Below are 72,089 nucleotides of genomic sequence, written 5' to 3'. Positions count from 1 at the left end.
TCCTGTGGGTTTTCAGTCCAACCCTCTAACTGGAGATCTACAGTCCTGTGGGTTTTCAGTCCAACCCTCTCCCTGGAGATCTACAGTCCTGTGGGTTTTCAGTCCAACCCTCTAACTGGAGATCTACAGTCCTGTGGGTTTTCAGTCCAAGCTTCTAACTTGAGATATATACAGTCCTGTGGGTTTTCAGTCCAACCCTCTAACTGGAGATCTACAGTCCTGTGGGTTTTTAGTCCAACCCTAACCCTGGAGATCTACAGTCCTGTGGGTTTTCAGTCCAACCCTCTCCCTGGAGATATACAGTCCTGTGGGTTTTCAGTCCAACCCTCTAACTGGAGATCTACAGTTCTGTGGGTTTTCAGTCCAAGCTTCTAACTTGAGATCTATACAGTCCTGTGGGTTTTCAGTCCAACCCTCTCCCTGGAGATATACAGTCCTGTGGGTTTTCAGTCCAACCCTCTCCCTGGAGATCTACAGTCCTGTGGGTTTTCAGTCCAACCCTCTAACTGGAGATCTACAGTCCTGTGGGTTTTCAGTCCAACCCTCTAACTGGAGATCTACAGTCCTGTGGGTTTTCAGTCCAACCCTCTAACTGGAGATCTACAGTCCTGTGGGTTTTCAGTCCAACCCTCTCCCTGGAGATCTACAGTCCTGTGGGTTTTCAGTCCAACCCTCTCCCTGGAGATCTACAGTCCTGTGGGTTTTCAGTCCAACCCTCTAACTGGAGATCTACAGTCCTGTGGGTTTTCAGTCCAAGCTTCTAACTTGAGATCTATACAGTCCTGTGGGTTTTCAGTCCAACCCTCTAACTGGAGATCTACAGTCCTGTGGGTTTTTAGTCCAACCCTAACCCTGGAGATCTACAGTCCTGTGGGTTTTCAGTCCAACCCTCTCCCTGGAGATATACAGTCCTGTGGGTTTTCAGTCCAACCCTCTAACTGGAGATCTACAGTTCTGTGGGTTTTCAGTCCAAGCTTCTAACTTGAGATCTATACAGTCCTGTGGGTTTTCAGTCCAACCCTCTAACTGGAGATCTACAGTCTTGTGGGTTTTCAGTCCAACCCTCTAACTGTAGATCTACAGTCATGTGGGTTTTCAGTCCAACCCTCTCCCTGGAGATCTACAGTCCTGTGGGTTTTCAGTCCAACCCTCTCCCTGGAGATATACAGTCCTGTGGGTTTTCAGTCCAACCCTCTCCCTGGAGATATACAGTCCTGTGGGTTTTTAGTCCAACCCTAACCCTGGAGATCTACAGTCCTGTGGGTTTTCAGTCCAACCCTCTCCCTGGAGATATACAGTCCTGTGGGTTTTCAGTCCAACCCTCTCCCTGGAGATCTACAGTCCTGTGGGTTTTCAGTCCAACCCTCTAACTGGAGATCTACAGTCCTGTGGGTTTTCAGTCCAACCCTCTAACTGGAGATCTACAGTCCTGTGGGTTTTCAGTCCAAACCTCTAACTGGAGATCTACAGTCCTGTGGGTTTTCAGTCCAACCCTCTCCCTGGAGATCTACAGTCCTGTGGGTTTTCAGTCCAACCCTCTAACTGGAGATCTACAGTCCTGTGGGTTTTCAGTCCAAGCTTCTAAATTGAGATATATACAGTCCTGTGGGTTTTCAGTCCAACCCTCTAACTGGAGATCTACAGTCCTGTGGGTTTTTAGTCCAACCCTAACCCTGGAGATCTACAGTCCTGTGGGTTTTCAGTCCAACCCTCTCCCTGGAGATATACAGTCCTGTGGGTTTTCAGTCCAACCCTCTAACTGGAGATCTACAGTTCTGTGGGTTTTCAGTCCAAGCTTCTAACTTGAGATCTATACAGTCCTGTGGGTTTTCAGTCCAACCCTCTAACTGGAGATCTACAGTCCTGTGGGTTTTCAGTTCAATCCCAATTTAACACTGATTATACTAACTAGCTGCTCAACAAGACCTTAAATAGCAACTGCCCCTCAAAAAAACACAACTAAATCCTTTTGAAAATGGTCAGAAACATTTATTTTAGTGTCAAAATTGACTACAAAGTGACAATAGGAGTCAGTCTGGTCAAAAACTGAGTTTGGATTCTCAGTGTGTTTCAATGAGTAAATGAAGGTTGGGTTTAGATTGCAATGACACTATATATACAAAAGTATGTGGACACCCCTTAAAATGAGTGGATTCAGCTATTTCAGCCACACCCGTTGCTGACAGGTGTATAAAATTGAGCACGCAGCTTTGCAATCTCCATATGCAAGATGACGCCAACAGAGATGGCCGCCTCGCTTCGAGTCCTTAGGAAACTATGTATTTAGTTTTTAATGGATTATTTCTTACATTGTTACCCCAGAAAATATTAAGTCTTATTACATACAGCAGGGAAGAACTATTGGATATAAGAGCAACGTCAACTTACCAACATTACGACCAGGAATACAAGTTTCCCGAATCAGATCCTCTGTTTAGACCACCACCCAGGACAATGGATCAGATCCCTGTAGCCAACCCAAAACAACAGAGCCGCAGAAGGGGCAGACAGAGTGGCCTCCTGGTCAGGCTCCGTAGACGTGCACATCGCCCACCGCTTCCGAATATACTACTCGCCAATGTCCAGCCTCTTGACATCAAGGTACCCTAACCAGAAACTGTGGATGGTCATTCGCACAAAACTGAAAGCGCAAACCACAGCATTTAACCATGGCAAGAGGTCTGGCTGAATATAAACAGTGTAGTTATTCCCTCCGTAAGGTAATCAAACGGGCGAAATGCCGGTACACGGACAAAGTGGAGTCGCAATTCAACAGCTCAGACACGAGACGTATGTGGCAGGGTCTACAGGAAATCATGGACTACAAAAAGAAAACCAGCCACGTCAGGGACACCGACGTCTTGCTTCCAAACAAACTAAACACCTTCTTTTCCCGCTGTGAAGATTTTACAGTGCCCCTGTCGCGGCCCGTTAACAATGACCACGCCCACCCCTCTCCTTCTCCGTGGCCGACGTGAGTAAAACACTTAAACGTGTTAACCCTCGCAAGGCTGCTACCCCAGACGGCATCCCTAGCCATGTCCTCAGGTCATGCGTAGACCAGCTGGCTGGTGTGTTTACGGACATATTCAATCACTCCATATCCCAGTCTGCTGTCCCAACATGCTTCAAGATGGCCATCATTGTTCTTGCACCCAAGAAGTCAAAGATAACTGAACTAAATGACTACCGCCCCATAGCACTCACTTCTGTCATCATGAAGTGCTCTGAGAGACTAGTCAAGGATCATATCACCTCCACCTTACCTGCCACCCTAGACCAACTTCAGTTTGCATACCGCCCAAACAAGTCCACAGACGACGAATTCACCATCACACTGCACACTGCCCTATCCCATCTGGACAAGAGGAATACCTATGTAAGAATGCTGTTCATTGACTACAGCTCAGCATTCAACACCATAGTACCCTCCAAGCTCATCATCAAGCTGGAGGCCCTGGGTCTCAACCCGGCCCTGTGCAATTGGGTCCTGGACTTTCTGACGGCCCCCCCCATGTGGTGAAGGTAGGAAACACCATCTCCACTTCGCTGACCCTCAACACTGGGGCCCCACAAGGGTGCGTTCTGAGCCCTCTCCTGTACTCCTTGTTCACCCATGACTGCGTGGCCATGCATTCCTCCAACTCAATCATCAAGTTTGCAGACGACACTACAGTAGTGGGCTTGATCACCAACAACGACGAGACAGCCTACAGGGAGGAGGTGAGGGCACTCGGAGTGTGCGGTCAGGAAAACAACCTCTCACTCAACGTCAACAAAACAAAGGCGATGATCGTAGACTTCAGGAAACAGCAGAGGGCGCACCACCGTATCCACATCGAAGGGACAGCGGTGGAGAAGTTGGAAAGTTAAGTTCCTCGGATCACAGACATACCGAAATGGTCCACACAGACAGTGTGGTGAGGAAGGCACAACAGCGCCTCTTCAACCTCAGGAGGCTGAAGAAATGTGTCTTGTCACCCAAAATCATGACAAACCTTTACAGAAGCATAATTGAGAGCATCCTGTCAGGCTGTTTCACAGCCTGATATGGCAACTGCTCTGCCCTCAACCGTAAGGCTCTCCAGAGGGTGGTGTAGTCTGCACAAAGCATCACCGGGGGCAAACATTCTGCCCTCCATGACACCTACACCACCCGATGTCACAGGAAGACCAAAAAGATCATCAAGGACAACAACCACCCGATGTCACAGGAAGGCCAAAAAGATCATCAAGGACAAAAACCACCACCAGAAGGCCACTTTAATAAATGGATCACTAGTCACTAGGCAGTTGCAAAGAAAAAGCCATATCTCAGACTGGCCAATTAAAATAAAAGATTAAGATGGGCAAAAGAACAGACACTGGACATAGGTACTCTGCCTAGAAGGCCAACATCCCGGAGTCGCCTCTTTACTGTTGAGACGTTGAGACTGGTGTTTTGTGGATACTATTGCATGATGCTGCCAGTTGAGGATTTGTGAGGCGTCTGTTTCTCAAACTAGACACTCTAATATACTTGTCCTCTTCCACAGTTGTGCACCGGGGCCACTCACTTCCGAGTTCCAAACTACCTCTAAACAACGTCAGCACATGAACTGTTAGTTGGAAACATCATGAAATGGGTTTCCATGGCTGAGCAGCCACACACAAGCCTAAGATCACCATGGGCCATGCCAAGCGTCGGCTGGAGTGGTGTAAAGCCACCATTTGACTCTGGAGCAGTGGAAATGCGTTCTCTAGAGTGATAATTCAGGCTTCACCATCTGACAGTCCGATGGACAAATCTGGGTTTGGCAGGTGCCAAGAGAATGCTTTCTGCCCCAATGGAGGCAGCACTAAAGTTTGGTGGAGGAGGAATAATGGTCTGGGGCTCTTTTTGCATGGTTCGGGCTAGGCCCCTTAGTTCCAGTGAAGGCAAATATTAACGCTCCAGCATACAACGACATTCTAGACGAGTCTGTGCTTCCAACTGTGTGGCAAAAGTGTGGGGAATGCCCTTTCCTGTTTCAGCATTACAATGCCCCCGTGCACAAAGCGAGGTCCATACAGAAATGGTTTGTTACGATCAGTGTGGAAGAAATTAACTGTCCTGATCTCGAACTCATCGAACACCTTTGGGATGAATTGGAACGCCGACTGCGAGCCAGGCCTAATCACCCAACATCAGTGCCCGACCTCACATAATGCTCTTGTGGCTAAATGGAAGCAAGTCCTCTCAGCAATGTTCCAACATCCTAGTGGAAAGCCTTCCCAGAAGAGTGGAGGCTGTTATAGCAGCAATGTTCCTACATCTAGTGGAAAGCCTTCCCAGAAGAGTGGAGGCTGTTGTAGTAGCAATGTTCCAACATCTAGTGGAAAGCCTTCCCAGAAGAGTGGAAGAGTGTTATAGCAGCAAAGAGGGGACCAACTCCATATTAATGCCCATGATTTTTGTAATGAGATGTTCAACAAGAAGGTGTCCACATACCTTTTGGTCATGTAGTGTATGTTTAGCAGAGGTCTTCTGTGTATACAACGGAAGGGTAAAAACTAGCGATGCCCCAGGGGCTGATACCTGGAGGGGCAGAGGGGCTGATACCTGGAGGGGCAGAGGAGCTGATACCTGGAGGGACAGAGGGGCTGATACCTGGAGGGGCAGAGGGGCTGATACCTGGAGGGGCTGAGACTTACCTCACACACTGAGGTTCTACGAGTGGTCTGAGGTAAATAACAAGCGACTTTCAAGTGCAACTTTATACAATATTTTGGGAAACCACTCAGTTTTAAAACTACAACATTTTCTCTCAGCCCCTCAGGTGAAATGTGTAGAGCTGCAGGAAGTTAACTGTTATTTCCCACCCTCCAAAAATGGGACCTTGCGAAACTACGGTATGCCACTGCTTGTGTTTAGAATAACTGTTGTACTCTGCATGACTACGTGTCCAGCAAGTCAAAACATTTTCCAGAGGCTAAACTCTCATAGCGTGCCTTTATTGTCTAATTATGCAAAGCCTCCAAAACTGCAGCATGGAAAAATGTCTATCCTCAGGTTTATATTCCCCCCTCAGTTTTTACCCCTGTTCACTTTAGTCCCTGTGGCCATATTAGGTATTACCAAACACACTACTCCCTTCTCAATAAAGGGATTGTTTTAGTTGTTGTGTTTAGAGTGGTTGTGAATGTAATTCCTATCTGGCTACAGAGACTAAATAGAAGTTGATGACCTGTAATCTCTGTATTGGTCTATGCCTGTAACAATGTTCAGGGAAGGGTAACATACACAGACTTACCCTCCAGACTTAGGGACTTGAGCTCAGGGATGTTGAGAGGAGGGAAGTTGGTCAGTTTAGCGTTCTCACACGTCACAGTGACATCAGAGATATCACAACCTAGCGGGAGGGTGATCCCAGGTCTATGTACCACCACCTCTTTTCCATCCTCCTCTTCTCTGTCAGTGGGCTTGGCTAGGGGAGGAGGAAGGAGGTCCTCTTCGGTCGGCTCATCTGGAAACATTTGGAAAACATCTCCTCTCAGCAGCCACTCCATCTCCTCCTCTTCGTCCTCCTCTTCTTCTTCTTCCTCTTCCAGCTCTGCTAGTTCCCTCAGTTTCTCCTTTAGCTCCTCCTCATGTCTTCTCCTCTCCTCCTCCAGCTTCCTCTCCCGCTCCTTCATGGCCGCCTCCTCCTTTAGTCTCCTTGCCTCTTCCTGCCTTCTCTCTTCCTTCTCCATTTGCAGCCTCTCCTCCTCCTGCCTCCTCTTCTCCTCCTGCCGCCGCCTCTTCTCCTCCTGCCGCCGCCGCTGTCTATCCGCCTCCTCCTTCTGTTTCTTCCTCCTCTTTTCCTTCTCGAGGAGGCGCTGCTCCTCCTCTCTATTCAGGAGCTCAATCTCGGCCTTGGTGCGGGTCACCACGGGGTCAAGGATTGGGTCAAGGTCAGGGGTCACAGAGTCTGGGTCATTGGCTACTGGGGAATCGCCAGAGAAGTCAAGGACATCACCACGGGAAGCTGGCCCAGCCAATCAGAACCACAGAGTGATAGAGAAGAGGACGGAGAAGGGAGGGAGGGGAAAGAGGGAAGCAGAAATGGCCCAGTGAGAATTAATGTCTCCATCATATGTATAATATGTATAAACTGAGCAGTTTAATAAGAGTCTGGAAGCAGCAGTTGTGATGTGTGTAGCATGAAAGTGTGTGTGTGCGTGTGTGTGTGTGTGTGTGTGTGTGTGTGTGTGTGTGTGTGTGTGTGTGTGTGTGTGTGTGTGTGAATGTGTGTGTGTGTGTAGCATGAATGTGTGTGTGTGTGTGTAGCATGAATGTGTGTGTGTGTGTGTGTGTGTAGCATGAATGTGTGTGTGTGTGTGTGTGTGTAGCATGAATGTGTGTGTGTGTGTGTGTGTAGCATGAATGTGTGTGTGTGTGTGTAGCATGAATGTGTGTGTGTGTGTGTGTGTGTGTGTGTGTGTGTGTGTGTGTGTGTGTGTGTGTGTGTGTGTGTGTGTGTGTGTGTGTGTGTGTGTGTGTGTGTGTGTGTGTGTGCGTGTAGCATGAATGTATATGTGTATCTGTCTATGCATGTGTACTAAGGTGCAGAGAGTCAGTGCAGATGTCGAGTTCAAGCGTTCAGCAGTCTGATGGCTGCTGAAAACAGTCTGAATAATACTGTGAAAATTATGTTAACGCCCTTTTAGTGTAAAAGCTGCCTGAAACTTCAGCCTGTTTTGGTGGGATGGAGTTTTGGCCTACCTGGTTAAATCACTAGGTGGTAAATTAGTTCATTAAACGCATAAGAAAGAGAGTTCCAAACCTCTGCCAATAACAGCTAGTTTTGTTAATAATAATTAGTTCCTAACTGACTTGCCTAGTTAAACAAAATATATGTTTTCAGTTTTCCCCTCCCCCACTCAGAAAATCATATCAAAATTCTTGTTTGAGAAATTGTTCTTTGCGAAGAAGCAATTTTGATTTATTTTTGACTTTGTTTTAAATTAAAAAAGTCAAAACAATCACAGTAAGGTACTTAATTGTTACCTAGAAATGATTGGATATTGAGATTTTTTTAAATTACTCTAATAACTCTAAGTTAAGCTAGATAATGATACCCTTTAACACAACCACATCATTCAGACAAACACCTACCTGTGTCCATACAGACAGGACAGCACTCGCCAGAGGGGGTGTAGGGGAAGTGACATCGATGAGGAGGACATGTGACCTCGTCACACAGCACCTCCCCTCCGCTACACAGACAGGTAACACACGGCTTGGGGGACCAGACGGCCTGCTCAAACATGGTGATGCCCTGGTACACACACTGGCCCTTTTTACCTGCGGGAGAGATGGGGAAGGGCAGGTTTGTTAGGAGATGCTAGGTGACACATGGCTTGGGGGACCGGTGGCCTGATCAAACCATAGAAATGTATAGAGATCTCTACTTGGAAATAACATTTTTTTTGCATGAACATTGCCATCAAAGATATTAATAACTAACCCAAGATAATTCATATGTGTCGTTTCCAATGGGAGCAAATGAAGCATAGAGGGCAAAACAATCAAGTCGGTTAAGGAATGCCTTCTCTGTGAAGTACGCGTGTGCAACAATGCCATTTTTGAAACTTTGGCAAAGGGTCAATTCTACAAAACTTTGTGCACTTTGTGTGTAACAGATCCTAGTTTTGGGAACAGAAAACTGTGAGAAAAATTGTCAGAATGTCGGCTCAATTCCATCTCGCTTCATACTCTCCCACGGCCGGCCACTGGGCTTCCTCTCCTCACCATATTTGGTGGGGAATGGAAGATCCAACCAGATGTTTCAGATTTATACATCCATTGAAACATCTGGCTCCTTGTTCTGTCTGTGTTGCTATTGAGGGCCACCATTTTAAAGTAGTTAGCTGGGTGGGGATTCCAATTGGTTGGGAGGCATCAGCCAATGATCAGAGCATTGTCTTCTGTAAGTAAGCATTTCACTGTAAGGTCTACCTAGTGGTCTAGTGGTCACAATAAATACATGACACAAGACCTGGTTCAATAAATCCTCAATGGAGCTGCCCATGCTGTCACACATGCCATAATGGCACAGATAAGTTGAGACCTCTTTCCTTCTCTACGACTCCAACGTGCTGAGGCCTTGGCATACATATGCCCTTCTTAGCTGGGGGAGGGAAAGACACAGAAGGGGGAAAAGTGAGAGACAAAGAGAGGAGAGAGAAACATGTCGATGCTCTGGTACACACGTTGTCCCTTAGTTCTGGAGGCAGAGACGGGCAGAGACGCTGATACCTGGAGGGAGAGACGGGGCAGAGGGGCTGATACCTGGAGGGAGAGATGGGGCAGAGGGGCTGATACCTGGAGGGAGAGATGGGGCAGAGGGGCTGATACCTGGAGGGAGAGACGGGGCAGAGGGGCTGATACCTGGAGGGAGAGATGGGGCAGAGGGGCTGATACCTGGAGGGAGAGATGGGGCAGAGGGGCTGATACCTGGAGGGAGAGACGGGGCAGAGGGGCTGATACCTGGAGGGAGAGATGGGGCAGAGGGGCTGATACCTGGAGGGAGAGACGGGGCAGAGGGGCTGATACCTGGAGGGAGAGATGGGGCAGAGGGGCTGATACCTGGAGGGAGAGACGGGGCAGAGGGGTGGATACCTGGAGGGAGAGATGGGGCAGAGGGGCTGATACCTGGAGGGGCAGAGGGGCTGATACCTGGAGGGGGAGACGGGGCAGAGGGGTGGATACCTGGAGGGAGAGATGGGGCAGAGGGGCTGATACCTGGAGGGGGAGACGGGGCAAAGGGGCTGATACCTGGAGGGGGAGACGGGGCAGAGGGGCTGATACCTGGAGGGGGAGACGGGGCAGAGGGGCTGATACCTGGAGGGAGAGACGGGGCAGAGACGCTGATACCTGGAGGGAGAGACGGGGCAGAGGGGCTGATACCTGGAGGGGGAGACGGGGCAGAGGGGCTGATACCTGGAGGGGGAGACGGGGCAGAGGGGCTGATACCTGGAGGGGGAGACGGGGCAGAGGGGCTGATACCTGGAGGGAGAGACAGGGCAGAGGGGTTGATACCTGGAGGGAGAGACGGGGCAGAGGGGTTGATACCTGGAGGGGGAGACGGGGCAGAGGGGCTGATACCTGGAGGTTAATGTTAAAGATATTTCACAGCAGTTTAGATGGTATAATGATTCTCTACACCGAGTTCATGCTTTGTCAACTTAAATTAGGTGAACTCTTCAAATTTTAGCAAACAGGAAACGGCAGAGCAATTTCTGCATTTTCCAACCTTGAACAATTAAATGTCAACTTCAATGTCTTATGGACGTCCCAAGGATCCCAGATAGTACGGACCGTAGTTGCAGCATGGTCAGTAATCAGGAATAACTGATGGACTTATTTTGTGTACTATATTCTCATTATTCTAGGAATTTGATTATGTTCTTATTTTAAACTTTAAAACTGAGACTTCACTACCATCTCAGGACTCCCGGCATAACCTTGTCCCCGGGCTAAATGAGCACAGCACCAGCTTGTGATATTCCTCCATGTGACCAGTTTGGAGAGGAAGTGTTTGCTGTGTGAGGTTCCTCCAGGTGACCAGTTTGGAGAGGAAGTGTTTGCTGTGTGAGGTTCCTCCAGGTGACCAGCTTGGGGAGGAAGTGTTGGCTGTGTGAGGTTCCTCCAGGTGACCAGCTTGGAGAGGAAGTGTTGGCTGTGAGGTTCCTCCAGGTGACCAGCTTGGGGAGGAAGTGTTTGCTGTGTGAGCTTCCTCCAGGTGACCAGCTTGGGGAGGAAGTGTTGGCTGTGTGAGGTTCCTCCAGGTGACCAGCTTGGAGAGGAAGTGTTTGCTGTGTCAGGTTCCTCCAGGTGACCAGCTTGGGGAGGAAGTGTTTACTGTGTGAGGTTCCTCCAGGTGACCAGCTTGGAGAGGAAGTGTTTGCTGTGTGAGGTTCCTCCAGGTGACCAGCTTGGGGAGGAAGTGTTGGCTGTGTGAGGTTCCTCCAGGTGACCAGCTTGGAGAGGAAGTGTTTGCTGTGTGAGGTTCCTCCAGGTGACCAGCTTGGGGAGGAAGTGTTGGCTGTGTGAGGTTCTTCCAGGTGACCAGCTTGGGGAGGAAGTGTTTTCTGTGTCAGGTTCCTCCAAGTATGACCGTGTCATGTTATCAGAGAGTGATGGTGGTAGAAGTGGAGCTCCAACAGCAGCTAACTATTATCGTCTAGGAAGTCCAGACTTATTTACAATGGCGGCTATCCCGGCCAAACCAGGACGACGCTGGGCCAATTGTGTGTCACCCTATAAGACTCCCAATCACGGCCGCATATGATAGAGCCTGGAATCAAACCAGGGATTGTAGTGACGCCTCTTGCACTGAGTTGGCAGTCGAGTGGACCGCCGCGTTGGCAGTCGAGTGGACCGCCACGTTGGCAGTCGAGTGGACCGCCGTTGGCAGTCGAGTGGACCGTGGCAGTCGAGTGGACCGCCACGTTGGTAGTTGAATGGTAGTCCTCTGTCGGAGTCCTTGACACCTCCGTTAATCTGTCGGTGCCCTTGACACCTCCATAGCAGAACCAAATTAGCTGGAGGGGTTTTTCCCAATAGAACACAGGAGGGGTTTTCCCCAATAGAACACAGGGGGTTTTCCCCAATAGAACACAGGGGTTTTCCCCAATAGAACACAGGGGTTTTCCCCAATAGAACACAGGGGTTTTCCCCAATAGAACACATGGGGGTTCCCCAATAGAACACAGGAGGGTTCCCCAATAGAACACAGGGGGGTTCCCCAATAGAACACAGGGGTTTTCCCCAATAGAACACAGGGGTTTTCCCCAATAGAACACAGGAGGGTTCCCCAATAGAACACAGGGGGGTTCCCCAATAGAACACAGAGGGTTTTCCCCAATAGAACACAGGGGGGTTCCCCAATAGAACACAGGGGGTTTTCCCCAATAGAACACAGGGGTTTTCCCCAATAGAACACAGGGGTTTTCCCCAATAGAACACAGGGGTTTTCCCCAATAGAACACAGGGGGGTTCCCCAATAGAACACAGGAGGGTTCCCCAATAGAACACAGGGGGGTTCCCCAATAGAACACAGGGGGTTTTCCCCAATAGAACACAGGGGGGTTCCCCAATAGAACACAGGGGTTTTCCCCAATAGAACACAGGGGGGTTCCCCAATAGAACACAGGAGGGTTCCCCAATAGAACACAGGGGGGTTCCCCAATAGAACACAGGGGGTTTTCCCCAATAGAACACAGGGGGGTTCCCCAATAGAACACAGGGGGTTTTCCCCAATAGAACACAGGGGGTTTTCCCCAATAGAACACAGGGGTTTTCCTCAATAGAACACAGGGGTTCCCCAATAGAACACAGGGGGTTTTCCCCAATAGAACACAGGGGTTTTCCCCAATAGAACACAGGGGGTTCCCCAATAGAACACAGGGGGTTTTCCCCAATAGAACACAGGGGTTTTCCTCAATAGAACACAGGGGGTTCCCCAATAGAACACAGGGGGTTTTCCCCAATAGAACACAGGGGTTTTCCCCAATAGAACACAGGGGGTTCCCCCAATAGAACACAGGGGGTTTTCCCCAATAGAACACAGGGGTTTTCCCCAATAGAACACAGGGGGGTTCCCCAATAGAACACAGGAGGGGTTCCCAATAGAACACAGGGGGTTTTCCCCAATAGAACATAATAATGTTTACATGGACACATCTGAAAACAGGCTACCTGATGGCACTCTGAGAAACGCAGATAATGGCCAATCAAAATAAACATTTTACCCAGCAAGCATGTTATTTTTGGCAAGTATATTTATTCTGAGTTCAGACATACTACGTAAAGGTACAGTATGTGAAAACTACTTCTACTAAACTACATTCAGTTGTTCCGAACTCACTTCACTTGCGCTAAAGAGGGAGGCTAGCTTGGCTGATGCTAGCACAGATCAAGTACACAGCTGGAATGCCGATTAAGGTCTTCACATGTCCATTTGAAAAATTACTCAGAAAACCATGTGTTTTAATTGGCGTATGCTTACTTCAAATTTTGACCTGACGCCGATTAAGATATTGTCACGTTCTGTCCTTTATTCCTTTGTTTTGTCTTTATTTAGTATGGTCAGGGTGTGAGTTGGGGTGGGCAGTCTATGTTAGTTTTTCTATATTGTCTATTTCTGTGTTTGGCCTGATATGGTTCTCAATCAGAGGCAGCTGTCTATCGTTGTCCCTGTTAGAGAACCATATTTAGGTAGCCTGTTTTCCATTGTGTTTTGTGGGTGGTTATTTTCAGTCTTTGTGTGTCTGCACCAGACAGAACTGTTTCGGTTGTCACTTTGTTGTTTTATATTTTTGAAGTGTTCAGTTTCTTATTTAAAAGATGAACACTAACCACGCTGCGCTTTGGTCCTCTCCACCGCAGGCACCATGTTATGCGGTGGAGCGCACGGTGTCCCCAGTGCTTGTGTATAGCCCGGTGCAGTACATTCCAGCTCCTCGTATCAGCCGGGCTAGAGTGGGCATCGAGCCTGTAGAAAAGGCCCATGGAGTTGGTGGAATACTCCTTTAATTCATTGCCATTTACTCAGCTGGGCCAGGGGCGCTTTAATTAGGTCGGGTGGAAATGTCCGACAGATCTCAACTCCATAAAAGGAGGAAATTGCCATCGCCTGATCTCGCTGCTTTCTCTTCCTTAACTCCATCTGATCCAGAAGTTCTGTGCGTCCATGAATCCACACTACTAAATATACCACTTCATGGTTAAAGGAATTCCTGCCTCAGTCTCATCCATTCCTCTGTCACCTGACACGTGACCACCTGTTCACCTTCACTGTCAGTCATCCTACCTGTCCAGCTACTCACACAGATTCCACTAATCTTTCAGAGCCAGGTGCCTTTATTTAACCAGGTAGGCTAGTTGAGAACACCTTTATTTAACCAGGTAGGCTAGTTGAGAACACCTTTATTTAACCAGGTAGGCTAGTTGAGAACACCTTTATTTAACCAGGTAGGCTAGTTGAGAACAAGTTCTCATTTGCAACTGCGACCTGGCCAAGATAAAGCATAGCAGTGTGAACAGACAACACAGAGTTACACATGGAGTAAACAATTAACAAGTCAATAACACAGTAGAAAAAAAGAGTCTATATACATTGTGTGCAAAAGGCATGAGGAGGTAGGCAAATAGTTAAAATTTTGCAGATTAACACTGGAGTGATAAATGATCAGATGGTCATGTGCAGGTAGAGATACTGGTGTGCAAAAGAGCAGAAAAGTAAATAAATAACAACAGTATGGGGATGAGGTAGGTAAAATTGGGTGGGCTATTTACCGATGGACTATGTACAGCTGCAGCGATCGGTTAGCTGCTCAGATAGCAGATGTTTGAAGTTGGTGAGGGAGATAAAAGTCTCCAACTTCAGCGATTTTTGCAATTTGTTCCAGTCACAGGCAGCAGAGAACTGGAACGAATGGCGGCCAAATGAGGTGTTGGCTTTAGGGATGATCAGTGAGATACACCTGCTGGAGCACGTGCTACAGGTGGGTGTTGCCATCGTGACCAGTGAACTGAGATAAGGCGGAGCTTTACCTAGCATGGACTTGTAGATGACCTGGAGCCAGTGGGTCTGGCGACGAATATGTAGCGAGGGCCAGCCGACTAGAGCATACAGGTCGCAGTGGTGGGTGGTATAAGGTGCTTTAGTAACAAAACGGATGGCACAGTGATAAACTGCATCCTTGGGCCGGCGTACATGGCACCAGCCTTACGCCAGCACAACCCAGTGCGGGCTATTCCACCTCACCGCACTGGCCTGGCTACGGGGAGCATTCAACCTGGTAAGGTTGGGCAGGCTCGGTGCTCAAGAGCTCCAGTGCGCCTGCATGGTCTGGTCTATCCGGTGCCACCCCCCCGCACCAGGCTGTCTCTCCGTCTTCTCACTACAGGTGCTCCCGCCTGTCCAGCGCCGCCAGAGCCTTCCTCCTGCTCAGTGCCGTCAGAGTCTCCCGTCTGTCCTGAGCCGCCAGAGCCTCCCGTCTGTCCAGAGCCGCCAGAGCCTCCCGTCTGTCCAGAGCCGCCAGAGCCTCCCGTCTGTCCTGACCCGCGAGAGCCTCCCGTCTGTCCTGAGCCGCCAGAGCCTCCCGTCTGTCCTGAGCCGCCAGAGCCTCCCGTCTGTCCTGAGCCGCCAGAGCCGCCAGTCTGTCCTGAGCCGCCAGAGCCGCCAGTCTGTCCTGAGCCGCCAGAGCCGCCAGTCTGTCCTGAGCCGCCAGAGCCGCCAGTCTGTCCTGAGCCGCCAGCCAGCCAGGAGCTGCCAGAGCCATCAGCCGGCCAGGAGCTGCCAGAGCCGTCAGCCAGCCAGGAGCTGCCAGAGCCGTCAGTCAGCCAGGAGCTGCCAGAGCCGTCAGCCAGCCAGGAGCTGCCAGAGCCGTCAGCCAGCCAGGAGCTGCCAGAGCCGTCAGCCAGCCAGGAGCTGCCAGAATCGCCCTTCACTCCGGCGAACGCCATTAATCTGTCGGTGCCCTTGACACCTTCGTCAATCTGTCGGTGCCCTTGACACCACCATTGCTGTCAATTTTAAGTCAAACATGACAATGAGTTACAAGGAGTTGGTATGATAGCACAGGCAGACTGGCACCCTGTAAACCACTGACTGAGGTCTACTAGTGTTAAATACAAGATCATGCTTTCAGTACATTACCTACTAGTCTAATACAGGACATTGGTCCCTGTTGAAATAATCCGCTGCCTTTTTCAGTTCTACAACTGTACTAACACACCAAACCTAATCAAACTGGTTAAATGTTTGACTGTGTAGGAAATAAAAGGACTGTGAGTATAACTCTTGGTGCGTAATATCAACAACCATCTAGTACGAGAGAGAGAAAATCAGGTAGAGAACAACCATCTAGTGCGAGAGAGAGAGAAAATAAGGGAGAGAACAACCATCTAGTACGAGAGAGAGAGAAAATCAGGAAGCGAGGCAGATGGAAGGCAAATAGAGCGATTGAGAGAATTAAAAAGAGAGAGAGAGGGCCAGAGGGAGAGAGAGAGAGGGCCAGAGGGAGAGAGAGAGAGAGACAGAGAGAGAGAGAGAGAGAGAGAGAGGGCCAGAGGGAGAGAGAGAGAGAGGGCCAGAGGGAGAGAGAGAGAGAGAGAGAGAGAGAGGGCCAGAGGGAGAGAGAGAGACAGGGCCAGAGGGAGAGAGAGAGAGGGCCAGAGGGAGAGAGAGAAAATCAGGGGGAGAGGCAGATGGAATGCAAATAGAGCGATTGAGAGAATTAAAGAGGGGGAGAGAGGGCCAGAGGGAGAGAGAGAGAGGGCCAGAGGAAGAGAGAGAGGGCCAGAGGGAGAGAGAGAGAGGGCCAGAGGGAGAGAGAGAGGGCCAGAGGGAGAGAGAGGGCCAGGGAGAGGAAGACAAAGAGAGGTGTGGTGGTGAACCAACCCGGGATGACATTGTAGTTAGTCTGTCTCTCGTCAACACTCTTGTATGACTCAATGAAAATAGACGCTCCATCGTCTCCTCCGGAGTTGGCTGGAAGGCTCCCCAGCCTCGTCAGACCCAGAGGGGTTTGAGATCGCTGGTTGTCCCTGTTCCCCCTGGCTCTCCCCTGCCCAGGCCCTCCTGCCTTCCTCCTCTTCCCCCATTCTAGCTCTCCTCGCTGGGGCTGGTTGAACTCCGGGCCCCCTGGTTCCCATGGCCCTCTCCTCCTCCTCCTCCCCTGGCCAGTCAGCACTCTCTGGTCCTGGGCCCCAGCTTCAGCTCCAGACACCTCCAAATACAGGTAGACCAGGAGCAATAGAGAGAAGAGAACCCAGCGCTCCATAGAGGCTCAGGAGAAAGTCAGGCTAGTCTGTAGAGTAGAGAGAGAGAGTAGAGTATTACTTTATTAAGCCCGACTTGGGAAATTGTTTTATCCCAGCATGCATTGTCAATGAATTACAATGACAAGACATGATTTAAAAAAAATATTTTAAAAATCTTATGAAGACACAAAGGCACCATGGTATCCCTAAAGAATAGTCTGATTCCAGTGTTTCTATCCTACTCTGGGGAAAACAGGCAACAGCATCTTCCAATAGGAAGACCTCATAAAACAGTTAATCAATTACAGCTTCATGGCTGTGGGTAACACATCGGATCGAGGGGTTTAGATGCCGGTAAAGCTGATATAGAGAGCTGTGGGAGACTGCGTAACAAATGGCGTAACAAATGGCACCCTATTCCCTATATAGTCCTATTCCCCCCATAGGGCTCTGGTCAAAAGTAGTGCACTACATAGGGAATAATTTTCCATTTTTCCAAATTGTACAGTTTCCACATGCTATACCGCCATAATAACAAGCCTCTGGTCTCTAGTCCCAGTCAGACAGACAGTAGAATACGTGGACAACTACAAATACCTAGGTGTCTGGTTATACTGTAAACTCTCCTTCCAGACTCACATCAAGCATCTCCAATCCAAAATTAAATCTAGAAATCGTCTTCCTATTTCGCAACAAAGCATCCTTCACTCATGCTGCCAAACATACCCGTGTAAAACTGACTATCCTACCAATCCTCGACTTCGGCGATGTCATTTACAAAATAGTCTCCAGATTTATCTTGGCCAGGTCGCAGCTGTAAATGAAAACTTGTTCTGAACTGGCCTACTCAACAAACTGGATGCAGTCTGTCACAGTGCCATCCGTTTCATCACCAAAGCCCAATATACTACCCACCCATGCAACCTGCATGCTCTCGTGGGCTGGCCCTCGCTTCATATTCATTGCCAAATCCACTGGCTCCAGGTTATCTATAAGTATTTTCTAGGTAAAGCCCTGCCTTGGCTCACTGGTCACCATAGCAGCACCCACCCGTAGCACACGCTCCATCAGGTATATTTCACTGGTCACCATAGCAACACCCACCCGTAGCACACGCTCCATCAGGTATATTTCACTGGTCACCATAGCAGCACCCACCCGTAGCACACGCTCCATCAGGTATATTTCACTGGTCACCATAGCAACACCCACCCGTAGCACGCGCTAAATCAGGTATATTTCACTGGTCACCATAGCAGCACCCACCCGTAGCACACGCTCCATCAGGTATATTTCACTGGTCACCATAGCAGTACCCACCCGTAGCACGCGCTAAATCAGGTATATTTCACTGGTCACCATAGCAACACCCACCCGTAGCACACGCTCCATCAGGTATATCTCACTGGTCACCATAGCAGTACCCACCCGTAGCACGCGCTAAATCAGGTATATTTCACTGGTTACCATAGCAGTACCCACCCGTAGCACGCGCTAAATCAGGTATATTTCACTGGTCACCATAGCAGTACCCACCCGTAGCACGCGCTAAATCAGGTATATTTCACTGGTCATCCCCAAAGCCAACACCTCTTTGGCCGCCTTTACTTCCAGTTCTCTGCTGCAAATGACTGGAACGAATTGCAAAAATCACTGAAGCTGGAGACTTAGATCTCCCACACTAACTTTAAGCGTTAGCTGTCAGAGCAGCTTACCGATTGCTGCAGCTGTACACAGCCCATCTGTAAATAACCCATCCAACTACCTCATCCCCATATTATTATTTTTTTCTCCTTTGTATCCCAGTATCTCTACTTGCACATTCATCTTCTGCACATCTATCACTCCTGTGTTAATGCTAAATTGTAATTATTTCGCCACTATGGCCAATTTAATGCCGTACCTCCCTAATCTTACTACATTTACACACTGTGTATATACTTTTCTATTGTGTTATTGACTGTACGTTTGTTTACTCCATGTGTAACTCTGTGTTGTTTGTGTCTCACTGTGTTGCTTTATCTTGGCCAGGTCGCAGTTGTAAATGAGAACTTGTTCTCAACTAGCCTACCTGGTTAAATAAAGGGTTAGAGTTATATATATATATAAATACCTGGTTAAATAAAGGGTTAGAGTTATATATATATATAAATACCTGGTTAAATAAAGGGTTATATATATAAATACCTGGTTAAATAAAGGGTTATATATATAAATACCTGGTTAAATAAAGTTGAAATAAAATAAATAAAATGAGGGAAAGCGTGTCATCAAAGCACGACGTATGTTTGTTGTTGTTGAATGCTGAAACCTGAACTAAAGACCTTTAAAATGCTGACAGTGTTTTCCTATACTTTAATTTTATTTTGAATCCTGCAGCTCTGTTTAAATTGACTGAACTGACTTTCAATGTAGCAACTACTTGCTTGCACAGGACTATGTGAGCAAAGTGGCTAATCTTAGCAAGCAAGTAGCAATCCTACACAAGCTACTGGGAACCCACGCCCGTATACCTTTTCTTTTACCCCAGTAGCCGGATGCCGCTCTGGTCTGGTGGAAGTTTGGCCGCCGTGTCGGCTCTCTACAGCCAACTGGCTGGCAGGGTTCCATCCCCAAAGGGGGCTCCCCCCTTTCAACGGAGCTGTTCTCCACCCAACCAAACCAGTCATGGAGGTACGTCACTCGCTTTGGAAGTCGAAGAAAGCATCCTCTGGCAACGGGGGGCCCTACATCCATCCCGTCACCTAGACAACAGCTGTTGATACAGATCTACATCCATCCCGTCACCTAGACAACAGCTGTTGATACAGATCTACATCCATCCCGTCACCTAGACAACAGCTGTTAATACAGATCTACATCCATCCCGTCACCTAGACAACAGCTGTTGATACAGATCTACATCCATCCCGTCACCTAGACAACAGCTGTTAATACAGATCTACATCCATCCCGTCACCTAGACAACAGCTGTTGATACAGATCTACATCCATCCTGTCACCTAGACAACAGCTGTTGATACAGATCTACATCCATCCCGTCACCTAGACAACAGCTGTTAATACAGATCTACATCCATCCCGTCACCTAGACAACAGCTGTTGATACAGATCTACATCCATCCTGTCACCTAGACAACAGCTGTTGATACAGATCTACATCCATCCCGTCACCTAGACAACAGCTGTTAATACAGATCTACATCCATCCTGTCACCTAGACAACAGCTGTTAATACAGATCTACATCCATCCTGTCACCTAGACAACAGCTGTTGATACAGATCTACATCCATCCTGTCACCTAGACAACAGCTGTTAATACAGATCTACATCCATCCCGTCACCTAGACAACAGCTGTTAATACAGATCTACATCCATCCCGTCACCTAGACAACAGCTGTTGATACAGATCTACATCCATCCTGTCACCTAGACAACAGCTGTTAATACAGATCTACATCCATCCCGTCACCTAGACAACAGCTGTTGATACAGATCTACATCCATCCCGTCACCTAGACAACAGCTGTTGATACAGATCTACATCCATCCTGTCACCTAGACAACAGCTGTTAATACAGATCTACATCCATCCCGTCACCTAGACAACAGCTGTTAATACAGATCTACATCCATCCCGTCACCTAGACAACAGCTGTTGATACAGATCTACATCCATCCCGTCACCTAGACAACAGCTGTTAATACAGATCTACATCCATCCCGTCACCTAGACAACAGCTGTTAATACAGATCTACATCCATCCCGTCACCTAGACAACAGCTGTTGATACAGATCTACATCCATCCTGTCACCTAGACAACAGCTGTTAATACAGATCTACATCCATCCCGTCACCTAGACAACAGCTGTTAATACAGATCTACATCCATCCTGTCACCTAGACAACAGCTGTTAGTTAATACAGGATCTACAATTATTCTGCATCTGAAAATAATTTCTAGAGAAAACAAAGACCTGTATTCCTTGAACAAGCAGAATGGTTTCACTGTTTGGCGTACTTGTTTGATTTCGTCAGCTCCTGCCTCAATGAAGCAGTGGTCTCTGCCAAAAAGCAGTGTGTTGAGCTTTAGCGCTGAGGCAGAGGAGAATCAGTCCTGTTGAGGATTGGGTTTTATTTACTCCAAACTAGTTTATATTGTAAACAGATCCTGGGATATCTCAACTGTTTCCCCAACCTTCCCAGGAGACCATCCTTCAACAGAATGCCAGTACTGTTAACTCAGTGTTTAGTCATAAATCGTCCCTGGAATTTAACCATTAAAACCCCTTCTTTGTCCAAAATGCCACCATATTCCCTATATAGTGTACTACTTTTGAAGGGAATAAAGTGCCCTTTGGGACACAAACCCTCCCTCCATCCACTCAGAGGGGAGAAGAGAGGAGGGGAAAGAGAGGGAGAAGAGAGGAGGGGAAAGAGAGGAAAACATTGTGATTAACGTGACCCTCTGGATGACTAGGCTCACATGGAGGAAGGAACTCAAAACAAACAGGGGAGGGAGGGAGGGAGGGAGGGAGGGAGGGAGGGAGGGAGGAATACAGAGCTGACTGAAATAAAAACGAACCTAGAGGAGAGGATGAGACACTGAATGAGGCCATTTTTAGACTGTAACAATGAAACCCACGATAGTTTGCCTCTGGAACAGTCTTTTTCAAGGCTGTAACAACTATTTGAACTTAATAAACAAGTAAATCGTTTTTTTTGTTGTTTAAGTCTTACGAGATAGTTGGATATGATGTAATGCTGAAAGGATTTGTTGCCAACATCAGAAGGAAAAAGACTTGAATTTCTTCGATTAACCAGGAAAGAAACAGGAAGTGACTTTTAAAAGCTGTTTAACTAACATTGCAGTAAACTAAAAGTTGATGCTCATCGCTTACATGAAAACAGAATACATGCTCCAGACAGGACAAGGATCAATACAAGCCTCACAATGCAGAACACACCCCTCACTGCAGCCTTATCAACACTACAACACAGTAAACTTAATGACCAGCGAAGGCCAGAAAGCTAAATAAAAGTGAGACAACCCAGTATACTTTACCGGAGGTTCGCAGGCAGGCTGTCTGTACGGTGAAGCGAGGGCCAAGTAATTTCTTCCCTCTCCCAAGACAGATGTAGGACGGTGTGCTCTACTCTGCCAAGCAGATACAAGTTTTAAAACAGACGGAGAGACAGAGAGTGAGAGGAGCCTGCTCTGCTCTGCTACGCTCATAGAAGTCTGGGGACGCCAAGGCTAGCCTAGCCGCAGTCAAAGTCTGAAAGCTAAACACAGGGAGAGGTTACAAGACAGTGTACTGGGTTTAGAGAGAGAGAGTTTACTTACTAAACTAGACCGTGTAATGGGTTAGAGAGAGAGGTTACAAGACAGTGTAATGGGTTTAGAGAGAGAGAGGTTACTTACTAAACTAGACAGTGTAATGGGTTAGAGAGAGAGAGGTTACTTACCAAACTAGACAGTGTAATGGGTTAGAGAGAGAGAGGTTACTTACAAGACAGTGTAATGGGTTAGAAAGAGAGGTTACAAGACAGTGTAATGGGTTAGAGAGAGAGAGGTTACTTACAAGACAGTGTAATGGGTTAGAGAGAGAGAGGTTACTTACAAGACAGTGTAATGGGTTAGAGAGAGAGAGGTTACTTACAAGACAGTGTAATGGGTTCGAGAGAGAGGTTACAAGACAGTGTAATGGGTTAGAGAGAGAGGTTACAAGACAGTGTAATGGGTTAGAGAGAGAGAGGTTACAGGACAGTGTAATGGGTTAGAGAGAGAGGTTACTTACAAGACAGTGTAATGGGTTAGAGAGAGAGGTTACTTACAAGACAGTGTAATGGGTTAGAGAGAGAGGTTACTTACAAGACAGTGTAATGGGTTAGAGAGAGAGAGGTTACAAGACAGTGTAATGGGTTAGAGAGAGAGGTTACTTACAAGACAGTGTAATGGGTTAGAGAGAGAGGTTACTTACAAGACAGTGTAATGGGTTAGAGAGAGAGGTTACTTACTAGACAGTGTAATGGGTTAGAGAGAGAGGTTACTTACAAGACAGTGTAATGGGTTAGAGAGAGAGGTTTCTTACAAGACTAGACAGTGTAATGGATAAGAGAGAGAGGTTACAAGACAGTGTAATGGGTTAGAGAGAGAGGTTACAAGACAGTGTAACGGGTTAGAGAGAGAGAGGTTACAAGACAGTGTAATGGGTTAGAGAGAGAGAGGTTACAAGACAGTGTAATGGGTTAGAGAGAGAGGTTACAAGGCAGTGTAATGGGTTAGAGAGAGAGGTTACTTACAAGACTAGACAGTGTAATGGGTTAGAGAGAGAGGTTACTTACTAGACTAGACAGTGTAATGGGTTCGAGAGAGAGGTTACAAGACAGTGTAATGGGTTCGAGAGAGAGGTTACAAGACAGTGTAATGGGTTAGAGAGAGAGGTTACAAGACAGTGTAATGGGTTAGAGAGAGAGGTTACAAGACAGTGTAATGGGTTAGAGAGAGAGAGGTTACAAGACAGTGTAATGGGTTAGAGAGAGAGGTTACTTACTAGACAGTGTAATGGGTTAGAGAGAGAGGTTACTTACAAGACAGTGTAATGGGTTAGACAGAGAGGTTTCTTACAAAACTAGACAGTGTAATGGATTAGAGAGAGAGGTTACAAGACAGTGTAATGGGTTAGAGGGAGAGAGGTTACAAGACAGTGTAACGGGTTAGAGAGAGAGAGGTTACAAGACAGTGTAATGGGTTAGAGAGAGAGAGGTTACTTACCAAACTAGACAGTGTAATGGGTTAGAGAGAGAGAGGTTACTTACAAGACAGTGTAATGGGTTAGAGAGAGAGGTTACAAGGCAGTGTAATGGGTTAGAGAGAGAGAGGTTACTTACAAGACAGTTTAATGGGTTAGAGAGAGAGAGGTTAGTTAAAGACTAGAATGTGTAATGGGTTAGAGAGAGAGGTTACTTACAAGACGGTGTAATGGGTTAGAGAGAGAGAGGTTACTTACAAGACAGTTTAATGGGTTAGAGAGAGAGGTTACTTACAAGACAGTGTAATGGGTTAGAGAGAGAGTTTACAAGACAGTGTAATGGGTTAGAGAGAGAGGTTTCTTACAAGACTAGACAGTGTAATGGTTTAGAGAGAGAGATTACTTACTAGACAGTGTAATGGGTTAGAGAGAGAGGTTACAAGACAGTGTAACGGGTTAGAGAGAGAGAGGTTACAAGACAGTGTAATGGGTTAGAGAGAGAGAGGTTACTTACCAAACTAGACAGTGTAATGGGTTAGAGAGAGAGAGGTTACTTACAAGACAGTGTAATGGGTTAGAGAGAGAGGTTACAAGGCAGTGTAATGGGTTAGAGAGAGAGAGGTTACTTACAAGACAGTGTAATGGGTTAGAGAGAGAGAGGTTACTTACAAGACAGTGTAATGGGTTAGAGAGAGAGGTTACAAGGCAGTGTAATGGGTTAGAGAGAGAGAGGTTACTTACAAGACAGTTTAATGGGTTAGAGAGAGAGAGGTTACTTACAAGACTAGACAGTGTAATGGGTTAGAGAGAGAGAGGTTACTTACAAGACAGTTTAATGGGTTAGAGAGAGAGAGGTTACTTACTAGACTAGACAGTGTAATGGGTTAGAGAGAGAGAGGTTACAAGACAGTGTAATGGGTTAGAGAGAGCGAGATTACTTACTAGACAGTGTAATGGGTTAGAGAGAGAGGTTACTTACAAGACTAGACAGTGTAATGGGTTAGAGAGAGAGGTAACTAGACAGTGTAATGGGTTTGAGAGAGAGGTTACTTACAAGACTAGACAGTGTAATGGGCTGGGGATAGAGAGGTTACAAGACAGTGTAATGGGTTAGAGAGAGAGAGGTTACTTACTAGACAGTGTAATGGGTGAGAGAGAGAGAGTACAAGACAGTGTAATGGGTTAGAGAGAGAGGTTACTTACTAGACAGTGTAATGGGTTAGAGAGAGAGAGAGAGATTTCTTACAAGACTAGACAGTGTAATGGGTGAGAGAGAGAGAGAGTACAAGACAGTGTAATGGGTTAGAGAGAGAGGTTACTAGACAGTGTAATGGGTTAGAGAGAGAGAGAGGTTACTTACTAGACTAGACAGTGTAATGGGTTAGAGAGAGAGGTTACTTACAAGACTAGACAGTGTAATGGGTTAGAGAGAGAGATTACTTACTAGACAGTGTAATGGGTTAGAGAGAGAGAGGTTAGTTAAAGACTATAATGTGTAATGGGTTAGAGAGAGAGGTTACTTACAAGACAGTGTAATGGGTTAGAGAGAGAGAGGTTACTTACAAGACAGTTTAATGGGTTAGAGAGAGAGAGGTTACTAACAAGACTAGACAGTGTAATGGGTTAGAGAGAGAGGTTACTTACTAGACTTGACAGTGTAATGGGTTAGAGAGAGAGGTTACTTACTAGACTAGACAGTGTAATGGGTTAGAGAGAGAGATTACTTACTAGACAGTGTTATGGGTTAGAGAGAGAGAGATTACTTACTAGACAGTGTAATGGGTTAGAGAGAGAGAGGTTACTTACTAGACTAGACAGTGTAATGGGTCTGAGAGAGAGAGGTTACCTACTGTGTTAGAGAGAGAGGTTACTTACTAGACTAGACAGTGTAATGGGTTAGAGAGAGAGATAACTTACTAGACTAGACAGTGTTATGGGTTAGAGAGAGAGAGGTTCCTTACTAGACAGTGTAATGGGTTAGAGAGAGAGGTTACTTACTAGACTAGACAGTGTAATGGGTTAGAGAGAGAGGTTACTTACAAGACAGTGTACTCGGTTAGAGAGAGAGAGGTTACTTACTAGACAGTGTAATGGGTTAGAGAGAGAGGTTACTTACTAGACAGTGTAATGGGTTAGAGAGAGAGGGGTTACTTACAAGACAGTGTAATGGGTTATAGAGAGAGGTTACTTACTAGACAGTGTAATAGGTTAGAGAGAGAGGTTACCTACAAGACAGTGTAATGGGTTAGAGAGAGAGAGGTTACTTACTTGACTAGACATTGTAATCTATAACCCATCCAGCCAGACCATAGCTCTATATAACCCATCCAGCCAGACCATAGCTCTATATACAGGTAACCCATCCAGCCAGACCATAGCTCTATATAACCCATCCAGCCAAACCATAGCTCTATATAACCCATCCAGCCAAACCATAGCTCTATATAACCCATCCAGCCAGACTATAGTTCTATATACAGGTAACCCATCCAGCCAGACCATAGCTCTATATAACCCATCCAGCCAGACCATAGCTCTCTATAACCCATCCAGCCAGACCATAGCTCTCTATAACCCATCCAGCCAGACCATAGCTCTATATAACCCATCCAGCCAGACCATAGCTCTATATAACCCATCCAGCCAGACCAGAGCTCTATATAACCCATCCAGCCAGACCATAGCTCTATATAACCCATCCAGCCAGACCAGAGCTCTATATAACCCATCCAGCCAGACCATAGCTCTATATAACCCTTCCAGCCAGACCATAGCTCTTGTTGTGTGTGATCTTGGATCATCTACTCTACAGGATCCCATTGTCTGATTGGCTGTATCATGTTTTGCAGTGCTGTGGTTGGCTAGCTTGGTTTGTGGGGGCAGAACAAGTGAAGGGCGTCAACATTTCCTTTTTCCGGGTATTTCATTCAGAAGACTACTCTATTTTTCTGTGAATGAAACAAACTTCAACTCCCAGAAGTGACTGAGTCAGACTAAACTACCTGACAAGATTTCTTGGGCTTCTACTCGCCCTTCTCACCAGTCAGAACACAACACAGACTGTAGGACCAACAGGCTGTAGATGCCGACGGTATGGTCTTCTAACCTCTGTTTAACCTCTACTTGACTGACTGTTGACCGCGGTCTGCAGGTCTAACCACTACCTGACTGCCTGTTGACCGCGGTCTGCAGGTCTAACCACTGACTGTTGACCGTGGTCTGCAGGTCTAACCACTGGGGCTCCACGGTCACATCAGGGTTGAGGAAATTCAACAGATGAACATATTGCTGCTGGACCCATTTATTTGTCAAGATCAATTTGCGGGCCTGAAAAAAAGGGCACTTATTTGAAAATATATAATTTCTACATCGTGTTTTAGATAGAACAATAAAGAAGTTTGGTCTCAGAGGTGTCAACCAAGCATTTATATTGATTCATTGTACTACCTATACAACCACAGAAAGAGATGAGACTGATCCCTTCCATGGTGTGACTACATTGATCTTATTCCTGGTGTGAGTCTTCTGTCACCAGGGGAAGTATCAAAGGTGTGGTCAGTCTACCGGGAGAAGTATCCAAGGTGTGGTCAGTCTACCGGGAGAAGTATCCAAGCTCTGGTCAGTCTACCGGGAGAAGTATCCAAGGTGTGGTATCAGACGGGACTGAGAAAGCCTACAGCTCTTTGCCTCCAGATAAATCACTCCGGCCCCTTTAAACCAGGGATGTGTTATTTCAATAAAAGGTGGCTCTCTGTGAAGCCACCAGAGTGTTACACTACCTCGGGGAACGAGAGTCATCTGGCTTCTCATAGCGGAGAATGAAAAAGCATACACAGTCACTCCCTAAGGATTGGCTGTCTATTACGAGGGGATGCAAGCTTCAGTTTGTTATGAAGTCATACATTTTCTACTGGGTTCTATTTTCAAATAGCCAACCGCAACAAAATAATTGCCACGATGGAGGCCCCATGGCGGCCCATTGGTTCAGCCTCACAGCTGGGAGGAGACAAGCTGGCCTTGGGGGACTGAGTTGATGCAGCAGGCCCCTGAATTAGGCCAAACCTGCAGGGAAGCAGTCATACGCGGCAGCAAGGACCAGCCAGAACCTACGGCTCCCTGTCCTTACCCTCTCTCTTTGGGTGTAACTGCTGCTACTCCTTCCCCTCTCAGAGTTTCACAGCAGTGGGAAAGTTGGGCTGTGTTTAGACAAAACCAGTAGAGTGCCTCACTCCCGCTCTGCCCTGGTGCGGCTCCTCTACAACAAGGCAGGGGGAACCCTAAGCATTCAACCCCCCCCCCCCCTCTCCGCCCTGGTGCGGCTACTCAATACAACAAGGCAGGGGGAACCCTAACCATTCAACCCCCCCATTCTATGGAAGGACAGGTTCCCATGGCTCACTGGCAGCCCCCCCTAAGGAGGCGCTACCAGGAGACAGGCCAGTACATCAGGAGACGTGGAGGAGGCCGTAGGAGGGCAACAACCCAGCAGCAGGACCGCTACCTCCGCCTTTGTGCAAGTAGGACCAGGAGGAGCACCGCCAGAGCCCTGCAAAATGACCTCCAGCAGGCCACAAATGTGCATGTGTCTGCTCAAACGGTCAGAAACAGACTCCATGAGGGTGGTATGAGGGCCCGACGTCCACAGGTGGGGGTTGTGCTTACAGCCCAACACCGTGCAGGACGTTTGGCATTTGCCAGAGAACACCAAGATTGGCAAATTCGCCACTGGCGCCCTGTGCTCTTCACAGATGAAAGCAGGTTCACACTGAGCACATGTGACAGACGTGACATCTGGAGACACTGTGGAGAACGTTCTGCTGCCTGCAACATCCTCCAGCATGACCGGTTTGGAGGTGGGTCAGTCATGGTGTGTGGTAGCATTTCTTTGGGGGGCCGAACAGCCCTCCAAGTGCTCGCCAGAGGTAGCCTGACTACCATTAGGTACCGAGATGAGATCCTCAGACCCCTTGTGAGACTATATGCTGGTGTGGTTGGCCCTGGGTTCCTCCTAATGCAAGACAATGCTAGACCTCATGTGGCTGGAGTGTGTCAGCAGTTTCTGCAAGAGGAAGGCATTGATGCTATGGACTGGCCGGCCCGTTCCCCAGACCTGAATCCAATTGAGCACATCTGGGACATCATGTCTCGCTCTATCCACCAACGCCACGTTGTACCACAGACTGTCCAGGAGTTGGCGGATGCTTTAGTCCAGGTCTGGGAGTTTAATAATGACATCACAATACCCCATAATGATAACACAATACCCCATAATGACATCACAATACCCCATAATGACATCACAATACCCCATAATGACATCCCAATACCCCATAATGACAAAGTGAAAACCATTTAGAAAAGTTATTTACATTTATTAAAAATTTAAAAAACTAAATACCTTATTTACATAAGCATTCAGACCCTTTGCTACTAGACTCTAAATTGAGCTCAGGTGCATCCTGTTTCCATTGATCATCCTTGAGATGTTTCTACAACTTGATTGGAATTGACCTGTGGTAAATTCAATTGATTGGACATGATATGGAAAGGCACACACCTGTGTATATAACATCCCACAGTTGACGGTGCATGTCAGAGCAAAAACCAAGCCATGAGGTTGAAGGAATTGTCCGTTGAGCTCTAAGACAGGATGGTGTCGAGGCACAGATCCTGGGAAGGCTACAAACATGTCTGCAGCATTGAAGGTCCCCAAAAACACAGTGGCCTCCATTCTTAAATGGAATTAGTTTGAAAACACCAAGACTCTTCCAAAAGCTGGCCGCCAGGCCAAACTGAGCAATCAGGGGAGAAGGGCCTTGGTCAGGGAGGTGACCAAGAACCTGATGTCACTCTTACAGAGCTCCAGAGTTTCTATGTGGAGATGGTTGTTCTTTCTGTAAGGTTCTCCCATCTCTGCAGCACTCCACCAATCCAGCCTTTATGTTAGAGTGGCCAGAAGGAAGCCATTCCTCAGGAAAAAGGCAGCCGGCTTGGAGGATGCCAAAAGACACCTAAAGGACTCTGACCATGATAAACAAGATTCTCTGCTCTGATGAAACCAAGATTTAACTTCTTGGGCACCATCCCCATGGTGAAGCATGGTGGTGGCAACATTGCTGTGGGGATGTTATTCAGCGGCAGGGACTGGGAGACTAATCAGGATCGAGGGAAAGATGAACAGAGAAAAATACAGAGAGAGCCTTGCGCTCAGGACCTCAGACTGGGGTGAAGGTTTACCTTCCAACAGGACAACGACCCCAAGCACACAGCCAAGTCAATGCAGGAGTGGCTTTGGGACAAGTCTCTGAGTGTCCTTGAGTGGCCCAGCCAGAGCCCGGACTTGAACTTGATCGAACATCTCTGGAGAGACATGAAAATAGCTGTGAAGCGACGCTCCCTATCCAACCAGAGAATGGGAGAAACTCCCCAAATACAGGTGTGTCAATCTTGTAGTGTCATACCCAAGAAGACTCAAGGCTGTAATCGCTGTCAAAGGTGCTTCAACAAAGTACTGAGTAAAAGGTCTGAATATTTGTGTTACATTGAAGTTACATTTTTTTATAAATTCTAAGATTTCTAAAAACGTGTTTTTGCTTTGTCATTATGGGGTGTTGTGTGTAGATTGATGAGGGAAAGAAACAATTTAATCAATTGTAGAATAAATGTAACGTAACAAAATGTATGTGGAAAAGGTCAAGGGGTCTGAATACCTTCTGAATGCACTGTGAAGATCGAATGCGGTCTAATTTCTCCATTCGGCCTTCGTGGGGTCACCTATTTTTTTTTAATTGAAGCTGCAGAGATTTAAAACACACTATCACTCAAATATCGTTGCATTAACATCAGTGCACTCATGAGCACCGTCTTTCTCTCTCCATCAACTCCATTCAAATTGCATCCAACAGAGAAAATCCTGTTCTAGATTGATATACAAACGCCCTAGCCTACCTCTTTCAAATAAATTCAATTTTAGACTTATATTTAACTAATTAATGATGGGTTATGCATAATGATTGTAATTTTCGCCTCTGTCTCTTGCGCAATACGCGGGCATGTCGGCCCTCCGCCCCTCTCTGATTCAGACGGGTTGGGTTACACGCAGAAGATATTGAGTTGTACAACTGACTAGGTTATCCAATTCAACTTTCCTTGTGCTCCGCTGGCCTGTCTCCTTAAAAGAAACGCTCATTAGCTCTTATTACAAATTCGTATTTACAATGGCGGCCTAGGAACAATAGGTTAACTTCCTTGTTCAGGGGCAGAACGACTGATTTGTACCTCGTCAGCTCGTGGATTTGAACGGTTACCAGTCCAACTCTCTAACCACTAGACTACCCTGCCGCCCCAAATTGTCAATTCAAAGAGGGACACGAGCGCTTGTTAAATACAGCAACAAATAAAACTCAGTTAATGTGAAAGAGCGAACGCGTGACGGTGGGAGAAAAAGGCAGTTATTTATTCAATCTATGTGAAGCGAAGTGAAAGCCTTCTGCGTCCAACACTGCGCAAGTCGGCGTCGCCTAATGAACACACCCCCGCTGCCCAAGTCTGCGTCGCCTAATGAACACACCCCTGCTGCCCAAATCTGCGTCGCCTAATGAACACACCCCCGCTGCGCAAGTCGGCGTAGCCTAATGAACACAACCCCGATGCGCAAGTCGGTCTCGCCTAATGAACACACCCCCGATGCGCAAGTCGGCCTCGCCTAATGAACACACCCCCACTGCGGAAGTCGGCCTCGCCTAATGAACACACCCCGCTGCGCAAGTCGGCCTCGCCTAATGAACACACCCCCGCTGCGCAAGTCGGTGTAGCCTAATGAACACACCCCCGCTGCGCAAGTCGGCGTAGCCTAATGAACACACCCCCGATGCGCAAGTCGGTGTAGCCTAATGAACACACCCCCGATGCGCAAGTCTGCGTAGCCTAATGAACACACCACCGCTGCGCAAGTCGGTGTAGCCTAATGAACACACCCCCGATGCGCAAGTCGGCCTCGCCTCATGAACACACCCCCGATGCGCAAGTCAAGAATCCAGTGGTCATTTTATTCAATATTTAACACCTATTTCCAATCACCTATTTAGAAATATCGATACTTGACACCCAGTGTCATAACATGTTCATAACACTGTTGTGACATATTGTGTTATTTTATGGCTGGTTATAACACCTCCACAAGGGTCCAAACGAACAAGGCAAAGCATTCCAGTCCATCAGCCTACTGGTCAACAGTATGTTAAATGTGACATAGCATTTTCTTAGATTGACCTATTAAATGAATCATTGTAATCTCATACACATTGATGTCAGACATGCACCTACATCGCCCAATGCTCTGTTTCTGATGACTGGGATGAATGCAGGAGCAGGACAAGCCCCCCTCTATGTGACTGATGACTGGGATGAATGCAGGAGCAGGACAAGACCCCCTCTATATGACTGATGAATACAGGAGCAGGACAAGACCCCCTCTATATGACTGATGAATGCAGGAGCAGGACAAGACCCCCTCTATGTGACTGATGACTGGGATGGATGCAGGAGCAGGACAAGACCCCTCTATGTGACTGATGACTGGGATGAATGCAGGAGCAGGACAAGACCCCCTCTATGTGACTGATGACTAGGATGAATGCAGGAGCAGGACAAGACCCCTCCCTCTATGTGACTGATGACTGATATAAGGTCATGTAGCTGATAGGCCTATCTGGCTTATATGACAATGATGGTAGTAATACTTCATGATAGTGTTATAAAGAGACATAATACTTCATGATAGTGTTATACTGTATATTTTCTACAAGTTATTTAACATTTTAAAAAACAAAATGACTAAAGACTTCATTACAACAAAGGACTTAAGAAACAAACGTTGAAACGAAAAGGAAACTTCTTGGCAGAGAAAACACATTTTAATAAATGTTGGTTTGGACACTTATGGCAGGTGTCCTAACCAGCTATAAAGTAACAACATGTCACATGTGTAAATATACATTTGAGTGTTGTGACAACAGTTATGAGATGGTTACGCCAGTGTCATAACATGCTATGACGCTGGGTGTCGAGTGTTACCGCAATATCTGGTAATGCCACATGTACACATTTATATGCATGTCAATATAGCATTAGTACGATATCTAAAAAAATAAATCATTTAAATAGAAAATGCTAAACAGCAATGTCCTATGTATTTTAAAATAGTTATCTTTCTTTGTATTTATACTGTACACACACACACACACACACATAACTGTTATATCTTAGGTTTCAAAGTGCGCATCAAAAATGGCACACTATTCCCTAGATAAGGCACTACAGCATCAAAAAGCAGAGCACTATATAGGGAATAGGGTTCCATATCAGAGCCACATGTTGGTCAATCCAGTCATTCTGACAAAGATACTAATCAGATCAGTGGTTTGCTTCTCCATCCGCCTGTTCCAATGTTCCTGGATCTGTCCTGAAACGGTCCGTCTACAGGCCCTGGCCACTAGTGTCCTGTAGTGAATAGGGGGCCATTGAAGTAGTGTCCTGTAGTGAATAGGGCGCCATTGAAGTAGTGTCCTGTAGTGAATAGTGGGCCATTGAAGACAGTTCTGCTGTTACAGCCCCCGCCCAGGCACACCCAGAGACCCCCCCATCCAGGCAAACCCATGACCCAGAGACCCCCACCCGGGCAAACCCATGAGCCGGGCAAACCCATGACCCAGAGACCCCCACCCGGGCAAACCCATGACCTGGGCAAACCCATGACCCAGTGACCCCCGCCCGGGCAAACCCATGACCCAGTGACCCCCGCCCGGACAAACCCATGACCCAGAGACCCCCACCCGGGCAAACCCATGAGCCGGGCAAACCCATGAGCCGGGCAAACCCATGACCCAGAGACCCCCACCCGGGCAAACCCATGACCTGGGCAAACCCATGACCCAGTGACCCCCGCCCGGGCAAACCCATGACCCAGTGACCCCCGCCCGGGCAAACCCTTGACCCGGGCAAACCCATGACCTAGTGACCCCCGGGCAAACCCATGACCCAGGGACCCCCGCAAACCCATGACCCAGGGACCCCCGCAAACCCATGACCCAGAGACCCCCGCAAACCCATGACCCAGAGACCCCCGCAAACCCATGACCCAGAGACCCCCGCAAACCCATGACCCAGAGACCCCCGCCCAGGCAAACCCATGACCCAGAGACCCCCGCAAACCCATGACCCAGAGACCCCCGCAAACCCATGACAGAGAGACCCCCGCCCAGGCAAACCCATGACCCAGAGACCCCCGCCCAGGCAAACCCATGACCAAGGGACCCCCGCCCAGACAAACCCATGACCCAGGTACCCCCGGGCAAACCCATGACCCAGGGACCCCCGGGCAAACCCATGACCCAGGGACCCCCGCAAACCCATGACCCAGGGACCCCCGCAAACCCATGACCCAGGGACCCCCGCAAACCCATGACCCAGAGACCCCCGCAAACCCATGACCCAGAGACCCCCGCCCAGGCAAACCCATGACCCAGAGACCCCCGCCCAGGCAAACCCATGACCAAGGGACCCCCGCCCAGGCAAACCCATGACCAAGGGACCCCCGCCCAGGCAAACCAATGACCAAGGGACCCCCGGGCAAACCCATGACCCAGGGACCCCCGCAAACCCATGACCCAGGGACCCCCGCAAACCCATGACCCAGAGACCCCCGCCCAGGCAAACCCATGACCCAGAGACCCCCGCCCAGGCAAACCCATGACCAAGGGACCCCCGCCCAGGCAAACCCATGACCAAGGGACCCCCGCCCAGACAAACCCATGACCCAGGGACCCCCGCCCAGACAAACCCATGACCCAGGGACCCCCGCCCAGGCAAACCCATGACCCAGGGACCCCCGCCCAGGCAAACCCATGACCCAGAGACCCCCGCCAGGCAAACCCATGACCCAGAGACCCCCGCCCAGGCAAACCAGTGACCCAGGGACCCCCACCCAGGCAAACCCATGACCCAGAGACCCCCACCCAGGCAAATCGGCGACAAAAGGGACCCCCATCATATGTTAGCAAAAACATTGAAAAGTCACGTCTTATATCATCGCGTAAATAATAAATAGCAAGCAGAAGCAAAATCAACATTTTAAAATGAATAGATTTGGTAGACCGTTCAAAATAATGAAACTACCTACATTTAATTGCAAGAGGACGTGTAAACTAACAGTCTATTGACTTTAGTCGTCAGATTAACAGGAACAGCTAGCATACTAACTGTTCCTGTAACGCTAGTTAGCATTGACTTGTGAAACTACCTCTGACCTCCTTCATACTGGCAGCAGAGACAAACATGGTACCCGGGATGGTATTCTGTTGCAGCTGGCAGTAGTCATAAAATCATTTAATTAGTTAGCATTGACTTGTGAAACTACCTCTGACCTCCTTCATACTGGCAGCAGAGACAAACATGGTACCCGGGATGGTATTCTGTTGCAGCTGGCGGTAGTCATAAAATCATTTTTTACCAGGTCTAGAAAACCAAAAACATATGCCATACTATGTTTCGTTTTTAAAGAGAAAACACAAATCTAAAATAAGGATAAGTTTCTCAGTTCATTCAAATCATTATTTCAGTTCCACAGCAGCGGTTGGTCTGGGGGTACGAGGTGGGGGTTAGGGTCCGGGTACAGGGGAGGGGGTAACAGCCAGACAGCACAAGGCCAGGCAGCGGAGGGAGTTGCTATACAGGATGGAACACCAGAGTACAATCCTCTCCGTCTCTGTCCCGGCCCAGGAACAGGCTCTGATTGGCCAGTTCCTCCAGGTTGTCTAGTTCCTGGTTGTTGGGCTGTGTCCTCCTCAGGTAGTGGTTGACTATCTTGGAGTCCAGTCTGCTCTGATGAGAGATGCTCTCGTAGGGTTTAGGGTCCAGGTCTAGGATGGACACGGAGCATGTGAAGCGAGGCTTCGTAGTCTGGATCTCCAGGCTCTGGTCCAACCTACACGGAAGAAACATACCGGAAAGTATAATTTTAACTTTAAAAAGTAGACAAGACACTAGCAACAAGCACAAGGTCAGCTAGAGAGCAGTGCCCCAAGAGCACATTTGTACACTTTAAAAAGCATGGTTGGACAATATATATATATATATATATATATATATAAAGGTGTCTGGGTGTGCGTGCAGGGTGTTGTTCCAGCCCAGCAGTAAGAGTTCTCTCACCCGTCGTCTTCCCCACAGGTTGCTATGGCGACCATGATGGAGCAGTCCTTGGCTGTCATGGCAACTCTGTACTGGTGGACCTGATGGGAAGCAGCCATATTATACAACATGATATTACATTAAACTGCATGTATCATATTGTACACATTGACATTTCAAAGGAACAATGTATTAAAATATAATTGCATCTAAATGGAAAACACTAATCACAAAAGGGCCCTCATCAATTCGACTGATATGTATTAAACAGTCTTCTGTAAAGAACCAAGACTGTTTTCTTCAATACTGTCGGTTTACCTCCTTACGTCACATTGGTCAGGAAGAAGAGATTCTCACCTTCCCGACAGCGTATTCCAGGGAGCCGTCGTCTTCAGCGGGACAGTTCTGGACCTTCTCCAGGAAGCTGGCATTGTACGGCCCGTCCATCTGAAGCCTGCATCTGGAGGAGTGAGAGTCAGTCACCTTCTGTAAAGGTCCACTCTGTGATATTCAGAGAGTCACCGTCTGTAAAGGTCCGCTCTGATATTTGCAGCAGCTTTTGATCATTTAAATGAATGATCCATATGTTGGACATGTGTCAGTCACAGCCATTAAGAGACTGGAAGAAGTCATGATTCCAGTACTGTCGACCAGAAACACCAATCAGATCATGATTCCAGTACAGACGACCAGAAACACCAATCAGATCATGATTCCAGTACAGACGACCAGAAACACCAATCAGATCATGATTCCAGTACAGACGACCAGAAACACCAATCAGATCATGATTCCAGTACAGACGACCAGAAACACCAATCAGATCATGATTCCAGTACAGACGACCAGAAACACCAATCAGATCATGATCCCAGTATAGACTACCAGAAACACCAATCAGATCATGATTCCAGTACAGACGACCAGAAACACCAATCAGATCATGATTCCAGTACAGACGACCAGAAACACCAATCAGATCATGATTCCAGTACAGACGACCAGAAACACCAATCAGATCATGATTCCAGTACAGACGACCAGAAACACCAATCAGATCATGATTCCAGTACAGACGACCAGAAACACCAATCAGATCATGATTCCAGTACAGACGACCAGAAACACCAATCAGATCATGATGATTCCAGTACAGACGACCAGAAACACCAATCAGATCATGATGATTCCAGTACAGACGACCAGAAACACCAATCAGATCATGATTCCAGTACAGACGACCAGAAACACCAATCAGATCATGATTCCAGTACAGACGACCAGAAACACCAATCAGATCATGATTCCAGTACAGACGACCAGAAACACCAATCAGATCATGATTCCAGTACAGACGACCATAAACACCAATCAGATCATGATGATTCCAGTACAGACTACCAGAAACACCAATCAGATCATGATGATTCCAGTACAGACTACCAGAAACACCAATCAGATCATGATTCCAGTACAGACTACCAGTAGCACCAATCAGATCATGATCCCAGTATAGACTACCAGAAACACCAATCAGATCATGATGATTCCAGTACAGACTACCAGCAACACCAATCAGATCATGATCCCAGTATAGACTACCAGAAACACCAATCAGATCATGATGATTCCAGTACAGACTACCAGAAACACCAATCAGATCATGATGATTCCAGTACAGACTACCAGAAACACCAATCAGATCATGATGATTCCAGTCGACCAGAAACACCAATCAGATCATGATTTCCAGTACAGACTACCAGAAACACCAATCAGATCATGATTTCCAGTCGACGACCAGAAACACCAATCAGATCATGATTTCCAGTCGACGACCAGAAACACCAATCAGATCATGATTTCCAGTCGACGACCAGAAACACCAATCAGATCATGATTTCCAGTCGACGACCAGAAACACCAATCAGATCATGATTTCCAGTCGACGACCAGAAACACCAATCAGATCATGATTTCCAGTCGACGACCAGAAACACCAATCAGATCATGATTTCCAGTCGACGACCAGAAACACCAATCAGATCATGATTTCCAGTCGACGACCAGAAACACCAATCAGATCATGTGTAAGCCTACATGACTTATTTGCAGGGTTATAGAGCACACATAATCTGATTACTAAAAATAAACTTACAGGGGAAATAAATAGTTGTGAAAAACTAGCTGATGACTCATTGGATGACTTCAGACAGGATGTTGGTAAAATACATGACACCTTTGTTCTGAATGACATTCAATTCAGCACTGAACAAAGGTGAACATTAAAGTAGGGCTGGGCAATATATCACATTAAATGGTTTCAAATTAGTTTTAGCATGATATTCACCTCTTCCTCTCTGTCTACACACAACAGAGCTTATTTAAAGACATCATTATTAAATCGCCCATGAGTTGAATAAAATAGACTTCCAGGCCATATGGCCCAGCTCTAGCTAAGAACATAGCACCAGAGTTTAATAAAATAGACTTCCAGGCCATATGTCCCAGCTCTAGCTAAGAACGTAGCACCAGAGTTTAATCAAATAGACTTCCAGGCCGTATGGCCCAGCTCTAGCTAAGAACATAGCACCAGAGTTTAATAAAATAGACTTCCAGGCCATATTGCCCAGCTCTAGCTAAGAACATAGCACCAGAGTTTAATAAAATAGACTTCCAGGCCATATGGCCCAGCTCTAGCTAAGAACGTAGCACCAGAGTTTAATCAAATAGACTTCCAGGCCATATGGCCCAGCTCTAGCTAAGAACGTAGCACCAGAGTTTAATAAAATAGACTTCCAGGCCATATGACCCAGCTCTAGCTAAGAACGTAGCACCAGAGTGAGTCACAATCAGAGACCACTATGACGACACACCAAATGGGTCTGACGGATCCTTATTGTCATCTAACGCCCTTTAAAGGGGGAAAGTCACCTAAAAGTAACTGAAAGTGATCCGATTACATTACTGAGTTGGTGTTATCCAAAATGAGGTTACTGATTACAATTGTATTACCATAACTAGTAGCTAACGTATTACATATAGAAAGTAACCTACACTGGTGATTTGACCGCGTGCACACGTCATCTAGCGGTCTATGTATGTTAGTACACGCCAAATTAGACACATTTACACAGTACAAAAACCATCCAACACTATGGTACACTCAATATGGCCGCCGGGCCAACCCATGATAGAACAGTGAGTTGAATGGGAAGGTCCACAGTACATCTAATACTTCACTGGAGAACAGTAAAAAAAAAAAAAAACATCCAACACTATAGTTATGGTACACTCAATATGGCCGCCGGTCCATGATGGAACAGTAAGTTGAATGGGAAGGTCCCATTCAAGTCATTCATCTGGTTCAGGTTCTCACCTCTCTTTGGGGAACATTTGTAGATGCTGTTCCACTCGTTTAAGAAGGGGGCTCAAACCCTCAATATCTAAATTATCCAACATCTGAGTCCCCAGGATTTTGTCCAAGACACAATCTTTGGGTAGGCAGTGGTTACCTGAAAAATAAAAATGGATTAGACTCAAAACAATACTCAGTGGCCAGTTAATTTATTATTATCTAGTACTGTCGGGCCCCTTTATGCTTCCAAAACAGCCTGAATTCTTCTGCGCATGGAAACATTGCTCAATTGGTATCAAGGGACCTAACGTGCCAGGAAAACATTCCCCGCGCCATTACACCACCCGCCTGTACCGTTGACACCAGGCAGGACGAGGCCATGGATGGACTCATGCCGTTTACGCCAAATCCTGACTCTGCAATCAGAATGACGTAACAGGAAGCGGGATTCGTTGGACCAGGCAATGTTTTTCCACTGCTCATTTGTCCAGTGTTGGTGATCGTGTGCCCACTGGATCACACATATATCTTAACTCTAAGCTTAGGGGCTCCATTTTCACATCCGGATGAAAAGTGTGCCCAGAGTAAACTGCCTACTACTCAGGCCCAGAAGCTAGGATATGCATATAATTGGTAGACTTGGATAGAAAACACTCTAAAGTTTCTAAAACTGTTTGAATGATGTCTGAGTATAACAGAACCGATTTGGCAGGCGAAACACCGAGCACAAGCCATCCATGGATTTTTTTTTTTTTCAATCTGTTTTCCATTGGTTTCTATGGTAAGCCCGTTTTAAAATAAATATGCTTGCAGTTCCTATAGCTTCCACTAGATGTCAACAGTCTTTAGAAATTGGTTGATGTTTTTCTTTCGAGAAATTAGGTAGTACGGCTGTCCAGAAGCAGGGTCCAGCCAGGGCTCTCTAATGTTTTGATGAGCACAACCCTGGAACGTGCTTTCATTGTTTTCCTCCAGGTATTGAACACAGTTTATCCCGTCTTAAATTTTATTGATTATTTACGTTAAAAAAATACCTAAAGTTGTATTAGGAAAGTTGTTTGAAATGTTTGGATCAAGACATGTTGCGCGAGTTGGAACAAGTGTTTTAAAAAAAAATCAAATGCCCCAAATAAATGGACATTTTGGAGATATGACGGAATTAATTGAACAAAGGGACTATTTGTGATGTTTATGGGACATATTGGAGTGTCAACAGAAGAAGATCTTCAGAGGCATGAATTATATCATTATTTCTGACTTTTGTGTTGTGCCTGGCGGGTTGAAATATGATTGTCTGTGTTTGTTTGATGGGGTGCTATCCTCAGATAATAGTATGGTTTGCTTTCACCGTAAAGCCTTTTTTGAAATCTGACACCGTGGCTGGATTAACAAGAAGTTCAGCTTCAATTTGGTGTGTGGTTTGGTGTGGGGGTGTAGTTTGCTCTTGTGAATGTATGAAAGTTAAATATTTGTTATATTTCTTTTTGAATTTGGCGCTCTGCCATTTCACCGGATGTTGCCAAATCGGTCCCGTTAATGGGATTTGAGCCACTTAAGAGTTAAAACGGGCCATTCGTTGACATCCCCGATTCACTCCCTGATGAAGGCATAACAGCCGAACCACATCTGTGAAGTCATTAGAAACACTGCAGTGAAGCGTAAACCAGGTCCTGTGCCCCAGAGCAGCCTAGAGCCAAGTCTCCCTGCCAAGTCTCACCTTTGCGTAGCAGGTCCTGTGCCCCAGAGCAGCCTAGAGCCAAGTCTCCCTGCCAAGTCTCACCGTTGCGTAACAGGTCCCGTGCCCCAGAGCAGCCTAGAGCCAAGTCTCCCTGCCAAGTCTCACCGTTGCGTAGCAGGTCCTGTGCCCCAGAGCAGCCTAGAGCCAAGTCTCCCTGCCAAGTCTCACCGTTGCGTAGCAGGTCCCGTGCCCCAGAGCAGCCTAGAGCCAAGTCTCCCTGTCAAGTCTCACCGTTGCGTAGCAGGTCCCGTGCCCCAGAGCAGCCTAGAGCCAAGTCTCCCTGCCAAGTCTCACCGTTGCGTAGCAGGTCCCGTGCCCCAGAGCAGCCTAGAGCCAAGTCTCCCTGCCAAGTCTCACCGTTGCGTAGCAGGTCCCGGTGCAGCAGGCTGGCCTCACACGTCACTCTGCCCTCAGACAGGTGTGTATTCCTGAGATGCCCGGAGCGAGGACAGTCCCAGGAGCTCAACAGGGCGCTCACGATCACCTGAATCAACTCATTCAGAACCACCTGGGGTAGAAACAAAAAGTTACAGGTTAAGAGGACAGACATATTACACAAATATCCTGTATTGTGTGTTGACAGAGTAAATATAAATATACAGATATAAATATATAGTATATAAATATACATATATAAATATACATATATAAAATATACTGAACAATATAAAAATGCAACATGATCTAAAATAAAAAGATCCCAGGAATGTTCCAAACACACAGAGAACATATCTATCAAAATGTTGTGACCAAATGTGTTTACATTCCTGTTAGTGAGCATTTCTCCTTTCCACCTGACAGGTGTGGCATATCAGCAAGCTGATTAAACAGTATAATAATTACACAGGTGCACCTTGTGCTGGGGACAATAAAAGGCCATTTAAACAATGTGCAATTTTGTCACAGATGTCTCAATGCATTTGGCATGCTGACTGCAGGAATGTCCACCAGAGCTGTTGCCAGAGAATTTAATGTTCATTTCTATACCAATCCAGGCTGTATCACATCCGGCCGTGATTGGGCGACGCACAATTGACCAAGCATCGTCCGGGTTTGGCCGGGGAAGTCCGTCATCGTAAATAACAATTTGTTCTTAACTGACTTGCCTAGTTAAATAAAAGGTGAAATAAAAATAGAGAATTTGGCAGTACGTCCAACCGTCTTAGGGAAGCTCATCTGTGTACTCGTCGTCCTCACCAGGGTCTTGACCTGACTGCAGTTTGGCATCGTAACCGACTTCAGTGTGGAAAATGCTCACCTTCTATGGCCACTGGCACGCTGGAGAAGTGTGCTCTTCACGGATGAATCCCGGTTTCAACCGTACCGGGCAGATGGCAGACAGCATGTGTGGTGTTGTGTGGGTGAGCAGTTTGCTCTATTGTGATTAGAGAGCCCCATGGTGGGGTTATTGGTATGGGAAGGCATGAGCTACGGACAACGAACACAATTGCATTTTATCGATGATAATTTGAATGCAGAGATACCGTGATAAGATCCTGAGGCCCATTGTTGTGCTGTTCATCTGTCGCCATCACCTCATGTTTCAGCATGATAATGCACGGCCCCATGTCACTAGGATCTATACACAATTCCTGGTAGCTGAAAATGTCCCAGTTTTCCATGGCCTGCATATCCACCAGACATGTCACCCATTGAGCATGTTTGGGATGCTCTGGATCGACGTGTACGACAGCGTGTACCAGTTCCCGCCAATATCCAGCAACTTCACACAGCCATTGAAGATAAGTGGGACAAAATTCTACAGACCACAATCACCTGATTAACTCCATGTGAAGGAGATGTGTTGCGCTGTATGATGCAAATCTAGTTCACACCAGAAACTGACTGGTTTTCTGATCCACGTCCCTGCCTTCTTTTTTTTTTTAAAGGGATCTGTCACCAACAGATGCATATCTGTATTCACAGTCATATGAAATCCATAGATCAGGGCCAAATTAATTTATTACACTGATTTCCTTATGAACTGTAAACTCAGTAAAATCTTAGAAATTGTTGCATGTTGCGTTTCTATTTTTGTTCAGTGTAAATAAACTTGTATGTGCAGGGCGAGTGGGAAAACGACGGGAGTGTTTTACCCATAATAACAAGAACAAAGTATCCAACACAGAAACATTTTACATCAGTTCACCAATTTTCGATGCTCCCAAATATGACCAAAGAAATCCTGCTTGTAACCAGAAACCGTCACCCACAACGTCACCCACAACAACCAACATTAAAAAGGAAAGTGAAACACTAATATGCGGATGTCTAGTTTGGATACCAACTTTACTAGACTGCTGCCTGTTGAGAAGGCTGCCACTAGGGAGGAAGTATGGTCGTAGATGCTGAGCCAATTCATCCAGGTCCTGCAACACGTCGGCATCGTCATTACAGCTGTAGATACACTCTCCACCCTGGATAGACAGAGTAAGGAAAGATGTAAAAAATAAATGAAAAGGGCGCTGTAACTGATTTGTCAAGCCAAAAGGGCTGGGAAATGCCAGGGACCAAACGATATCACAATACTTAAGATGCAGATTCTATATGTATTGGGATTTTGTGGATTCAATTTTCCAAACATATTGCTCACCATATCTCTGCAGTCATGGAAATGGAAATAAAATAAGTGCTGAAAACATGTTGGCTCACTACTCAAAAAAGACGGAGAGCAAGCTATGATGGAAAAATACTGGAGTTTTGGTGCAGGTACAACCAACTACGGGCAAAATATTATTGAGAAAAATAATAGTGTGATATATCATCAACAATAATATCCCGATATGCAACAATCAGTTTCCCCACCCTCACTACAAGCCAATCAGTGCCCCCCTCCCCCCCCCCCCCCCCAGGTCTGCAGGGTCTATACTATATAACAGAAATGAAACATCTTGGTTACCTAGACCGGGGCACAGGATAAATCACATTTTACTGGTCACGGTTAGCAGATAATATTGCGAGTGTAGCGAAATGCTTGTTGGCATTCGGATAACAGCAGACCTGGTGAAAGCTCTGACATACCTTGAAAATGTTGAAGTTATTCTGTGGTTCCTCTATCAAGTGCTTGATGGCGAGGGACATTCTCTGTTTGTTCCTGGACAGAGAGATTCAGGGTGAGTATTCATGTATCTTTATTGCTGTGGAATCAAACACCAACTGGATGTATTGAAGAGCACCAGGCTCTACTCTGAACAGGGCTTGATATCGGTCTACATAAACGAGGCAAGTCAAAAATAAAAAAAGGTCAGACAACCAGAATATAGAATACATTTGTCCGATTGGACATGTACAAAACCATATATATATTTCTTTACATAATCGAACTGCTATATTCACACAAAGCAAGAGAACAAATGTAAACAGAGCCAACAGTCTCAGCAAAGTGGTGAAAAGTATCAGCTCAGAAAATATAGTTTCTCGAATGTTGGATGATCTGGGCCAATAGCTGAAAGGTATTTTCTAGAGGACACTCCAGGATCTGTCTGATTGTTGTATCAAACCCCTCAGTGAATATGACCTGGTCTATTAAACCCCTCAGTGAATATGAATATGACCTGGTCTATTAAACCCCTCAGTGGATATGACCTGGTCTATTAAACCACTCAGTGGATATGACCTGGTCTATTAAACCACTCAGTGGATATGACCTGGTTTATTAAACCACTCAGTGGATATGACCTGGTCTATTAAACCACTCAGTGGATATGAATATGACCTGGTCTATTAAACCCCTCAGTGGATATGACCTGGTCTATTAAACCACTCAGTGTATATGATTATGACCTGGTCTATTAAACCACTCAGTGAATATGAATATGACCTGGTCTATTAAACCCCTCAGTGAATATGAATATGACCTGGTCTATTAAACCCCTCAGTGAATATGAATATGACCTGGTCTATTAAACCACTCAGTGAATATGACCTGGTCTATTAAACCACTCAGTGAATATGACCTGGTCTATTAAACCACTCAGTGGATATGAATATGACCTGGTCTATTAAACCACTCAGTGGATATGACCTGGTCTATTAAACCACTCAGTGAATATGACCTGGTCTATTAAACCACTCAGTGAATATGACCTGGTCTATTAAACCACTCAGTGTATATGACCTGGTCTATTAAACCACTCAGTGAATATGACCTGGTCTATTAAACCACTCAGTGGATATGAATATGACCTGGTCTATTAAACCGCTCAGTGGATATGAATATGACCTGGTCTATTAAACCCCTCAGTGGATATGAATATGACCTGGTCTATTAAACCACTCAGTGGATATGACCTGGTCTATTAAACCACTCAGTGAATATGACCTGGTCTATTAAACCACTCAGTGGGTATGACCTGGTCTATTAAACCACTCAGTGGGTATGACCTGGTCTATTAAACCCCTCAGTGTATATGACCTGGTCTATTAAACCCCTCAGTGGATATGACCTGGTCTATTAAACCACTCAGTGGATATGACCTGTTCTATTAAACCCCTCAGTGGATATGACCTGGTCTATTAAACCACTCAGTGGATATGACCTGGTCTATTAAACCACTCAGTGAATATGAATATGACCTGGTCTATTAAACCACTCAGTGGATATGACCTGGTCTATTAAACCACTCAATGAATATGACCTGGTCTATTAAACCACTCAGTGGATATGAATATGACCTGGTCTATTAAACCACTCAGTGGATATGACCTGGTCTATTAAACCACTCAATGAATATGACCTGGTCTATTAAACCACTCAGTGGATATGAATATGACCTGGTCTATTAAACCACTCAATGAATATGACCTGGTCTATTAAACCACTCAGTGGATATGAATATGACCTGGTCTATTAAACCACTCAGTGAATATGACCTGGTCTATTAAACCACTCAGTGGATATGAATATGACCTGGTCTATTAAACCACTCAGTGGATATGACCTGGTCTATTAAACCACTCAGTGGATATGACCTGGTCTATTAAACCACTCAGTGGATATGACCTGGTCTATTAAACCCCTCAGTGGATATGACCTGGTCTATTAAACCACTCAGTGGATATGACCTGGTCTATTAAACCACTCAGTGGATATGACCTGGTCTATTAAACCCCTCAATGAATATGACCTGGTCTATTAAACCACTCAGTGGATATGAATATGACCTGGTCTATTAAACCACTCAGTGAATATGAATATGACCTGGTCTATTAAACCACTCAGTGAATATGACCTGGTCTATTAAACCACTCAGTGGATATGACCTGGTCTATTAAACCACTCAGTGGATATGACCTGGTCTATTAAACCACTCAGTGGATATGACCTGGTCTATTAAACCACTCAGTGAATATGACCTGGTCTATTAAACCACTCAGTGGATATGAATATGACCTGGTCTATTAAACCCCTCAGTGGATATGAATATGACCTGGTCTATTAAACCCCTCAGTGGATATGAATATGACCTGGTCTATTAAACCACTCAGTGGATATGACCTGGTCTATTAAACCACTCAGTGAATATGACCTGGTCTATTAAACCACTCAGTGGGTATGACCTGGTCTATTAAACCACTCAGTGGGTATGACCTGGTCTATTAAACCCCTCAGTGTATATGACCTGGTCTATTAAACCCCTCAGTGGATATGACCTGGTCTATTAAACCACTCAGTGGATATGACCTGTTCTATTAAACCCCTCAGTGGATATGACCTGGTCTATTAAACCACTCAGTGGATATGACCTGGTCTATTAAACCACTCAGTGAATATGAATATGACCTGGTCTATTAAACCACTCAGTGGATATGACCTGGTCTATTAAACCAGTCAATGAATATGACCTGGTCTATTAAACCACTCAGTGGATATGAATATGACCTGGTCTATTAAACCACTCAGTGGATATGACCTGGTCTATTAAACCACTCAATGAATATGACCTGGTCTATTAAACCACTCAGTGGATATGAATATGACCTGGTCTATTAAACCACTCAATGAATATGACCTGGTCTATTAAACCACTCAGTGGATATGAATATGACCTGGTCTATTAAACCACTCAGTGAATATGACCTGGTCTATTAAACCACTCAGTGGATATGAATATGACCTGGTCTATTAAACCACTCAGTGGATATGACCTGGTCTATTAAACCACTCAGTGGATATGAATATGACCTGGTCTATTAAACCACTCAGTGAATATGACCTGGTCTATTAAACCACTCAGTGTATATGACCTGGTCTATTAAACCACTCAGTGGATATGACCTGGTCTATTAAACCACTCAGTGGATATGACCTGGTCTATTAAACCACTCAGTGGATATGGATATGACCTGGTCTATTAAACCACTCAGTGGATATGGATATGACCTGGTCTATTAAACCACTCAGTGGATATGACCTGGTCTATTAAACCACTCAGTGGATATGAATATGACCTGGTCTATTAAACCACTCAATGAATATGACCTGGTCTATTAAACCACTCAGTGAATATGAATATGACCTGGTCTATTAAACCCCTCAGTTTATATGAATATGACCTGGTCTATTAAACCACTCAGTGGATATGACCTGGTCTATTAAACCACTCAGTGGATATGACCTGGTCTATTAAACCCCTCAGTGGATATGACCTGGTCTATTAAACCACTCAGTGGATATGACCTGGTCTATTAAACCACTCAGTGGATATGACCTGGTCTATTAAACCCCTCAATGAATATGACCTGGTCTATTAAACCACTCAGTGGATATGAATATGACCTGGTCTATTAAACCACTCAGTGAATATGAATATGACCTGGTCTATTAAACCACTCAGTGAATATGACCTGGTCTATTAAACCACTCAGTGGATATGACCTGGTCTATTAAACCACTCAGTGGATATGACCTGGTCTATTAAACCACTCAGTGGATATGACCTGGTCTATTAAACCCCTCAGTGGATATGACCTGGTCTATTAAACCACTCAGTGGATATGACCTGGTCTATTAAACCACTCAGTGGATATGACCTGGTCTATTAAACCACTCAGTGGATATGACCTGGTCTATTAAACCCCTCAGTGGATATGAATATGACCTGGTCTATTAAACCACTCAGTGGATATGAATATGACCTGGTCTATTAAACCACTCAGTGGATATGACCTGGTCTATTAAACCCCTCAGTGGATATGACCTGGTCTATTAAACCACTCAGTGGATATGACCTGGTCTATTAAACCACTCAGTGGATATGACCTGGTCTATTAAACCACTCAGTGGATATGACCTGGTCTATTAAACCACTCAGTGTATATGACCTGGTCTATTAAACCCCTCAGTGTATATGACCTGGTCTATTAAACCACTCAGTGGATATGACCTGGTCTATTAAACCACTCAGTGAATATGACCTGGTCTATTAAACCCCTCAGTGGATATGACCTGGTCTATTAAACCCCTCAGTGTATATGACCTGGTCTATTAAACCCCTCAGTGGATATGACCTGGTCTATTAAACCACTCAGTGGGTATGAATATGACCTGGTCTATTAAACCACTCAGTGGATATGAATATGACCTGGTCTATTAAACCACTCAGTGGATATGACCTGGTCTATTAAACCACTCAGTGAATATGACCTGGTCTATTAAACCCCTCAGTGAATATGAATATGACCTGGTCTATTAAACCACTCAGTGAATATGACCTGGTCTATTAAACCACTCAGTGAATATGAATATGACCTGGTCTATTAAACCACTCAGTGAATATGACCTGGTCTATTAAACCACTCAGTGAATATGACCTGGTCTATTAAACCCCTCAGTTGATATGAATATGACCTGGTCTATTAAACCACTCAGTGTATATGACCTGGTCTATTAAACCCCTCAGTTGATATGAATATGACCTGGTCTATTAAACCACTCAGTGTATATGACCTGGTCTATTAAACCACTCAGTGTATATGACCTGGTCTATTAAACCACTCAGTGGATATGACCTGGTCTATTAAACCACTCAGTGGATATGACCTGGTCTATTAAACCCCTCAGTGGATATGAATATGACCTGTTCTATTAAACCACTCAGTGTATATGAATATGACCTGGTCTATTAAACCACTCAGTGTATATGACCTGGTCTATTAAACCACTCAGTGGATATGACCTGGTCTATTAAACCACTCAGTGAATATGACCTGGTCTATTAAACCCCTCAGTGAATATGAATATGACCTGGTCTATTAAACCACTCAGTGAATATGACCTGGTCTATTAAACCACTCAGTGAATATGAATATGACCTGGTCTATTAAACCACTCAGTGAATATGACCTGGTCTATTAAACCACTCAGTGAATATGACCTGGTCTATTAAACCCCTCAGTTGATATGAATATGACCTGGTCTATTAAACCACTCAGTGTATATGACCTGGTCTATTAAACCACTCAGTGGATATGACCTGGTCTATTAAACCACTCAGTGTATATGACCTGGTCTATTAAACCACTCAGTGTATATGACCTGGTCTATTAAACCACTCAGTGTATATGACCTGGTCTATTAAACCACTCAGTGGATATGACCTGGTCTATTAAACCACTCAGTGGATATGACCTGGTCTATTAAACCCCTCAGTGGATATGAATATGACCTGGTCTATTAAACCACCAAGTGGATATGACCTGTTCTATTAAACCACTCAGTGTATATGAATATGACCTGGTCTATTAAACCACTCAGTGTATATGACCTGGTCTATTAAACCACTCAGTGTATATGACCTGGTCTATTAAACCACTCAGTGGATATGACCTGTTCTATTAAACCACTCAGTGTATATGAATATGACCTGGTCTATTAAACCACTCAGTGGATATGACCTGGTCTATTAAACCACTCAGTGTATATGACCTGGTCTATTAAACCACTCAGTGTATATGACCTGGTCTATTAAACCACTCAGTGTATATGACCTGGTCTATTAAACCACTCAGTGGATATGACCTGGTCTATTAAACCCCTCAGTGTATATGACCTGGTCTATTAAACCACTCAGTGTATATGACCTGTTCTATTAAACCACTCAGTGTATATGACCTGTTCTATTAAACCACTCAGTGTATATGACCTGTTCTATTAAACCACTCAGTGTATATGACCTGGTCTATTAAACCACTCAGTGTATATGACCTGTTCTATTAAACCACTCAGTGTATATGACCTGGTCTATTAAACCACTCAGTGTATATGACCTGGTCTATTAAACCACTCAGTGGATATGACCTGGTCTATTAAACCTCTCAGTGGATATGAATATGACCTGGTCTATTAAACCACTCAGTGGATATGACCTGGTCTATTAAACCACTCAATGTATATGACCTGGTCTATTAAACCACTCAGTGAATATGACCTGGTCTATTAAACCACTCAGTGGATATGACCTGTTCTATTAAACCCCTCAGTGGATATGACCTGTTCTATTAAACCACTCAGTGAATATGACCGGTTCTATTAAACCACTCAGTGGATATGACCTGTTCTATTAAACCCCTCAGTGGATATGACCTGTTCTATTAAACCCCTCAGTGGATATGACCTGGTCTATTAAACCACTCAGTGAATAAGACCTGGTCTATTAAACCACTCAGTGGATATGACCTGTTCTATTAAACCCCTCAGTGGATATGAATATGACCTGGTCTATTAAACCCCTCAGTGGATATGACCTGGTCTATTAAACCACTCAGTGGATATGACCTGGTCTATTAAACCACTCAGTGGATATGACCTGGTCTATTAAACCACTCAGTGGATATGACCTGGTCTATTAAACCACTCAGTGGATATGACCTGTTCTATTAAACCACTCAGTGTATATGACCTGGTCTATTAAACCCCTCAGTGTATATGACCTGTTCTATTAAACCCCTCAGTGTATATGACCTGGTCTATTAAACCACTCAGTGTATATGACCTGGTCTATTAAACCACTCAGTGGATATGACCTGGTCTATTAAACCACTCAGTGGATATGAATATGACCTGGTCTATTAAACCACTCAGTGGATATGACCTGGTCTATTAAACCACTCAATGTATATGACCTGGTCTATTAAACCACTCAGTGAATATGACCTGGTCTATTAAACCACTCAGTGGATATGACCTGTTCTATTAAACCCCTCAGTGGATATGACCTGTTCTATTAAACCACTCAGTGAATATGACCGGTTCTATTAAACCACTCAGTGGATATGACCTGTTCTATTAAACCCCTCAGTGGATATGACCTGTTCTATTAAACCCCTCAGTGGATATGACCTGGTCTATTAAACCACTCAGTGAATAAGACCTGGTCTATTAAACCACTCAGTGGATATGACCTGTTCTATTAAACCCCTCAGTGGATATGAATATGACCTGGTCTATTAAACCCCTCAGTGGATATGACCTGGTCTATTAAACCACTCAGTGGATATGACCTGGTCTATTAAACCACTCAGTGGATATGACCTGGTCTATTAAACCACTCAGTGGATATGACCTGGTCTATTAAACCACTCAGTGGATATGACCTGGTCTATTAAACCCCTCAGTGTATATGACCTGGTCTATTAAACCCCTCAGTGTATATGACCTGGTCTATTAAACCCCTCAGTGTATATGACCTGGTCTATTAAACCACTCAGTGTATATGACCTGGTCTATTAAACCACTCAGTGTATATGGATATGACCTGGTCTATTAAACCACTCAGTGAATATGACCTGGTCTATTAAACCACTCAGTGGATATGACCTGGTCTATTAAACCACTCAGTGGATATGACCTGGTCTATTAAACCCCTCAGTGTATATGACCTGGTCTATTAAACCCCTCAGTGTATATGACCTGGTCTATTAAACCCCTCAGTGTATATGACCTGGTCTATTAAACCCCTCAGTGTATATGACCTGGTCTATTAAACCACTCAGTGTATATGGATATGACCTGGCCTATTAAACCACTCAGTGAATATGAATATGACCTGGTCTATTAAACCACTCAGTGGATATGACCTGGTCTATTAAACCACTCAGTGAATATGACCTGGTCTATTAAACCCCTCAGTGGATATGACCTGGTCTATTAAACCCCTCAGTGTATATGACCTGGTCTATTAAACCCCTCAGTGGATATGACCTGGTCTATTAAACCACTCAGTGGGTATGAATATGACCTGGTCTATTAAACCACTCAGTGGATATGAATATGACCTGGTCTATTAAACCACTCAGTGGATATGACCTGGTCTATTAAACCACTCAGTGAATATGACCTGGTCTATTAAACCCCTCAGTGAATATGAATATGACCTGGTCTATTAAACCACTCAGTGAATATGACCTGGTCTATTAAACCACTCAGTGAATATGACCTGGTCTATTAAACCACTCAGTGAATATGACCTGGTCTATTAAACCACTCAGTGAATATGACCTGGTCTATTAAACCACTCAGTGAATATGACCTGGTCTATTAAACCCCTCAGTTGATATGAATATGACCTGGTCTATTAAACCACTCAGTGTATATGACCTGGTCTATTAAACCACTCAGTGGATATGACCTGGTCTATTAAACCACTCAGTGTATATGACCTGGTCTATTAAACCACTCAGTGGATATGACCTGGTCTATTAAACCACTCAGTGTATATGACCTGGTCTATTAAACCACTCAGTGGATATGAATATGACCTGGTCTATTAAACCACTCAGTGTATATGAATATGACCTGGTCTATTAAACCACTCAGTGAATATGACCTGGTCTATTAAACCACTCAGTGAATATGACCTGGTCTATTAAACCACTCAGTTGATATGAATATGACCTGGTCTATTAAACCCCTCAGTTGATATGAATATGACCTGGTCTATTAAACCACTCAGTGGATATGACCTGGTCTATTAAACCACTCAGTGAATATGACCTGGTCTATTAAACCCCTCAGTGGATATGGATATGACCTGGTCTATTAAACCACTCAGTGGATATGACCTGGTCTATTAAACCACTCAGTGGATATGACCTGGTCTATTAAACCACTCAGTGGGTATGACCTGGTCTATTAAACCCCTCAGTGGATATGGTCTATTAAACCACTCAGTGTATATGACCTATTAAACCACTCAGTGGATATGACCTGGTCTATTAAACCACTCAGTGTATATGATATGACCTGGTCTATTAAACCCCTCAGTGAATATGACCTCAGTGTCTATTAAACCACTCAGTGAATATGACCTGGTCTATTAAACCACTCAGTGAATATGACCTGGTCTATTAAACCACTCAATGAATATGACCTGGTCTATTAAACCCCTCAGTTGATATGACCTGGTCTATTAAACCACTCAGTGAATATGACCTGGTCTATTAAACCACTGGTCTATTAAACCCCTGTGTATATGACCTGGTCTATTAAACCACTCAGTGGGTATGAATATGACCTGGTCTATTAAACCACTCAGTGGATATGAATATGACCTGGTCTATTAAACCACTCAGTGGATATGACCTGGTCTATTAAACCACTCAGTGGATATGACCTGGTCTATTAAACCACTCAGTGGATATGACCTGGTCTATTAAACCACTCAGTGAATATGACCTGGTCTATTAAACCTGGTCTATTAAACCACTCAGTGAATATGATATGACCTGGTCTATTAAACCACTCAGACCTGGTCTATTAAACCACTCAGTGAATATGACCTGGTCTATTAAACCCCTCAGTTGATATGAATATGACCTGGTCTATTAAACCACTCAGTGTATATGACCTGGTCTATTAAACCACTCAGTGGATATGACCTGGTCTATTAAACCACTCAGTGTATATGACCTGGTCTATTAAACCACTCAGTGGATATGACCTGGTCTATTAAACCACTCAGTGTATATGACCTGGTCTATTAAACCACTCAGTGGATATGAATATGACCTGGTCTATTAAACCACTCAGTGTATATGAATATGACCTGGTCTATTAAACCACTCAGTGAATATGACCTGGTCTATTAAACCACTCAGTGAATATGACCTGGTCTATTAAACCACTCAGTTGATATGAATATGACCTGGTCTATTAAACCCCTCAGTTGATATGAATATGACCTGGTCTATTAAACCACTCAGTGGATATGACCTGGTCTATTAAACCACTCAGTGAATATGACCTGGTCTATTAAACCCCTCAGTGGATATGGATATGACCTGGTCTATTAAACCACTCAGTGGATATGACCTGGTCTATTAAACCCCTCAGTGGATATGACCTGGTCTATTAAACCACTCAGTGGATATGACCTGGTCTATTAAACCACTCAGTGTATATGACCTGGTCTATTAAACCACTCAGTGAATATGACCTGGTCTATTAAACCACTCAGTGGATATGAATATGACCTTGTCTATTAAACCACTCAGTGTATATGAATATGACCTGGTCTATTAAACCACTCAGTGTATATGACCTGGTCTATTAAACCACTCAGTGGATATGAATATGACCTGGTCTATTAAACCACTCAGTGTATATGACCTGGTCTATTAAACCACTCAGTGGATATGACCTGGTCTATTAAACCCCTCAGTGGATATGACCTGGTCTATTAAACCACTCAGTGGATATGACCTGGTCTATTAAACCACTCAGTGGATATGACCTGGTCTATTAAACCACTCAGTGGATATGACCTGGTCTATTAAACCACTCAGTGTATATGACCTGGTCTATTAAACCCCTCAGTGTATATGACCTGGTCTATTAAACCACTCAATGAATATGACCTGGTCTATTAAACCCCTCAGTTGATATGACCTGGTCTATTAAACCACTCAGTGAATATGACCTGGTCTATTAAACCCCTCAGTGTATATGACCTGGTCTATTAAACCCCTCAGTGTATATGACCTGGTCTATTAAACCACTCAGTGGGTATGAATATGACCTGGTCTATTAAACCACTCAGTGGATATGAATATGACCTGGTCTATTAAACCACTCAGTGGATATGACCTGGTCTATTAAACCACTCAGTGGATATGACCTGGTCTATTAAACCACTCAGTGGATATGACCTGGTCTATTAAACCACTCAGTGAATATGACCTGGTCTATTAAACCACTCAGTGAATATGACCTGGTCTATTAAACCACTCAGTGAATATGAATATGACCTGGTCTATTAAACCACTCAGTGAATATGACCTGGTCTATTAAACCACTCAGTGAATATGACCTGGTCTATTAAACCCCTCAGTTGATATGAATATGACCTGGTCTATTAAACCACTCAGTGTATATGACCTGGTCTATTAAACCACTCAGTGGATATGACCTGGTCTATTAAACCACTCAGTGTATATGACCTGGTCTATTAAACCACTCAGTGGATATGACCTGGTCTATTAAACCACTCAGTGTATATGACCTGGTCTATTAAACCACTCAGTGTATATGACCTGGTCTATTAAACCACTCAGTGGATATGAATATGACCTGGTCTATTAAACCACTCAGTGTATATGAATATGACCTGGTCTATTAAACCACTCAGTGAATATGACCTGGTCTATTAAACCACTCAGTGAATATGACCTGGTCTATTAAACCACTCAGTTGATATGAATATGACCTGGTCTATTAAACCCCTCAGTTGATATGAATATGACCTGGTCTATTAAACCACTCAGTGGATATGACCTGGTCTATTAAACCACTCAGTGAATATGACCTGGTCTATTAAACCCCTCAGTGGATATGACCTGGTCTATTAAACCCCTCAGTGGATATGACCTGGTCTATTAAACCACTCAGTGTATATGACCTGGTCTATTAAACCACTCAGTGGATATGACCTGGTCTATTAAACCACTCAGTGTATATGACCTGGTCTATTAAACCACTCAGTGGATATGACCTGGTCTATTAAACCACTCAGTGGATATGACCTGGTCTATTAAACCACTCAGTGAATATGACCTGGTCTATTAAACCACTCAGTGAATATGAATATGACCTGGTCTATTAAACCACTCAGTGTATATGAATATGACCTGGTCTATTAAACCACTCAGTGTATATGACCTGGTCTATTAAACCACTCAGTGTATATGACCTGGTCTATTAAACCACTCAGTGGATATGACCTGGTCTATTAAACCACTCAGTGTATATGAATATGACCTGGTCTATTAAACCCCTCAGTGAATATGACCTGGTCTATTAAACCACTCAGTGAATATGACCTGGTCTATTAAACCACTCAGTGAATATGACCTGGTCTATTAAACCCCTCAGTTGATATGAATATGACCTGGTCTATTAAACCACTCAGTGTATATGACCTGGTCTATTAAACCACTCAGTGGATATGACCTGGTCTATTAAACCACTCAGTGTATATGACCTGGTCTATTAAACCACTCAGTGGATATGACCTGGTCTATTAAACCACTCAGTGTATATGACCTGGTCTATTAAACCACTCAGTGGATATGAATATGACCTGGTCTATTAAACCACTCAGTGTATATGAATATGACCTGGTCTATTAAACCACTCAGTGAATATGACCTGGTCTATTAAACCACTCAGTGAATATGACCTGGTCTATTAAACCACTCAGTTGATATGAATATGACCTGGTCTATTAAACCCCTCAGTTGATATGAATATGACCTGGTCTATTAAACCACTCAGTGGATATGACCTGGTCTATTAAACCACTCAGTGAATATGACCTGGTCTATTAAACCCCTCAGTGGATATGGATATGACCTGGTCTATTAAACCACTCAGTGGATATGACCTGGTCTATTAAACCCCTCAGTGGATATGACCTGGTCTATTAAACCACTCAGTGGATATGACCTGGTCTATTAAACCACTCAGTGTATATGACCTGGTCTATTAAACCACTCAGTGAATATGACCTGGTCTATTAAACCACTCAGTGGATATGAATATGACCTTGTCTATTAAACCACTCAGTGTATATGAATATGACCTGGTCTATTAAACCACTCAGTGTATATGACCTGGTCTATTAAACCACTCAGTGGATATGAATATGACCTGGTCTATTAAACCACTCAGTGTATATGACCTGGTCTATTAAACCACTCAGTGGATATGACCTGGTCTATTAAACCCCTCAGTGGATATGACCTGGTCTATTAAACCACTCAGTGGATATGACCTGGTCTATTAAACCACTCAGTGGATATGACCTGGTCTATTAAACCACTCAGTGGATATGACCTGGTCTATTAAACCACTCAGTGTATATGACCTGGTCTATTAAACCCCTCAGTGTATATGACCTGGTCTATTAAACCACTCAATGAATATGACCTGGTCTATTAAACCCCTCAGTTGATATGACCTGGTCTATTAAACCACTCAGTGAATATGACCTGGTCTATTAAACCCCTCAGTGTATATGACCTGGTCTATTAAACCCCTCAGTGTATATGACCTGGTCTATTAAACCACTCAGTGGGTATGAATATGACCTGGTCTATTAAACCACTCAGTGGATATGAATATGACCTGGTCTATTAAACCACTCAGTGGATATGACCTGGTCTATTAAACCACTCAGTGGATATGACCTGGTCTATTAAACCACTCAGTGGATATGACCTGGTCTATTAAACCACTCAGTGAATATGACCTGGTCTATTAAACCACTCAGTGAATATGACCTGGTCTATTAAACCACTCAGTGAATATGAATATGACCTGGTCTATTAAACCACTCAGTGAATATGACCTGGTCTATTAAACCACTCAGTGAATATGACCTGGTCTATTAAACCCCTCAGTTGATATGAATATGACCTGGTCTATTAAACCACTCAGTGTATATGACCTGGTCTATTAAACCACTCAGTGGATATGACCTGGTCTATTAAACCACTCAGTGTATATGACCTGGTCTATTAAACCACTCAGTGGATATGACCTGGTCTATTAAACCACTCAGTGTATATGACCTGGTCTATTAAACCACTCAGTGTATATGACCTGGTCTATTAAACCACTCAGTGGATATGAATATGACCTGGTCTATTAAACCACTCAGTGTATATGAATATGACCTGGTCTATTAAACCACTCAGTGAATATGACCTGGTCTATTAAACCACTCAGTGAATATGACCTGGTCTATTAAACCACTCAGTTGATATGAATATGACCTGGTCTATTAAACCCCTCAGTTGATATGAATATGACCTGGTCTATTAAACCACTCAGTGGATATGACCTGGTCTATTAAACCACTCAGTGAATATGACCTGGTCTATTAAACCCCTCAGTGGATATGACCTGGTCTATTAAACCCCTCAGTGGATATGACCTGGTCTATTAAACCACTCAGTGTATATGACCTGGTCTATTAAACCACTCAGTGGATATGACCTGGTCTATTAAACCACTCAGTGTATATGACCTGGTCTATTAAACCACTCAGTGGATATGACCTGGTCTATTAAACCACTCAGTGGATATGACCTGGTCTATTAAACCACTCAGTGAATATGACCTGGTCTATTAAACCACTCAGTGAATATGAATATGACCTGGTCTATTAAACCACTCAGTGTATATGAATATGACCTGGTCTATTAAACCACTCAGTGTATATGACCTGGTCTATTAAACCACTCAGTGGATATGAATATGACCTGGTCTATTAAACCACTCAGTGTATATGACCTGGTCTATTAAACCACTCAGTGGATATGAATATGACCTGGTCTATTAAACCACTCAGTGTATATGACCTGGTCTATTAAACCCCTCAGTGGATATGAATATGACCTGGTCTATTAAACCACTCAGTGGATATGAATATGACCTGGTCTATTAAACCACTCAGTGAATATGACCTGGTCTATTAAACCACTCAGTGGATATGACCTGGTCTATTAAACCACTCAGTGAATATGACCTGGTCTATTAAACCACTCAGTGTATATGACCTGGTCTATTAAACCACTCAGTGGATATGACCTGGTCTATTAAACCACTCAGTGGATATGACCTGGTCTATTAAACCCCTCAGTGGATATGACCTGGTCTATTAAACCACTCAGTGGATATGAATATGACCTGGTCTATTAAACCACTCAGTGTATATGACCTGGTCTATTAAACCCCTCAGTGTATATGACCTGGTCTATTAAACCACTCAGTGGATATGACCTGGTCTATTAAACCACTCAGTGGATATGACCTGGTCTATTAAACCACTCAGTGGATATGACCTGGTCTATTAAACCACTCAGTGGATATGACCTGGTCTATTAAACCACTCAGTGAATATGACCTGGTCTATTAAACCACTCATGAAGACCATACAACCATCACAAGACAAACAGCCAGCGAGGCTCCTTGACTGTCACTTGCTCTATCTGCACGCTGCTACCACAGATCAGACCTAGACTACTACACATCTCTATAGTACCAGAGCACCACCAGAGAGGAATACGCTACTAGAAAACATTTGGCTCCCCTAAATATCTTTTGTCAATGACTCAACATTGTCAGTCTATGGATAGTCTACGGATAGTCTACGGATAGTCTATGGAAAAACGTAGACTGTTACTTTCTTACTTCACTCATTTCAGTCTAACTTTTCGCCGACGTGGTTCCGGACCTTTTTGTTGTTGTTGTCGGGACAAGAGGCTAAAAATCTGTCCTGTTATCTGAAGGACAAGAGGCTAAAATCTGTCCTGTTATCTGAAGGACAAGAGGCTAAAAATCTGTCCTGTTATCTGAAGGACAAGAGGCTAAAAATCTGTCCTGTTATCTGAAGGACAAGAGGCTAAAAATCTGTCCTGTTATCTGAAGGACAAGAGGCTAAAATCTGTCCTGTTATCTGAAGGACAAGAGGCTACAAATCTGTCCTGTTATCTGAAGGACAAGAGGCTAAAAATCTGTCCTGTTATCTGAAGGACAAGAGGCTAAAAATCTGTCCTGTTATCTGAAGGACAAGTGGCTAAAAATCTGTCCTGTTATCTGAAGGACAAGTGGCTAAAAATCTGTCCTGTTATCTGAAGGACAAGAGGCTAAAAATCTGTCCTGTTATCTGAAGGACAAGTGGCTAAAAATCTGTCCTGTTATCTGAAGGACAAGTGGCTAAAAATCTGTCCTGTTATCTGAAGGACAAGAGGCTAAAAATCTGTCCTGTTATCTGAAGGACAAGTGGCTAAAAATCTGTCCTGTTATCTGAAGGACAAGAAGCTAAAAATCTGTCCTGTTATCTGAAGGACAAGAGGCTAAAAATCTGTCCTGTTATCTGAAGGACAAGAGGCTAAAAATCTGTCCTGTTATCTGAAGGACAAGTGGCTAAAAATCTGTCCTGTTATCTGAAGGACAAGAGGCTAAAAATCTGTCCTGTTATCTGAAGGACAAGAGGCTAAAAATCTGTCCTGTTATCTGAAGGACAAGAGGCTAAAATCTGTCCTGTTATCTGAAGGACAAGAGGCTAAAAATCTGTCCTGTTATCTGAAGGACAAGAAGCTAAAAATCTGTCCTGTTATCTGAAGGACAAGAGGCTAAAATCTGTCCTGTTATCTGAAGGACAAGAGGCTAAAATCTGTCCTGTTATCTGAAGGACAAGAGGCTAAAATCTGTCCTGTTATCTGAAGGACAAGAGGCTAAAATCTGTCCTGTTATCTGAAGGACAAGAGGCTAAAAATCTGTCCTGTTATCTGAAGGACAAGAGGCTAAAATCTGTCCTGTTATCTGAAGGACAAGAGGCTAAAATCTGTCCTGTTATCTGAAGGACAAGAGGCTAAAATCTGTCCTGTTATCTGAAGGACAAGTGGCTAAAATCTGTCCTGTTATCTGAAGGACAAGAGGCTAAAATCTGTCCTGTTATCTGAAGGACAAGAGGCTAAAAATCTGTCCTGTTATCTGAAGGACAAGAGGCTAAAAAAGTTCAATATCAAGCCCTCCACTGTTACTTACCCTGAGAACAGGTCCAAGGGACAGTGATAACTGGGGGGGGGGGGTGAAGGGTACTGTTACTTACCCTGAGAACAGGTCCAAGGGACAGTACCGGCTCAGCCGTTTCCACTTTCCATTGGCTAACTGTTTATTTAGAGAGAAGACCACAACAGTCAGTCAATCTGTCTCCATCAGGTGCAATTCTACAATCCCACCACCAGGGGGCAGATACCGATTACACCAGAACAGTCAACTTTCACAACAAATGCCTACTAGAATATTTCAAACCCATTTCTATTGTTTGGTGTAGTCAAAACAAGCGGTAACATTAAACATATGCAAATTAATAGATTTAATTTGTAACAGACATGTTTAGCAGATGTTATTGTGGGTGTAGAGAAATGCTTGTGTTCCTAGCTTCAACAGTGCAGTAATATGTAACAATTCACAACATATACAGTGCCTTGCGAAAGTATTCGGCCCCCTTGAACTTTGCAACCTTTTGCCACATTTCAGGCTTCAATCATAAAGATATAAAACTGTATTTTTTTGTGAAGAATCAACAACAAGTGGGACACAATCATGAAGTGGAACGACATTTATTGGATATTTCAAACTTTTTTAACAAATCAAAAACTGAAAAATTGGGCGTGCAAAATTATTCAGCCCCTTTACTTTCAGTGCAGCAAACTCTCTCCAGAAGTTCAGTGAGGATCTCTGAATGATCCAATGTTGACCTAAATGACTAATGATGATAAATACAATCCACCTGTGTGTAATCAAGTCTCCGTATAAATGCACCTGCACTATGATAGTCTCAGAGGCCCGTTAAAAGCGCAGAGAGCATCATGAAGAACAAGGAACACACCAGACAGGTCCGAGATACTGTTGTGAAGAAGTTTAAAGCCGGATTTGGATACAAAAAGATTTCCCAAGCTTTAAACATCCCAAGGAGCACTGTGCAAGCGATAATATTGAAGTGGAAGGAATATCAGACCACTGCAAATCTACCAAGACCTGGCCGTCCCTCTAAACTTTCAGCTCATACAAGGAGAAGACTGATCAGAGATGCAGCCAAGAGGCCCATGATCACTCTGGATGAACTGCAGAGATCTACAGCTGAGGTGGGAGACTCTGTCCATAGGACAACAATCAGTCGTATATTGCACAAATCTGGCCTTTATGGAAGAGTGGCAAGAAGAAAGCCATTTCTTAAAGATATCCATAAAAAGTGTTGTTTAAAGTTTGCCACAAGCCACCTGGGAGACACACCAAACATGTGGAAGAAGGTGCTCTGGTCAGATGAAACCAAAATTGAACTTTTTGGCAACAATGCAAAACGTTATGTTTGGCGTAAAAGCAACACCCTGAACACACCATCCCCACTGTCAACCATGGTGGTGGCAGCATCATGGTTTGGGCCTGCTTTTCTTCAGCAGGGACAGGGAAGATGGTTAAAATTGATGGGAAGATGGATGGAGCCAAATACAGGACCATTCTGGAAGAAAACCTGATGGAGTCTGCAAAAGACCTGAGACTGGGACGGAGATTTGTCTTCCAACAAGACAATGATCCAAAACATAAAGCAAAATCTACAATGGAATGGTTCAAAAATAAACATATCCAGGTGTTAGAATGGCCAAGTCAAAGTCCAGACCTGAATCCAATCGAGAATCTGTGGAAAGAACTGAAAACTGCTGTTCACAAATGCTCTCCATCCAACCTCACTGAGCTCGAGCTGTTTTGCAAGGAGGAATGGGAAAAAATGTCAGTCTCTCGATGTGCAAAACTGATAGAGACGTACCCCAAGCGACTTACAGCTGTAATCGCAGCAAAAGGTGGCGCTACAAAGTATTAACTTAAGGGGGCTGAATCATTTTGCACGCCCAATTTTTCAGTTTTTGATTTGTTAAAAAAGTTTGAAATATCCAATAAATGTCGTTCCACTTCATGATTGTGTCCCACTTGTTGTTGATTCTTCACAAAAAAATACAGTTTTATATCTTTATGTTTGAAGCCTGAAATGTGGCAAAAGGTCGCAAAGTTCAAGGGGGCCGAATACTTTCGCAAGGCACTGTACACACAAGTCTAAATGTATAAATATTAGGATGAGCTATGTCTGAGTGGCATTGACTAGAATACAGTAGAATGTAGAATATACATATGAAATGAGTAAAGCAGTATGTCAACATTAAAGTGACCAGTGGTTCCATGTCGTTCCATGTAGATTATCTTGTTCTATTCATTCATTAAAATGTACATGTAATTTCTACTGATGAAGAACCCTCAACCAGTAGTACAACAGGTTCTTCCAGTTTCATTTCCAAAACAATATCAACTCGCCTTGAAATGTTGATGCATACAAAACCGGCACACCTTCCTCTTGACGTCTTTCGTAATGTGTCTAGAGGCTGGTAGAAATCCACATTTGGGCTGTAAAACACAAGACAAGAGTGAATAAACAAAAGTGAGTCAGCCAAACGGTGGCTGGTGGATGAGTTGATTTGATTAATCGTTTTCCAAAAAAAAACGTCTCTTTTCAAGCTCAACACAATCATCCATTTCTTATGACTTCCAAACCCACGCTCCCAGACCCACCCTTCCCTTATAGCCTGTTCTCAGTAACCCAGGGCCGTACCTACTCATTATACTTGGAGTATCATCAGGTATGTCTTTCAAATACTCTGTCAAGTTCGTTTATCCAGGAAATATCAATTGATTTGAGAACCAGTTCTGTGTTTTGACTCGCTGATCAGTAAAATCCTACTTTTAAAATTACTGTTGTTAATGGCATTTTCAGTCAGCCATTGTGTGGCTATGAAGTGAGGAGAGCTGGTCATTCATAACAGAAACAAAATCCTCTGATCTCATGTTAACAACAAACCACCTCATCTATAGACCTTAATATCCCTATATAGAGAGGAGAAACACCTCACCTATAGACATTAATATATCAGAGGACAGACACCTCACCCAAGACACAATATGCCGTGCCTTATACCTTAAAGTAAATCAGACCGCTTGACGTTTCACATTTTGTTAAGTTACATCGGGCCGTTGTCCTGTTGGAAGGTGAACCTTCACCCCAGTCGGAGGTCCTGAGTGCTCTGGAGCAGGTTCTCATCAAGGATCTCTCTGTACTTGGCTCCGTTCTTTCCCTCGATCCTGACTTGCCTCCCAGTCGCTGAACAACATCCTCCACACAGCGTGATGCTGCCAACACCGTAAGGATGGTGCCAGGTTTCCTCCAGATGTGACGCTTGGCATTCAGGACAAAGAGTTCAATCTTTGCCATATGGCATGTGAAGGCCAAACTCCAAGCGGGCGTTCACGTGCATTTTACTTAAGAGTTGCTTGTGTCTGGCCACTCTAGCAAAAATGCAGAATTGCTCATTAAAAGGAATAATTGACTTGCCTACTTAAAGGTTAAATCAAAAATTTAAAACATTGGTGTTGTTGCAGAGATTGTTGTCCTTCTGGAAGGTTCTCCCATCTCCACAGAGGAACTCTGGAGCTCTGTCAGTCTCCATCGGGTTCTTGGTCACCTCCCTGACCAAGGCCCTTCTCCCCCCGATTGCTCAGTTTGGCCGGGTGGCCAGCTCTAGGAAGAGTCTTGGTGGTTTGAAACTTCTTCCATTTAAGAATGATGGAGGCCACTGTGTTCTTGGGGACCTTCAATGCTGCAGAAATGTTTTGGTACCCTTCCCAGGATCTGTGCCTCGACACAATCCTGTCTTAGAGCTCAACGGACAATTCCTTCAACCTCATGCCTTGGTTTTTGCTCTGACATGCACTGTCAACTGTGGGATGTTATATAGACAGATGTGTGCCTTTCCAAATCATGTCCAATCAATTGAATTTACCACAAGTGGACTCCAATCAAGTTGTAGAAACATCTCAAGGATGATCAATGGAAACAGGATGCACCTGATCTCAATTTCAAGTCTCATAGCAAAGGGTCTGAATACTTATGTAAATAAGGTAATTCTGTTTTTAATCAATTTTGCAAAAATGTCCCAATGTCATTACTTTTTTTACATTTTATTTAACAAGGGAAGTCAGAACAAATTCTTATTTTCAATGTCGGCCTAGGAACAGTGGGTTAACTGCCTGTTCAAGGGCAGAAGTTGAGTTGAAGACAGAGTTGTACCTTGTCAGCTCGGGGGTTTGAACTTGCAACCTTCCGGTTACTAGTCCAACGCTCTAACCACTAGACTACCCTGCCAAAATAAATTGTGTGTAGACTTTTTTTAATATAACAAAATGTGGGAAAAAAATCAAGGGGCACAGAATAAGCTCGAGGAAAAACTAAAGAAATGGAGGAACTTATTCAAGAATGTGTAAAATAAAGTGAACTGGATGGAAGATGGGGAAAGAAAACGCACCAAATTATTTTTCAAATCGTCAACAGAAATTCTACTGAAAAAAGAAAAGTGTATTGAAACCTGTTACAAATGGAGTCATGATTCACCCAACGATACTTTGAACGAGGGAGTACCTTAAGCATTTGTTTTCATTTCAGTCTCCAACTCCACTAACAGAAGCAAATTGTATGGATTTCATTTTGTCAGAACAAGAATAGGACTGATGAGTTTCAGAAGAATGTTCTTTGTTCCTGGCCATTTTTGAGCCTGTAATCATAACCCACAAATGCTGATGCTCCAGATACTCAACAAGTCTAAAGAAGGCCAGTTTTATTGCTTCTTTAATCAGAACAACTGTTTTCAGCTGTGCTAACATAATTGCAAAAGGGTTTTCTAATGATCAATTAGCCTTTTAAAATGATAAACTTGGATTAGCTAACACAATGTGCCATTGGAACACAGGAGTGATGGTTGCTGATAATGGGCCTCTGTACACCTATGTAGATATTCCATTAAAGATCAGCCGTTTCTAGCTACAATAGTAATTTACAACATTTACAATGTCTACCCTGTATTTCTGATCAATTTAATGTTATTTTAATGGACAAATAGTGATTGTTTCAATAAATAAGGACATTTCTAAGTGATCCCAAACTTTTGAACGGTAGTGTACCAATTTCATCTAAGGACCAAAAAATTTACAGCCATATAAATGACAAAATAGTTGGGAAGAGACTGATGTACCGATTCCATGGGACACGGTTTATGAAACGCAAAACCACACCGGATTCAAAACTTCAAAACGTTTTATTTAAATGACTATACAAAATTCTTGCAATCAATATATGGGATGGGAGGGGTTGAATGGAGCTGAAGGGACTGGATGGTGTTGAGAGACAGATGGGAGGGGTTGAATGGAGCTGAAGGGACTGGATGGTGTTGAGAGACAGATGGGAGGGGTTGAATGGAGCTGAAGGGACTGGATGGTGTTGAGAGACAGATGGGAGGGGTTGAATGGAGCTGAAGGGACTGGATGGTGTTGAGAGACAGATGGGAGGTGTTGAATGGAGCTGAAGGGACTGGATGGTGTTGAGAGACAGATGGGAGGGGTTGAATGGAGCTGAAGGGACTGGATGGTGTTGAGAGACAGATGGGAGGGGTTGAATGGAGCTGAAGGGACTGGATGGTGTTGAGAGATAGATGGGAGGGGTTGAATGGAGCTGAAGGGACTGGATGGTGTTGAGAGACAGATGGGAGGGGTTGAATGGAGCTGAAGGAGGGGACTGGATGGTGTTGAGAGACAGATGGGAGGGGTTGAATGGAGCAGAATGGTGGGGCAAATAATAAATGTAAAACATACAGATCTGTAAAATGTATATAGTTTCAGAAATTGTGAAATAGCACAGTTAAAAATAGAAACTGGACATCAGAAATAGAGGAAGGTCTAAAAACAAACAAAATATAATTACTGTAAAATAGAATGTGTCTGTAAAATGTGTATAAGATGTATAAACTGAAGGTAGAAGCCTAGGTGTTATTGTTCATTAGTTTACTCCAATTGGGGGAAGGGTGGTAGGGTTTGTGGGGAATAATAAAGGTATATTCAAAAAATAAAATTAAGTTTATATTCACACACCAAAACTATATTGGGGATTGGAAATGATGCAGACAATTACATTTGATAGAAGCAACATTCGAGCCACAATATTAAAGCTGATCCACCCCCTGAAAATCAAAAACAAGAGGCAAAGGGGAAGGAATACTCGGCGAAGGTTGTGTTTGATAGAGATAGTTACAACACTGTGTAATATATATATATATATATATATATATATATATATATATATATATACACACACACACACACACACATAATGACATTTGAAATGTCTTTACTCTTTAGGAAACTTCTGTGAGTGTACTGTTCAGTTTATTTCACTTTTGAGTATTATCAACTTCACCTGGTTTTGGCAACGGTATCATATGTTTCCCAATACAGCCACCTGGGTTGAATTGATAGACATACACAGTTCCCACCGACTCATTCCAGGGTTTTTCTTTATTTCTACTATTTTCTACATTGTAGAATAAATAGTGAAGACATGAGAACTATGTAAGTGTTAATTTGAGATTTTTCAAAAGAGCCACCCTTTGCCTTTATATGCCAGCTTTGCACACTCTGGGCATTCTCTCAACCAGCTTCACCTGGAATGCTTTTCCAAGAGTCTTGAAGTAGAGGACCTGTACCTAACACTCTACACAGAGAGGACTGATACGGTACCTTATTCTCTATACAGACACTAGAGGACTGCGACTGTACCTTAATCTCTATACAGAGAGGAGGTCTGTGTTCTCTGCAGCAGCAGCAGGAGGAGAGCTGGGTGAGGTTAGGCAGACACAAGGCACATCCACTCAACGTATCCATCACTTTGTCACAGCGAGACTCTGCCATGACATGGAACACACAGACAGATGGGTTGTTATAACACATTCATAACACACGGGCTTTGGCGACGACATTCTATAAACACAAATGTACAGTCAGAGACATTAGGGGCGGGTTTACCAGACTCCCATTTAGCCTGGCTGTGGACAAAAAAAGTAAACTCAATGGAGAATGTCATTTCCTCCTCCCCGTGTTGTGGATTATGTCATTTCCTCCTCCCCGTGTTGTGGAATATGTCATTTCCTCCTCCCCGTGTTGTGGAATATGTCATTTCCTCCTCCCCGTGTTGTGGAATATGTCATTTCCTCCTCCCCGTGTTGTGGATTATGTCATTTCCTCCTCCCCGTGTTGTGGAATAAGTGTGCGTCCCAAATAGCACCCTATTTCCTTCATCGTACACTGCTTTTGATTGAATGAGCCAGAGGAAAAGACTGCCTCCTTTGCGACTGTAGAACATAGAGCTGAAACCTCCACACTATAGACATACGCATAGTCATCAGCTGAAAAAACATTCTACAGTCGCAAAGGAGGCAGTCCTTTCTTTTGGCTCCTTCAATCAAAAAACTGTGTACTATGAAGGAAATAAGGTTCTGTTTTGGGACGCAGACTGTTTCCACAACACAGTGGAGGAGGAAATGACATATTCCACAACACAGTGGAGGAGAAAATGACATATTCCACAACACAGTGGAGGAGGAAGTGACATATTCCACAACACAGTGGAGGAGAAAATGACATATTCCACAACACAGTGGAGGAGGAAGTGACATATTCCACAACACAGTGGAGGAGAAAATGACATATTCCACAACACAGTGGAGGAGGAAATGACATATTCCACAACACAGTGGAGGAGGAAATGACATATTCCACAACACAGTGGAGGAGGAAATGACATATTCCACAACACAGTGGAGGAGGAAATGACATATTCCACAACACAGTGGAGGAGGAAATGACATATTCCACAACACAGTGGAGGAGGAAGTGACATATTCCACAACACAGTGGAGGAGAAAATGACATATTCCACAACACAGTGGAGGAGGAAATGACATATTCCACAACACAGTGGAGGAGGAAATGACATATTCCACAACACAGTGGAGGAGGAAATGACATATTCCACAACACAGTGGAGGAGGAAATGACATATTCCACAACACAGTGGAGGAGGAAGTGACATATTCCACAACACAGTGGAGGAGGAAATGACATATTCCACAACACAGTGGAGGAGGAAATGACCTATTCCACAACACAGTGGAGGAGGAAATGACCTATTCCACAACACAGTGGAGGAGGAAATGACATATTCCACAACACAGTGGAGGAGGAAATGACATATTCCACAACACAGTGGAGGAGGAAATGACATATTCCACAACACAGTGGAGGAGGAAATGACATTTCATGATAAAACCTGAAATATGTCAAACCGTGATAATAAAGTAAAGAAAACAAGTACCTGGCCTTTCCTGCTGGACCTTCAATGACAGCTGGCGGACAAAGTCTAATGGGAGCTTCACAGCCTCCTGCAACAAGATGGAATAACTGATTAATTAATCTATATCATGAACCTATATCAGGGAAAATAAGAACTGACGATAACCTCAAGTTTAAACTATTTGACTGCCATATGAAACTAATAAAGTACTTCCATTTCAACAAACAGCTACCACGCCAGGCTAGCGGCGTGACACCGCTGCGCCAGGCTAACGGCGTGACACCGCTACCACAGGCTAACGGCGTGACACCGCTACCACGCTAACGGCGTGACACCGCTACCACGCTAACGGCGTGGCGTGACGTGACACCACTACCATGCTAATGGCATTACATGACACCGCTATCATGCTAATGGAATTACATGACATGACACCACTACCATGCTAATGGCATTACAGGAGTCGGTTAACAAGTGGGGGAAAAGGCAACATGCTGTTTGCAACAATATGGTTATCTTACTCCATTGTGGACAAATTTCTCCCCCAGCAGTGGCTTCATGACATTTTGACTATAGTCAACTATGTTCTGTATGTGGCGGAAAGCTTGATCTGTTGTCTGGAAGAGAAGAAACAGACCGTCAAGAGAAATTAGGTTGATGTGACATCCCGAGTGAGTTCATTTTTCTATGGATGATGCATACTTGTGTTTGCGGCTTCGCTTGCTTGGTTGATACAAGCAGTCAATGAAAGCCTTTAACTCCAAGTTGGACCTTCGGGCCTTGTTAAGATAAATATCTCGGATGGGGTGGCAGGGTAGCCTAGTGGTTAGAGCATTGGACTTGTAGCCGGAAGGTTGCAAATTCAAACCCCCGAGCTGACAAGGTACAAATCTGTCGTTCTGCCCCTGAACAAGGCAGTTAACCCACTGTTCCTAGGCCGTCATTGAAAATAAGAATTTGTTCTTAACTGACTTGCCTGGTTAAATAAAGGTAAAATAAAAAATTTAAAAAAAAAAATAAAAATCAGCTTCCCTTTCCCCATTAGAGGATGAAATGTAAAACTGACCCAGGATCAGCGTCTAGGGCCAACTTCACCCTAGCCTGGCTCCCACCCGTGCTTATTTCCAAAACCCAAATGTATATCAAATTCCTTAGAAATTATCACAAGGAGTTTATTCATTTATTTATCCAACCTTTAACTAGGAAAATCAGTTATGAACAAATTATTTTCACCCTGGCCAAACCCGGACAACACTGGGCCAATTGTGCGCAGCCCTACGGGACTCCCATCCACGGCCAGATGTGATACAGCCTGGATTCGAACCAGGGACTGCAGTGTCTTAGACCACTGCGCCACTCGGGAGCCCAATTGAGTTGTTGATTAACCATAAACACACTAAATGTTTCCCAGAATAAACCAGTCCACGACATACATTTGTTACCATGCAAGTTACGGTTGGAATGTTTATCAACTAACAAGTCTACATACTAATGGGACAACTTTTACTAACCTTAGGTGAGTTTTCAGCATCTTCTGTAGAATACTTCAGTAGCCGAAGGACTCTGGCGTGCTGGATAGGAAAGAGAGAGTTGTTAGATACAACAACATTGTGAATCTTATTTATAAATACGGTGGAGTAAAAATGTATTCGCTGAAACCCACTTGATAACTCAGCAAGGTTAGATAGATAACTAGCTCGTTTGACTTCCAAGGCATCAAAGACATGCAGCTAAGTTGAGTTGGATGGCTAGCTTGTCAGCTAAGTTAGCAACTGGTGTGGAAAAGTACAAGAATTAGATGACTTCTAGGGAAACTATCTGGTAGCAAATAAAGCAAACAATATTTAACTTTCCACTGTTAGACATGGACGGCGCCAGACAACTTGGCCAGCTAGCTATTAGCTATAAGCGTACTAATGTTAGCTAGTTAGCTGCATATGCTACTGTTGCTAACTAGCTCACCTGAACATGAGAAACCACTAGGCTTTTGTTGCCCTCGCCGTGGTATTTCCAGTCGTTCTCGTCCATTTTATCCAGTTCCATAACACAACTGTGCGATGTACTAAAATGTATCTCTGTATAAACTCTAATAACTTTCCAAGGCCAACACACCACAAGTTCCGATGCTGAAACAATTAATTCAGCTACTGACACCAAGACAGTGACACCACAGATGGTTAATTACTTTACAAAAAAAAAAAAAAAGATTTGCTGCAACGACCGCTTTCTGGAGGAAGTCCCGCCCACAGACGTCTTCTTCTTCTTTGGTGAGGTTTAACGGCGGGTTCATTACCGCCCCCAAAGTAAGTATAGTACATTACACTTAGTGATACAACATGGTATAGGAGAGCCGGATTGATTTTTTTACATGAATGCAATAAAAATATACATTTATTTTTAATTACCCTTCCAACTAACCCTATACTCATTAAATCCCATCACCTTATTCTACTACTTTAACCCGATCTGATCATACCCCAGGCCAATGACCTAAGAGGACGGGCCACCACTCAACACACCCTGTAAATCATCTGAAGTCAAATTTCATACTCCCAAGTACTTCTCTGCAGCTGCCACCACATCATCCATTTTCTGTGACTTACGTTCAACCTCTGCGGTACAGTTGATAACCATTGCTATGAACACAATGCAGTAAGCCAACCTTACTGAGGCCCTCAGTTCTGGAACAAATTTTATATTCACAGGGATCCTCTCAGAATACCTCACCGTTGATCCATCCTCCTCTACTTTCTTCAATGCCTCAGCATACAGTACAACACCTTCTGTACTACTCTGACCATGGCCACCTCAGCCTGCCTCTCTCGCACAGGACACCTCCGATCCTCTGCAACAAACTGAAATGGTCTGAAATCCATTCGGGCTGTATCACCGCCTGGTATGGCAACCGCTCCGCCCACAACCGTAAGGCTCTCCAGAGGGTAGTGTGGTCTGCACAACGCATCACCGGAGGCAAACTACCTGCCCTC

At 44.5% G+C, this 72,089-nt stretch overlaps 2 protein-coding genes across 3 annotated transcripts in view; both read right to left on the bottom strand.

The window, feature by feature from the left end:
• LOC139371468 (extracellular matrix protein 2-like) overlaps nucleotides 1-22,082 on the bottom strand; it is a 38,722-nt gene extending 16,640 nt beyond the window's left edge. Inside the window, exons 1-4 of one of the 2 annotated variants that reach the window (XM_071111906.1) lie at nucleotides 21,845-22,082; nucleotides 16,413-16,821; nucleotides 8,117-8,305; nucleotides 6,273-6,986 (exon numbers count right to left, since the gene is read on the bottom strand). In XM_071111906.1, the coding sequence (XP_070968007.1) occupies nucleotides 6,273-6,986; nucleotides 8,117-8,305; nucleotides 16,413-16,794 (1,285 nt within the window). In that variant the 5' untranslated portion in view covers nucleotides 16,795-16,821; nucleotides 21,845-22,082. Of the gene's footprint in view, nucleotides 1-6,272; nucleotides 6,987-8,116; nucleotides 8,306-16,412; nucleotides 16,822-21,830 lie in introns of both variants that reach the window. The other variant, XM_071111907.1, reaches the window with a different exon arrangement.
• Nucleotides 22,083-34,696: 12,614 nt separating this feature from the next.
• Nucleotides 34,697-71,349, bottom strand: LOC139369957 (inositol-pentakisphosphate 2-kinase-like). The gene is made up of 14 exons (XM_071109241.1): nucleotides 71,065-71,349; nucleotides 70,614-70,673; nucleotides 69,624-69,719; nucleotides 69,124-69,190; nucleotides 67,530-67,654; nucleotides 63,189-63,278; nucleotides 60,931-60,989; nucleotides 43,838-43,910; nucleotides 43,105-43,233; nucleotides 41,174-41,324; nucleotides 39,100-39,235; nucleotides 36,078-36,180; nucleotides 35,742-35,821; nucleotides 34,697-35,517 (listed from the first exon to the last, which is right to left on the bottom strand). The coding sequence occupies exons 1-14, from the start codon at nucleotides 71,143-71,145 to the stop codon at nucleotides 35,259-35,261; spliced, it is 1,509 nt and encodes a 502-aa protein (XP_070965342.1). The 5' UTR covers nucleotides 71,146-71,349; the 3' UTR covers nucleotides 34,697-35,258.
• Between the last annotated feature and the right edge of the window lie 740 nt (nucleotides 71,350-72,089).

This window comes from Oncorhynchus clarkii, chromosome 17 (assembly GCF_045791955.1).
Source record: "Oncorhynchus clarkii lewisi isolate Uvic-CL-2024 chromosome 17, UVic_Ocla_1.0, whole genome shotgun sequence".
NCBI lineage: Eukaryota > Metazoa > Chordata > Actinopteri > Salmoniformes > Salmonidae > Oncorhynchus > Oncorhynchus clarkii.
Note: the sequence above shows the minus strand (reverse complement) of the source record. Positions and strands in the feature narration are given on the sequence as shown.

What these genes read in the sequence shown, in the direction of transcription:
- LOC139369957 (XM_071109241.1), bottom strand. Translation starts at nt 71,145, where the DNA reads ATGGAACTGGATAAAATGGACGAGAACGACTGGAAATACCACGGCGAG. An exon ending in CTCTCTGTATAGAGATTAAG is followed by an intron (nt 63,279 to 67,529) that starts GTACAGTCGCAG and finishes TGTGTTTTACAG; the next exon opens with CCCAAATGTGGATTTCTACC. An exon ending in CAAATGTTCCCCAAAGAGAG is followed by an intron (nt 36,181 to 39,099) that starts GTGAGAACCTGA and finishes TCACTCCTCCAG; the next exon opens with ATGCAGGCTTCAGATGGACG.